The 62,728-nt window shown below is 46.5% G+C and overlaps 2 protein-coding genes and 1 pseudogene across 2 annotated transcripts; 2 read left to right on the top strand and 1 right to left on the bottom strand.

The window, feature by feature from the left end:
- Positions 1 to 3,725: 3,725 nt before the first annotated feature.
- On the bottom strand, positions 3,726 to 4,770 carry LOC147956998 (uncharacterized; annotated as a pseudogene).
- A 15,348-nt stretch (positions 4,771 to 20,118) lies between these two features.
- On the top strand, positions 20,119 to 51,427 carry LOC147956996 (putative disease resistance RPP13-like protein 1). The gene is made up of 2 exons (XM_087531538.1): positions 20,119 to 20,388; positions 49,988 to 51,427. Exon 2 carries the CDS (start codon positions 50,051 to 50,053, stop codon positions 51,425 to 51,427), a length of 1,377 nt encoding a protein of 458 aa, XP_087387664.1. The 5' UTR covers positions 20,119 to 20,388; positions 49,988 to 50,050.
- LOC147956997 (putative disease resistance RPP13-like protein 1) lies at positions 22,077 to 25,550 on the top strand. Its single transcript, XM_087536609.1, has 2 exons — positions 22,077 to 25,128; positions 25,230 to 25,550. The coding sequence occupies exon 1, from the start codon at positions 23,308 to 23,310 to the stop codon at positions 25,057 to 25,059; it is 1,752 nt and encodes a 583-aa protein (XP_087392735.1). The 5' UTR covers positions 22,077 to 23,307; the 3' UTR covers positions 25,060 to 25,128; positions 25,230 to 25,550.
- Positions 51,428 to 62,728: the final 11,301 nt, after the last annotated feature.

Below are 62,728 nucleotides of genomic sequence, written 5' to 3'. Positions count from 1 at the left end.
TGTTCAAGCCATAATGAAAGGGCCCTCAGGCACCCTGACTTAGGGAGCGGTTCTTGGACGAGATGTGAGGGTGTTCCTCACGGGCACTAGTTGGGGCCGACCTAGCCGGCCTCACAGATGCTACTGAGGACTCTGAAAGAATGCATGGTCTTCCCATGTCGATTGACTAGAGACCTGCTGGGACAACTAGGTACCACTGAGTCATACCCCTTTGTAGTTTCTCTAACACCATGCCCAGTCTGAATTGTATTAACCGGAAACATAATACATGTGTGAATACATAGACAAACAAAGTGTCACTAGTATGCCTCTACTTGACTAGCTCGTTAATCAAAGATGGTTATGTTTCCTGACCATGAACAATGAGTTGTTATTTGATTAACGAGGTCACATCATTAGTTGAATGATCTGATTGACATGATCCATTCCATTAGCTTAGCACCCGATCGTTTAGTATGTTGCTATTGCTTTCTTCATGACTTATACATGTTCCAATGACTATGAGATTATGCAACTCCCGTTTGCCGGAGGAACACTTTGGGTGCTACCAAATGTCACAACGTAACTGGGTGATTATAAAGGAGCATTACAGGTGTCTCCAAAAGGTAGATGTTGGGTTGGCGTACTTCGAGATTAGGATTTGTCACTCCGATTGTCGGAGAGGTATCTCTGGGCCCTCTCGGTAATACACATCACATAAGCCTTGCAAGCATTACAACTAATATGTTAGTTGTGAGATAATGTATTACGGAACGAGTAAAGAGACTTGCCGATAACGAGATTGAACTAGGTATTGGATACCGACAATCGAATCTCCGGCAAGTAACATACCGATGACAAAGGGAACAATGTATGTTGTTATGCGGTCTGACCGATAAAGATCTTCGTAGAATATGTAGGAGCCAATATGGGCATCCAGGTCCCGCTATTGGTTATTGAGCGGAGACGTGTCTCGGTCATGTCTACATTGTTCTCGAACCCGTAGGGTCCGCACCCTTAAGGTTACGATGACAGTTATATTATGAGTTTATGCATTTTGATGTACCGAAGGTTGTTTGGAGTCCCGGATGTGATCACGGACATGACGAGGAGTCTCGAAATGGTCGAGACGTAAAGATTGATATATTGGAAGCCTATATTTGGATATCGGAAGTGTTCCGGGTGAAATCGGGATTTTTCCGGGTTACCGGGAGGTTATCGGAACCCCCCGGGAGCCATATGGGCCTTCATGGGCCTTAGTGGAAAGGAGAAAGGGGCAGCCCAAGGTGGCTGCGCACCTCCCCCCTCCCCTAGTCCTATTAGGACTAGGAGAAGGTGGCCGGCCCCCCTCTCTCCCTTTCCCCCTTTGGGAATCCTAGTTGAAATTGGATTGGGGGGGGGGGGGGGGTCCTACTCCCGGAAGGAGTAGGACTCCTCCTGCGCCCTCCTCCTTGGCCGGCGCCCCCTCCCCCTTGGCTCCTTTATATACTGAGGCAGAGGCACCCCAGAAACACACAAGTTGATCCACGTGATCTATTCCTTAGCCGTGTGCGGTGCCCCCTGCCACCATATTCCTCGATAATACTGTAGCGGAGTTTAGGCGAAGCCCTGCTGCTGTAGTTCATCAAGATCGTCACCACGCCATCGTGCTGACGGAACTCTTCCCCGACACTTTGCTGGATCGGAGTCCGGGGATCGTCATCGAGCTGAACGTGTGCTTGAACTCGGAGGTGCCGTAGTTTTGGTGCTTGATCGGTTGGATCATGAAGACGTACGACTACTTCCTCTACGTCGTGTCAGCGCTTCCGCAGTCGGTCTGCATTGGGTACGTAGACAACACTCTCCCCTCGTTGCTATGCATCACATGATCTTGTGTGTGCGTAGGAATTTTTTTGAAATTACTACGAAACCCAACACCCGGGGCCTCATCATTGGCTGATGATGGCATATTCGCCTCGAATCGGACACCGGTCGGGCGTGTGGACGTGCGCGTGGGCGTGCTGGAGTCCACGCTGGATCCCGCGTCAGGCCTGGGACCCGCGCCAGGTTGGCGAACCGGGTCACGCCGCTTGTACACAAGCGGTTGGCCGCGGAACCGTTCGCCGTCCCGATGAGCCGCGTGCTGACGCATGCTGGGCGAGGATTGGTGCGGAGCCGCCACCATTGGAGAGGAGACGTGTGCCGCGCGTTAGGCTGGAGATAGCGACACGGTCGGCGGGCGTTGTCTCTGGCGCATCTACCGCACCTGCCGGCGCGGACCCCAAGGAGGATCGACTGGGCTACTACTACAGAGCCGATCCCGAGGAGGATTTGCCTCCCAGATGCGGACACATGAAACATGGGTCAGCCGATGCGTTTTTTTTACTGATTTCACCATTGTTTTGGATGTTCTCTCTTGTAGCATCATTAGGAAACTCATGCACACCATTAGTAGCAGGATTAGTCAACGATTGATCATCATAATTCGGACCCCCTTGATCAATACTGGTGAGATGAGTGGGTAGGAGGAGAATCTCTTCTCGAAGGTGAGCGTCGGTGTTTGGATGTAGAGTGGCGAATGGAAATTTTGTTTTGTCAAAAACAACGTCACGAGATATATAAACGCGACCAGTGGACACATCTAAGCACTTGACACCATTGCGTTGAGGGCTATTCCCTAGAAAAACACATTGCTTGGAGAGGAGCATGACTTTGCGTTTATTGTACGGGCGAAGATTGGGCCAACAAGCACACCCAAAAACACGAAGGGATTTGTAGTCTGGTTTTGTGTGAAGAAGTGTTTCTACCGGAGTTTCATTGTTGATGACTCGACTAGGAAGCATATTGATGATATGAAAAGCGGTAAGAAAACCCTCATCCCAAAACTTGAGAGGCATGGAGGCCCCTGCCAAGAGAGCTAGCCCAACAATGTGCCTGTGCTTACGTTCGACAGAGCCATTCTGTTGATGAGCATGAGGACACGAAACATGGTGTGATATGCGAAGTGTTTGGATGAAGGAGTTTAGTTTTTCATACTCCCCCCCAGTCCGATTGCACTGCAATAATTTTGCTAGCAAATTTTCGTTCAACCAAGGCTTGAAAGTTTCGAAAAACTTGAAATACATCGGATCTCTTTTTGAGGAGGTAAATCCATACAAATTTTCTATAGTCATCTATGAAGCTAACATAATACTCGTGTCTACCAACAGAAGTAGGGGCAGGACCCCACACATCAAAGAAACTTAATTGAAGTTGTTTGGTAGAAACACTAGTAGATATTGGATATGGTAATTGATGACTTTTGGCACATTGACTTGAATCACAAATAGTTTCAACATTGCGCTCACCAATAAATGGGAGTTTATTTTTCCTAAGTAATCTTTCGACTAAAGAAAAAGCAGCATGTCCTAATCGATTGTGCCACCGTGTTGACGAGACTTTGACAACACCATTGGCTTGTTTATTGAGTCTCCTAAGCTCCGGAATCAACGGGTAAAGCCCTCGAACACAACTACCTCGATAGAGAAGCTTCTTCGTTGCCTGGTCCTTGATCAAATAGAAGTATGGATGAAATTCGAGGAAAACATGATTATCAATGGCAATTCTTTGAACGGAGAGAAGACTTTTAGCAGCACTACGGACATGAAAGATTCTCTTAAGATGAATTGGATGATGAGGGGTACGAAAAATGGAATGACCAATGTAACTAATCTGCATACCTTCTCCACTTGCCGTGTGGATGTGATCTTTGCCACGGTACTTTTCCTTCATCGTGACCTTCCCAAGTTCATTGGTTATGTGATTAGTGGCACCACTATCAACATACCAATTTGTGTCGATGCCGTAGGATCCATCAGCTGCGGCAGCCACCTTTTCTTCATCTTGGGAGTCATCATCTTCTTCATCATAACGATACCAGCTATCCTTCGCGGTGTGCCCGGGCTTACCACAAATTTGGCAGCGGGACATCTCTGATCGGGACCGATTTGGACCGCCACCACAGCGACCGTGGGATGCGTTGGAGTGGACGTTGGAGCTGTCGCCGCCGTTGTTGCCGCCACCACCGTGTCCTCCAGATCTCCCCTTGTTGTGGGAAGAGCCACAGCCACATGATCCACCACCGCGGCCGCGCACCGCGGCGTTGACAGAGGAGCGGAAGCCGCCGCCCGAGTGGTTGAACTAGGCCATGCGCTGGTCGAAGTTGCTGAGCATGGCGTAGAGTTCGTCAAGGGAGACCGGTGTGACACGGGCATCGAGGGCGGAGACGAGGGGCTGGTAGTCGACGTTGAGCCCGTGGATGATGTAGGAGATGAGCTCGTCGTCTTGGATGGCCTTTCCCGCAGGTGCAAGCTTATCGGCGAGGCCGTAGAGCGAGGCGAAGTAGGCGACAACCATCTGGTTGCCCTTCTGCGCGTTGATGGGCGTCGTCCTGATGTTGTTCACACGGCTCATGGACTGCGACAAAAACATACCTGCCAACGTGGTCCAGAGCGTGTGCACCGTGGTGACCGTGGTCACCGTGACGAGCACCTCCTTTGAGAGGGTGCTCAGCAAGTAGCCCAACACCTGTTGATCCTCCCGGACTCAGATTGGGTGGAGAGGGTTGGGCGAAGAGCTTTCTTTGGCATCCTTGTCCTTGGTGATATGAAGCCTGGCCGGCTCCGGCGTGATGCCGTCGACGTAGCCGAAGACACCGGCGCCACACAGATGGGGAGTGACCTGCGTGCGCCACAACACGTAGTTCGTGCGTGTTAGCTTCTCGGTGACCTGTCCATTGACGGTAGGTTTGGAGGAGCGGGAGGAGGAAGACATGGCTAGGCTTGGGTAGATGGGATCTCATTAGATGGGAAGAGATGGGGCTCTGATTACCATGTGCGAACTAGCGGAACGTCTTGCCTTGCTCAGGCCGATGGGTTAGTGTTAAATAGATGGGGCGCACCTCCCATAACAGCACATACATGCGGTTAAGATTACAAACTTGGAGATTAAGAAAGGAGATAGAGATAAAAGGTTACATGAGATAAACATGATACCCTAACAACCTAACTATCTCCTAGTAGATGCGCCTGTCATGTAGCGTGACATGTTGACGTGTTTAACACTACTTTCTCCCCTAAAGTAGAAGACGCCTCTAAGCTTGTGACACTGCCAAAATGCTTCATCCAAGATTGAACACTGTGAGTCAAGGGCCTGCTCCCTGAAGCAGAACAAGGCAGTGCTGAAACAGAGCAGCCAACAACCGATGAGTCAGTCAGTCAGGTGACGATGGGCTTCAGGCAAAGATTAGAGGCGGGTCCACCAGCCATCAAGTCAGCTACGCTCAAGACGTCTGGACTACTTTTTTTTCGAAAAGGGGGGACTCCCCGGCCTCTGCATTAGAGTGATGCATACGGCCATCTTATTAACCAAATAAATAGGTTCCAACAAGGTTCCAAAGTCTCCAACTGACAAAACAAAAAGGAAAGCTCACACAGAGCTAAAAGGGCTAGAAACACCAACTAGCCAAGAAAAAATGCCACAACCGGCTGGCTAAATATAGATAGGTAAACTAATTGTCTATCCTATTAGAGCTAAAAGGTTACATGAGATAAACATGATCCCCTAACAATGTGTGCTCGTCGTCACCTCTAGGAATGTCAAGCTGTAGCCCCAAATATGGGTCCACCACCTCATCAACCAAGACACGAGCATAGCCCGCTGGAATCCGGTTGAAATGGAAGGTTGCCTCGGGGGGTATTGTAAAAGCAACGGCGTCCGCCACCTTCATGGATATATTCTTCATTTTGAAGTGTAGCTCGCAGTTAGTGTTCTCCATGATGTCATCCACGGGGTATCTATCCAGCATTGCGTCGCCCGGGGCAGAACCCATGCTGCTTCTCGGCATGGATGGGGCGGTGCTATCCAATGCTGGATCATCCGCTAGCTGCTGCAGCTTCTGAGTCCCCCTTTGCTGGCTAAGTGAGTCGATCTTCTCCTGCTGCCACTGGAATTTGACTGCCAAGTCCGCGTGCGCTGATTCTAGGCCTTGAAGGCGTTCATAATCCAGCTTCCTCTGCTCCTCCTCCATCTTCCTCTTCTTCTCCTCCGCAATCTTCTTTCTCGCACGGGTTCTGTAGTCGGCATTCCAGTCCGAAAACCCCTCAAACCACGGAATAGCGCCCTAGCATTGTGTTCTTCCTGGGTGTTCAGGATTTCCCAGGGCACGCGTAAGCTCGTCGTTCTCTCTGTTGGGCTGGAACACCCCCGATCGAGCCTCTTCTATTTCAACAAGTAGCTTATCTTCGGCTCCTTTCAGACATGCCTTCTTCGAAACTTTGCATGTCTTCGGGTCCAACTCTCCCCCCCATGCGCATAGAACCAAGTCCTCCACCTGGGGGCCCAGCTCCTAGTAACCGGAGTGACACCTGCATCCTCCATCTCTTTCTCAGACTTATCCCACTTAGGCATTGCCACCGCGTAGCCACCTGGCCCCAGCGTATGGAACTTATCCTTTTTTTGGCATTCTTCTTGTTTATTCTCGACCTTAGCTAATTCTGAATCCTTGAATTTCACGAAATCATCCCAATGAGCACTTTGCTTCTCTAGTGTTCCCTCGAATACTGGAGTCTTCCTTCCTCCCTTGACGTACTTGTCCCATACACGATTCTTGTGGTTGTTGAATGCAACCGCCATCTTCCTAAGAGCAGCGTCCTTAACTTTCTCCACATCTGCATCTGTGAAATGATCTGGTAGGGTGAAATGTTCCATGAGAGTTTCCCAAAGCAGACCTTTTTTTCTGTCGTCGACAAAAGTAACATCTGGACGTGGCTTTGCTGGCTCTCTCCATGCTTCAAGGGAGATCGGGAGTTGGTCCTTCACAAGAACTCCGCACTGACGAATGAACATGTTCGCAATCTTCTTAGGCACTAATGGTTCGCCATTAGGTTTGATGGCCTCGATATTGTACTTTACGCCCTCCTTCAACTTTTTGTTCGGGCCTCATTTCTTGTTTGCTGAAGATTTGCTCGATCCGGATGGCTGAAAGAAGAAAGATCAATTCGTTAATATATCTTCAAGTCATTTAAAACATGTGATGATCACCAGATGCCTGCTTATATAAATATATATACCTCGCCGGTCTTTGTTGTTTCAAGATCAACATTTTCTTCGTCATCATCAGAATCATAGTTCATGACTTCATCAATTCGGTCGTCGCGATCGAATATCATTTCACCCTCCCCGGTGTTGTTTAGAAATTCGGAGCCGTCATAATCTTCTTCATTCTGATCATCATCTGGCCCGCGAGGATGGCGTATGATATCAAACAGGGTCTCTTCTCCCTCTCTGCCGGTGTTGTCCGCCATAGCTTTTATTTAACTAATCCAAAAGAAATACAAAACAATTTCGTATTCAAATTACATCGTCTCGAATAATAGATATAATCTCGAATACATCGTCTCGAATAATATATAATCTTGAATACATCGTCTCGAATATTATATATCGAATACATCACTGGCTAGGTAGCTAATAAAGATCGAATACTATAGAAGAATCTAGGCCACTCGTGGTTCCTGCGGCGCGGGCGGTGGACACCCAAAGAGAAGGAACCCTCACAGGATCATAGCTCAAGTGAGATCCCTGAAAAAACTGCCAGGTATTGGAGAACATGCCGCCCTCTAACGCAACCATGTAGCGATGGACGTGCTCGTCCTCCTCCCTGACACGGCGACGTACCACCTCCAGCGGGGCCGGCTCCCTCCGCACCGAAAGTGGCCCACGCGAACGCCACCAAAGGAGATCAGGGTCGACGACAGGACCCGGGGCCGGGTTCCTCATCAAGCGGCATGCCCCTCCAGGCAGCACCTCCCAGTGCCAGCCCGGCGGAGCCCAGTCCCGGACATGGGTCCTCTGAAGCAGGACGTCGTCGCGAACGGGTCGACGGCGAGGATGCGGGCCGGGCATCGTCGACAACAAATACTATATGCAAATGTAACACTAATTATGCTATCATTGCATATGTCAAAATTCTATATGCTATTTCATACTAATTAAGCATCTAACACTAAAAACAGAAAAAACAACTTCTATACATCCATTAAAAAACAGAGCATTCATACATATATACATATATACTAGTGAAAAAATAATAATCTAAAAAATCTAAACACTAATTATATAAAAACACTAAAAAATTCCTACATATATACTAATTAAACACTAATTATATCCATCTAACATGCATTCATATATATATATATACTAGTGAAAAAATAATAATCTAAAAAATCTAAACTAATTAAACATACAAAATACGTATATACTAATAAATACATGCATTCATACATATATACGTGTGTGTGTGTGTGTTCATCATGCTTGTGTGTGTGTGTATGGGCTCGGGGAGGGGCAGCGCCCATGGTGGCCGCCGGGGGCAAGGCAGAGGGGTTAGAGGGGGAGAGCTCACAGCGGGGCGACGGCGACGGCGAGGCGACGGCCGGGGGCGGCGACCGGCCGGGGCATGACGCGGGGACGGCGCGACGGGGACGGGCTCGGGGCGGCGACGGAGACGAGGGCGGTGATGGGGACGGGGGCGACGACGGGGACGGGGGCGTCGATCGATCGGGGCGGGCGGTGCTTCAATGGGGAAACGGAAGAAGAAACAGAGGGAGAATGAAATTTTTCAAAGTATTGTATATATAGTAGGCACCTTTAGTACCGGTTGGAGCCACCAACCGGTACTAAAGGCCTGTTTTGGCCATGCCAAGCGGCGGGAAGGGCAGGCCTTTAGTACTGGGTGGTGGCTCCAACCGGTACTAAAGACCCCCCCTTTAGTACCGGTTGGTGCCACGACCCGGTACTAAAGGGGGTGCGCTGACGCAGGTACGGTGCGGCAAGTTTAGTCCCACCTCGCTAGGCGAGGGGCGTCCGCACTGGTTTATAACCCCCTGTGCAGTAGCTCTCTCGAGCACCTCTCCAAAGCAGGCCTACTGGGCCTACATGATCTATGCTGCCCTATGGGCCTACTGGGCCATTGCGGGCCTGCATCCTGGCCCAACAATAGGTTGCGTTTCTAGTCGTATGCAGGCCGCTCTGGCCCAGTAGGCGGGCTTTTTTTATTTTTTTGCTTTATTTATTTGAGTTGCTTTTTTTTCTGTATTTAGAGTTTATTTGCGAATATTTTTGCTTTAGGTACAAAAAATTACAAACTTTCTGTTAGTGCCCGTAGTTTTCAAATTTGAATATTTTAAATTTTGAATTATTTGCAATTAGTGTGAATCACTAGTTTGTGAATAACTTAACTCTAAAAATCAGTAAAGGCATGAAAGAATTTGTTTGCACATAAAATTTCTTCGCGTTTCAAATGCCAAAACACATAACTACCCTAACTATTACAGAGATTCCCTCCTGGATGTGAAACACAGAAGAAAGTGATGATAGTGAAGCCGATCACATCCGAGATCTTTGGGTGTGAAACTTTTTCTTCGCGTGTGTCCCTTTGCGCCATAACCATGGAAAATCTTCATCATTTAACGGGATGCTCGGGTCAATATTCACTGTGAATGGAGCAATATCATCAAACTTTTCATAATCTTCTGACATGCCTGTCTTGTCATCCACTCCCACAATGTTTCTCTTCCCAGAAAGAACTATGTGCCGCTTTGGCTCATCGTACGATGCATTCGCTTCCTTATCTTTTCTTTTTCTCGGCTTGGTAGACATGTCCTTCACATAGAAAACCTGTGCCACATCATTGGCTAGGACGAATGGTTCGTCTGCATACGCAAGATTGTTGAGATCCACTATTGTCATTCCGTACTGCGGGTCTTCCGTTACCTCGCCTTGTGTCATATTGACCCATTTGCACCGAAACAAAGGGACCTTCAAACCACGTCGATAGTCAAGTTCCCATATGTCCTGTATATAACCATAATATGTTTCTGCATCAAAGCGGACACCACTGTTTTGGTTGGTGCTCTTCTTATCTTGGGCGATCGTGTAAAATGTATTACCATTTATCTCGTACCCTTTGAAAGTCATTATATTCGAACATCGTAACTGGGACAGCAAGTACATGTCATCTTCAATAGAGGCGTCATGCATAGTACGTGTCTGCAACCAGCTGGCGAAACTCCTAGTTTGTTCACGTGTAATCCAGTCATCAGACCACTCCGGGTGTTTGGAGCGTAGCAAATTCTTGTGTTCATCCATATACGGAGCCACCAAGGAGGAATTCTGTAGAACTGTGTAGTGTGCTTCAGTGAGAGAATGTCCGTCCATACATATTATTTGTTCCCCTCCTAGCGTGCCTTTTCCATCTAGTCTGCCCTTATGCCGCGATTCAGGAACACCAATCGGCTTAAGGTTAGGAATAAAGTCAATACAAAACTCAATGACCTCCTCATTTTCATGGCCCTTGGAGATGCTTCCTTCTGGCCTACCACGGTTATGAACATATTTCTTTAAGACTCCCATGAACCTCTCAAAGGGGAACATATTGTGTAGAAATACAGGACCCAAAACGTTAATCTCTTCGCATAGGTGAACTAGGACGTGTGTCATGATATTGAAGAAGGATGGTGGGAACACCAACTCGAAACTGACAAGACATTGCACCAAATCATTCTCTAATCTTTGTATGATTTCTGGATCGATTACCTTCTGAGAGATTGCATTGAAAAATGCACATAGCTTCACAATGGCTAATCGAACGTTTTCCGGTAGAAGCCCCCTCAATGCAACCGGAAGCAGTTGCGTCATAGTCATGTGGCAGTTATGAGACTTTAGGTTCTGGAACTTTTTCTCTGCCATGTTTATTATTCCCTTTATATTCGACGAGAAGCCAGACGGTACCTTCATACTAAGCAGGCATTCAAAGAAGATTTCCTTCTCTTCTTTGGTAAGAGCGTAGCTTGCATGACCCTGATGTATGCCGTCTTTTTCGTGCATACGTTGCTGGTCCTCCCATGCCTCAGGTGTATCTTTTGTCTTTCCATACACGCCCAAGAAGACAAGCAGGGTCACACAAAGATTCTTCGTCACGTGCATCACGTTGATTGCGGAGCGGACCTCTAGGTCTTTCCAATAGGGCAGGTCCCAAAATATAGATTTCTTCTTCCACATGGGAGCGCGTCCATCAGCGTCATTCGGAATAGGTTGTCCACCAGGACCCTTTCCAAAGACCACCTTCAAATCCTTGACCAGATCATGTACATCAGCACCAGTACGGTGGCGAGGCTTCGTCCGGTGATCCGCCTCACCTTTGAAATGCTTGCCTTTCTTTCTTACGGGATGCCTGCTCGGAAGAAATCGACGATGTCCCAGGTAGCCAAATATATACTGTCGGTATCGTCCAAACAGTGCGTGCATGCACGGTATCAGGGGCGGACGCACGTTGAGCTCAGTGGGGGCTAATGCCCCCACTCGATTTTTGCCCCCCTTAATACTAGGCCCATAGTACAAGGCCTTGCCCCCACTCAACCCATACTCTTTTCCCCCACTCGTTTATTTTTCCTGGTTATTTCCAAACAAAGCCCGTATGTGAAAAAGAGAAACAAGTCAGCCCATATGGCTTGGACACGTACGAACTACCAGCAGGCAGGCTTCGCAAAACTCCGTACGCGGAAGCGTCGCCTTCCGCTCGTGAATCGCGTGAGCCGGAGTCCGGACGCGACCCGCCGCCTGTGACCTGTCTCTTCCACCCAGTCGGCCAGACGAGATGTGACGTGCCCTCGCCAGCTCGCCTTCGATCTCCGGTAATCGCCGTCGATCTAAGTATGTACACGCTGCCCAGCCGGTGGCCGTTCTTTGCTCCTTGCGCCTTTAATTTATCAAAGGTCAGCCCTAGCCCTAGGTTCAGTTCATCTTTACAATCTTCTGTTCCAATTTTTAAATTAGTGTTCTTATCCAATTTTCATGTTGGAAATCAGTGAGTTTTACTTTTGACGATTCAAGCAAGGTGCTTCTGCGATTTCATATAGATCGGGTAAAAGAAAAAAAAGACATGGTGGTGTGTTTTATCAAAAGGGAAACTAGGTAAAAAAACTAAAAGAAAAAAATGAAGAGAAAATAAGGAAAAACAACTATGTTGACGCCTGGTCGACCAAAACACCATTGATAGGGGGAGCTAAATGAAGAGAATTTTTTTGGCAAAATCTACAACTGGCAACACCCATGAATTTTGTTGATTTGAACTAACTTTCTACGAATCCATCTAAAAGAAAGAGAAGTACATATTTCCTTTGCTTTGTAGAAAAGAAAATTTTGGATATTATCCCTAATGAGGTGATAGTTATACAATTCCATGGAAAAAATCGTGAGTGGGACGAAACAGAATGAGGTGATACGCTCAAGATTATTTCTCACTAAATTTTACATGTTTTCTTCTTACAAATTGCATGCCATAAATTGTATTCAAGACTAAAAAATGGCATATTGATATTTCTCAATTTACCAGGTCATGATTAGTTTACTTTTACTTTGGCGATCAGCTTATCGTAATTATGTGTGATGAAATTATATTATAAGGAAATATATGATATTTTATTCTTCTTAGGCACTATATGTATGCTTGTGTAGTTGTGTCGCTAGTTTTTATAAATGATTTAGCCATTAGTTCTTACACTATCTCCCTAAAAAAATCCCTATACATCTTTGCCCCCTCTCAGTTTTCACCCTGGCTCCGCCCCTGCGCGGTATCCCTTGTTTGTCTGTCCTGAAAGGTTACTGAGAGCAGGCCAATCATTGATGGTCACGAACAGCAACGCCTTTAGGTCAAATTTTTCCCCCATGTGCTCATCCCACACACGTACACCTGTTCCATTCCACAGTTGTAAGATTTATTCAACTAATGGCCTAAGGTACACATCAATGTCGTTGCCGGGTTGCTTAGGGCCTTGGATGAGCACTGGCATCATAATGAACTTCCGCTTCATGCACAACCAAGGAGGAAGGTCATACAAACATAGAGTCACAGGCCAGGTGCTATGGTTGCTGCTCTGCTCCCCAAAAGGATTAATGCCATCTGCAGTTAGACCAAACCATACGTTCCTTGTGTCATCTGCAAACTCCTTCCCATACTTTCTTTCGATTTTTCTCCACTGCGACCCGTCAGCGGGTACTCTCAACTTTCTGTCTTTCTTACGGTCTTCTCTGTGCCATCGCATCGCCTTGGCATGCTCTTTGTTTTGGAACAAACGTTTCAACCGTGGTATTATAGGAGCATACCACATCACCTTGGCAGGAATTTTCTTCCTGGGGTGCTCGCCCTCGACATCAGCAGGGTCATCACGGCTGATCTTATAGCGCAATGCACCGCATACCGGGCAAGCATTCAAATCCTCGTACTCACCACGGTAGAGGATGCAATCATTAGGGCATGCATGTATCTTCTGCACCTCTAACCCTAGAGGGCAGACAGCCTTATTTGCTTCGTACGTACTCTCGAGCAATTCGTTGTCCTTTGGAAGCATATTCTTTATCATTACCAGCAACTTTCTAAATCCCTTGTCAGATACACCATTCTCTGCCTTCCATTGCAGCAATTCCAGTGTGGTGCCCAGCTTTTTCTTGTCACCTACGCAATTCGGGTACAACATTTTTTTGTGATCCTCTAACATGCGCTGCAACTTCTTCTTCTCCAAATCACTTGCACGGTTTCTCTTTGCATCGGCAATGGCCCGACCTAGATCATCAACGGGCTCATCTGATGCCTCTTCTTCAGCTTCTTCCCGCATTGCCGGCTCGGCTTCTTCCCCCATTGTTGTATCATCGTATTCTGGGAACCCATGGCCAGGATAGCTGTCGTCGTCCTCTTCTTCTTCATTGTCTTCCATCACAACCCCTCTTTCTCCGTGCTTGGTCCAAACATTATAGTGGGGCATGAAACCGGACTCAAACAGGTGGACGTGAATGGTTCTTAACGTAGAGTAATTATGACCATTCTTACGGCCAGCACATGGACAAGGCATAAAACCATCCGCCCGCTTGTTTTCCTCAGCCGCAAGCAGAAAAGTATGCACGCCATTAATGAACTCGGGAGAGCATCGGTCATCGTACATCCATTGCCGACTCATCTTCAATACACAGCACCGAAAACACCAAATTAATACAATACATAAAGTTCATACAACACTTAAATGCAACAAACAAATAACTCTCTAGCTAAAGCATTTAAATGCAACAACAAATGCGATCAAGATCGCAACTAAGGTAACAATTGATCCAACAGCGTAATGATACCAAGCCTCACTATTGATGGCATATTTTCTAATCTTTCTAATCTTCAAGCGCATTTTCTCCATCTTTATCTTGTGATCATCGACGACATCGGCAACATGCAACTCCAATTCCATCTTCTCCCCCTCAATTCTTTTCAATTTTTCTTTCAAGTACTCGTTTTCTCTTTCAACTAAATTTAACCTCTCGACAATAGGGTCGGTTGGAATTTCCGGTTCACATACCTCGTAGAAAAAATATCTATGTCAACTTGATGGGCATAATTTGTCATAAACACGAAATGCAACTAGTTTTAAAAGAGAATATACCACATCCGAATCATAACAAGGACGAGGGCTGACGGGGACGGATATCAAAACCATGGCACTATGTATAACAAACAACGTACGGGTAAGATAATTATACGAGTAACTATATATCCAGATCACAGAAACATCAATTTTTATATAAAATTTCATGAACAAGAGGCTCACCACAAGGTGGTGCCGGCGACGGGATGATGCGGGCGATCGACGGTGGTTACGATGGAGATTTAGAAAGCACTAAGTAAACCACACCTACATATGCAAACTAAGTGTTATTTTGACCTCAGTTTGCATATAAATCAAATACTACCACATATAATTCCTCCCAAATTACTAAAACCCACAATTAATCACTATATAAACCAATGCAAGAGCTAATCTAGCAATGAGAGATGAAAGGACAAAGTTGCTAACCTTTGTGATCATTTGAATGGATGGGGGCCTGCAAATCTTGACAAATTTGGGGCAAATTTTGTGATGAACTCGAGAGGAGAAGGGAAGAACAGAGGAGAGGGAGAGGGAAAAGGGGGAAGAACAGAGTGCGGGTGGACGAAAGGTTTATATAGGACGACTTTTAGTACCGGTACGTGTCACGGACCGGTACTAAAGGTGCTGGAGGGGCCCCACTCTGACTACATCCTGCCACCACACTCTTTAGTACCGGTTCGTTGCACGAACCGGTGCTAAAGGTTCGCCATGAACTGGTACTAAAGAGATCCTCCCGCCTAGCCGTTGGAACCGGCACTAATGGACACATTAGTGCCGGTTCTGTTACAAACCGGGACTAATGTGTCTCACATTTGACCCTAACAACCTAACTATCTCCTAGTAGATGCGCCTGTCATGTAGCGTGACATGTTGACGTGTTTAACACTACTTTCTCCCCTAAAGTAGGAGACGCCTCTAAGCTTGTGACACTGCCAAAATGCTTCATCCAAGATTGAACACTGTGAGTCAAGGGCCTGCTCCCTGAAGCAGAACAAGGCAGTGCTGAAACAGAGCAGCCAACAACCGATGAGTCAGTCAGTCAGGTGACGATGGGCTTCAGGCAAAGATTAGAGACGGGTCCACCAGCCATCAAGTCAGCTACGCTCAAGACGTCTGGACTACTTTTTTTCGAAAAGGGGGGACTCCCCGGCCTCTGCATTAGAGTGATGCATACGGACATCTTATTAACCAAATAAATAGGTTCCAACAAGGTTCCAAAGTCTCCAACTGACAAAACAAAAAGGAAAGCTCACACAGAGCTAAAAGGGCTAGAAACACCAACTAGCCAAGAAAAAATGCCACAACCGGCTGGCTAAATATAGATAGGTAAACTAATTGTCTATCCTATTAGAGCTAAAAGGGCTAGAAACACCAACTAGCCAAGAAAAAATGCCACAGCCGGCTGGCTAAATATAGATAGGTAAACTAATTGTCTATCCTATTACATGACCGCCATCCAAACCGGTTGAAGATATCCCGAGCTACCATCTCCCAGCGGACAGATCCAGTAACCAAATGCTCCCTGGCCTCCGTCTGAGTGAGTAGCGACCACGAACGGATCAGTGTCGTGGCTCGGAAAATAACCTGCAAAAAGTGAATACGTGATATTCTGTTAAAGACCAAATCATTTCTGCAATTCCAGATAGTCCACAACAAGGCGCAAACTCCAACACGAATATGTCTCGCTAAGTCAGGCTCAACCCCATTAAGCCATGTCCCAAATAGCGCATTGACAGAATTTGGTGGAGTAATCTTAAAAGCAATGTGGACCGTCCATCAAAGAACTTTGGCTAACGGGCAATCAAAAAAGAGGTGTTTAATCGTCTCATCCCCATCACAGAAACTACACCTAGTAGGTCTTGTCCAATTACGCTTTATCAAGTTGTCCTTGGTTAAAATAACTTGTTTATGGACAAACCACATAAACACTTTTATTTTCAAAGGTACTTTAACATCCCAAACATACTTAGAGGTAGGAATGGAGGACAAATTAATAACATCAATATACATTGATTTAACTATGAATACTCCAGACCTAACCAGCTTCCAGCATAATTCATCGGGTTGTTGAGAAAGCTGAACCTCCATCGGTCTCCTAACTAGACGGAGCCAAGCTTCCCAACGATTGCCCGCAAGCGACCGTCTGAATTGAATATTAAGGGGGATAGATTGAAATACCATTGCAACGAACACCTCACGCCGTTGAACAATATGATATAAAGACGGATATTGAATGGCCAAGGGTGTCTCTCCTAGCCAATTATCCTCCCAGAAACGCGTATTAGCACCGTTGCCAATAATGAACTTTGTCCTATTAAAAAAGGACTGTTTGACATTCATCAGTCCTCTCCAGAAAGGCGAATCGGCCGGCCTGACTGTAACCTGGGACAAAGTTTTTTTGTGTGGAGGTACTTGCTACGAAGGATTTGGGCCCACGTGGCATCAGTCTCAGAAGACAGTTTCCACAGCCACTTACTAAGAAGACATCTGTTCTTAACTTCAAGATTCTCGACCCCTAGACCCCCTTGGTCTTTCGGTCTACAGATGATATCCTATTTAGCTAGCCGGTACTTTCTTTTTAAGTCATCACCCTGCCAAAAAAAACACGATCGAGGGAAGTCCAGACGTCTGGACTACTAGGAACCAGGTATGTTCTTTTCCCCAATTGAGCCACATCCCGCTTAGGAGCACCAGAGGCGAGCCATCGAGCTCATGCCCTCAGGCAACTCCGACGTGGCTATGCCGTTCACCTCTCCCCTTGTCAGCCTCTGCAGTCTCCCGGAGATCTTCATCCTCCGCGACGACTGGTTCTTGGAAGTGTGTAATTGAAAATTTGTTCCTGGCACACTTTTCCTATTTGGTCCGTCTTGAAATGATCATGGTGACAAGTGTGAGTGAGTCGCAAACAATAATATATGATGTCCTTGTACTAATGCTCTTGTTGCCTTTCATGGTCAAAATTATTGTTTATACGAATCATGCACTGCAAAGTACCACCCAAGGTGGTAGCAGGTAGTAGCTGGCCCTTGCAAAGGCCCTTCCAGGTAACCTGCAAACGGAGAGATTTATTCCGCTCGGTAGAACCGGCCCCCGCGTCGCTCCGCTCGGGGTGACTCGGGTGGTGACGAAAACCCTAGCCGCCGCCCCCCTTCCCCCCCCCCATCCTCCTCCCTCGCCGCCGCCCGAGGAGGCTTCCGGCGAAGCCCGCGTGGTCGCCCAGGACGGCGGCGGCGAGGATCTGGCTGCTTCGCTCCTCGCGGAGGGCTTCGGGCGCCGAGGCAGCGGCCTCGGGTGGTGCGGCGGCGCCGTTTCTGCGGGAGCGGCGTCGTGGGTGTTGCCCCCTACTGTTCGCGCCTGGATCTGAAGGCGGCTCCCACTTCCCCTTAGAGCGCTCCTCCTCGCCGGATCTGGTCGCCGGCGGCCTCAAGACGCCGGATCCGTGGTTGGTGGGGTTGCCTGGAGCTTCGGAACTGGACCGGGAGAAATTCTTGGCTGGGTCTCCAGCCACGGCGTCGGCGACACAGACAGGTGCCTTTTTCCTCCTCGGAGGCTTCGTCGAGGTCCGTTCCCTCTCCCTCCTACTCCATGACCCGGGTGAAAACCCTTGTCTTTCCAAGACTGGATGGCAACGGCACAACGTGCGTCGCCACCTTCTTGAAGGTGTCGTCTTGGGCATGGTAGGAGTGTGTAGAGTGCTATGAGGTGGGTGTCGGGTTGGCTGCTCAGCAGCGAGGGAGATGAAGCTTGGTGCTCTGTTTATGTAGCAGTGTTGCTTTGCTTTGGCTTGCTCGCCGGATCCTTGCTTGCTTGCTCGCCGGTTGGCGCCATTCTTGGGCAGGGAGGGGAGAGGGCTCCCCTCTTTTGCTAGCAGCAACTTGATGCGGTGGTGTGGGCATGGAGCCTAGCCATACGGGCTTGATCTGCTTCCTGTAAGGTTGCTTCATCCTGCTCGCTGTTCGTTTGTTCAGTGTCAGTGCCTTTGCGCAGTTTTTTCTTCCCTTGGTGGTGGTAGCGGAGACCTGCGGTGTGGCAATTCGTCAGGTTATCCTCGTGCAGCGCTGTGTCGGGTTGAGTACCTCCCATGGTGGCCGGCATCGTGTCCAATCCTGGCTCTAGGGTGAGCTTCTCCATCTTCCAGCGGTCCGGCGCCTTTCGAGCCAAGGCGAGGGGCAGGGGTCCCTTCTGGATTGGAGAGGAGCGGACCGAACAAGGTGTCACCTTCGGTGTAGATGAGGATGCGACCATCGCTGGACTTTGTCTCCGTATGAAGAACCCCTCCGTTTTGTTCAGCTTGATCTACTTCTCTTGGGGGACTCCATCGACTTCTAGCTAGTGCTTATTTTGCTTATCCCTATAGGGCTTGTAGTCTTCGGTGTAAGCTGCTTCGGCAACACTATGTACCCGCTGCTTTTTTTCTTTTCCTTTTCGCAGCTGTCTAGTGGTTGTAACGATGGCCTTGTGTAATCCCTGGCCGGTTGATGGCTTTGTTAATTTAAAGTCGGGCTCCCCTTAAGCCTTCGTTCTAAAAAAAGCAGGTAGTAGCTGTTTGAATAGTTGTGTGTGAACTTAGTGGATCATGGGCGGAAATTTTCTAAGTCGACGCCTCGTATGTGTGTACTACTAGTATATATACATAGCCATACTACTAGTACTATATTAGACATCTCCAAGAATAGTCACACAAATCGAGTAAAGTCACAACCCGGCCAAAAGCAGGAGTGGTTGGCTAGTCTGGAGCGGGTGAATTCCACATTGCTCGTGGAGACATTCAGACTATACACACTCAATTAATCAGTTCTAGTAGTACGAGATGGTTCTAGAAATAAAATTTGGGGTGATTGGAAAGAACTATATAAATAGAAGATACAAGAAGAACCGGCGATTTCGGATTAGAAAGCTGTGAATTTTTTCTCTGTTTGCCATTTGTTTTATTTTAAAGTACTTCATACTTACGACGTGTTCGGTACGGCCCAGCAAACGCTCTTGTTTTGTCGTGATTAATTTTACGCAATACGTTCTTTTTTCGGTTGGTGCGGCCGAGTTCCGTTTCTCTAATCCCCTCCACAAGGGGTGGTTTAGATTTTCTGAAGCGATGTATCAGAAAGCGCTGCTGCGGAAAACGCCGTGTGCGAAACAAACGGCAGCTATGGTTTTGGAAATCGATGTAATTGGAACCCGCCCCCTTTTTTGCCGAACCAAACCCGTCGTTAGTATGTTAGCAACCAGCCCTCCTATGTGTTAAAGTGTCAGGACACAGGTATTGCGCCTGGTACATTTTCTCCAACGGAGAGATTGTTTAGACCAAGGCCCCCTTTCTTGCATATTTATCAACCAAAACCTTAGTGGTTAGCACACGGTTTTGGATATATATTCGGCATATTTTCCTCGTGGGATTATTTTCCTTTGTAACAGTTTTGTAAGTCAAAGTTTTTTTGCCAGCCTAAAGCTCCCTGCAAGTTGGTCTGTTATGACGGGAGGGTATGCATAATTTATTTCAGCAGGTATGAAAAATGATCATGACATGAAAAGCAGTCTTTGCAGAGCACTTTTGAGTAAACAAAATAAGGCCATCACTTTTGGGCGTGGGAACCCTACAACTCAATGACTCCAGATCTAAACACCGAGCCTATTTCCCACCCGACTACCCGAGCAAAGCCTACCCATTTTAGAACCGAAACCATTCCCAGGCCAACTCCTACCTTGCTTGTCTCGCTCCACCAACTAAGCACCAATAATAGTACCAAAACCACTGCTTCATTCTACCACCGCCGGCCGGGGCGGCAGATCCCAGCCTTTTCCAGAAATGTTTCCTCCGTAGAAATCTTGCTCCTCTCATTAGCCAGCTCCCACGCCGGAAACTACCGGAGGCCGGAACAGAGCACACCGACATCCACGATTCTCAGGTTATTGGAGTGCTAAGGTATTTTCTTTTCTATCCGAATTCATTTAGTCTATCGAACCCTGTACGTTCGTGACACACTCGGTTCATTTTCATTCGTAGCCTGTTGGTTTCCTCGTCTCTCTTGCTATCGGTCTTGAAAAGTGTGTTCATGGTGAATAGGTGCGAGGCAGTCACCAGCAGTAATATAATCATCTTCTTGTCCTAATATGCTTGTGCCTGTTCACTGCCAGTCTGATGCATGAATTCTTCTATTCCGTTTTATGGTGATGTTTTTGGACGTATCACGCACCGCAAAAAACCAAGGTGGCATGTAGCTGTTTGTAATATGCTCCGTGATTAGTTCAAGCATCCATCTATCTCAGTTGATTTTTTTGTGTGCATGCCAAGTTGCTTCCTTTGCTTAATTTGTCTAAGTTCCTTCCACGGGGTTGGTAGTACTTTCCCACATCTATTACATTATGGTTATAGCTAATTAATGTACATGTGATGTTGCTTATCCCTACGTATTGGCGAATTTTTCTCACAACTCTGAATATTGTTGGCCCGGTTCTCATATTACATGCGTAGCCATTTCGTGGGTTGGCTGTCTCAGCATGGCCTAATTCTTCTATGTCTTCCCTCCTAGCTCTAAAAAGTGAAAAGCCTCAATGGCGGTTGAAGCTATTGGATGGGGCATATCCATTGCAGGATGGATCATGTCGCCTATCATCTCCAAGCTTCTGAACAAAGCCATTGCTAACTTCAGATATGACAAAGAAAAGACGCTTCATGAGCTATTGACAGAGGTTCTCCCTCAATTGGCACTTACCATAGAAGCAGTAGAGGACATTCATCATAGAGAATTCTTCAAGGGGATGGTAAAGGGTCTCAAATCCGCTTTCCATGACATGGAATATATCCTCGATGACATGGAGTACATCCGTCACCAAAAGAAGTTGGACAAACAGAAAAGTCTCCAACAAGATAGACTGACGAAAAAACCCAAAACTGCTTCAGATGCTGAAGCTAGCTCTTCAAACCAGGTCCTTTCTTGCTATCCTCGGTTTTTAGTTATATATAAATGCATGTTTACTCATCACTACACGACACTTTTATCCTAGTCAAATTGTTCTGTTTCTCGTATTTTGGTAGAACATATCATCTTAGTGGCATGCTTGGATAGTTTTTTTGTATACAAAGAAATTTGCTAAAAGTAATTCAAACATGAAAAAATCATTGTAAAAAATATATTAAATTAATTATACATATAAATGTCTAAGTTGGTGTGTATACAATTTCATGGTAAATTTTTTTTACCTACTATATAATAAAAAGTTTAGTAGGCAATATTTCCTTACTCAAAAGTACTACTAAGTTACATGTGCCTTGTAAGTAAGAGTTCAGATAACCGAAGTACAACCGAATATTGGTAATTTGATATATCGTATTATAATAAGAAAACATGTAAATTTAAAGTCACATATGCATATAAGATACATACATTATATACATACATACATACATACATACATATATATATATGTATATATATATATATAATACTCGTCATTCAACACACACATATAGAATTGACGAAATTACTATGCATATGATGGAATTCTGTACAAATACTTATATGATGGTACAATGGGGGGGGGGGAGGGGGGGTGAAGATGCTACATCAAGTTGCAATCAACACTCCCTATTCTGTGCCGTACGGGGATAGGACACCTTTTATTGTGCGTGAAATAGTGCTTAATATTTGATGATTCTGTGGTACATGTTATGCAAACCTCATGTGAAAGGTATAAGAGTAGCAATGTAGACAAAAAGACTGCATGGACTTTCGGCTCATAAGCACAAGCTATAATGGGATTCGATAGCTTGTCTCCATGATCCTAAGCTGCTCGGGCACACCCGGGCAAAGGCCGATCATGGTGCACCCTTCATGGGTCGAGTGTTCAAGCCATAATGAAAGGGCCCTCAGGCACCCTGACTTAGGGAGCGGTTCTTGGACGAGATGTGAGGGTGTTCCTCACGGGCACTAGTTGGGGCCGACCTAGCCGGCCTCACAGATGCTACTGAGGACTCTGAAAGAATGCATGGTCTTCCCATGTCGATTGACTAGAAGACCTGCTGGGACAACTAGGTACCACTGAGTCATACCCCTTTGTAGTTTCTCTAACACCATGCCCAGTCTGATGTGGTGGGTATCGCTAGGGCCCCCTATGACTTTGTTTGCTTCGCCAAAAAACGCTCACAATTTGCCCCACTTTTCGGTTACGATCCTGAACATCTTGAGGAATACGTGAAGCCCAAAGATTTACATTAGAGGGATCGCACGCAAAAGGTCCACTTCACGAGTTCAATATATGGATAGGGGAACTGCTGGCGTAAGCGCCACATGCTACACAACCTACCCAATACATTGGCTTTACAAAATATGCTCGGCATCCCGAGCATTGCTAATTGCAGTTGGGCGAAGAGCTCACATCCTCTCCCCATCCTCGCTGCCCATCTCCGAGGCCAATGCGACTCCCCCCTAGGCACGGGAATCTTTCTCAGCATGGCGGCCGGCCTCCACCTTCGCTTTGATGGTGGCAGTTCGTCCCTCGCCCTCTCAATGCAAGCAAAGGCCACACCCATGGCATCACTACTCGGAGTGTTGTTGACTTCCATGCTACCAAACCACTCCATGAAAGTTGTATACTAGCGATCAAGCCCTAGGTGGTCACGCTCGACAGCCCATGGGGCCTGGCACCACACTTCCACCTCCAAGAACTCCCTCGATGTCAGGTTGTGGATATAGTGCTACTCAGCGCCAGGCGGCCCGCATCTACACGAACACTCTCCTTCCGGTCCTTCCCCGCCAAGACGACATGTCGGCATCGAAAAGCAACCAAGCCTTCTCCTCCACCACACTCATGGTCTTCTTCTCTGCCTCGCTCATGAGGGGTAATGCCAAGCCTTCTCCTCCACCACACCCATGGAAGCAGGATCATAGCGACAAGTCGTGATAAAGATGCATTTTCAGATCTAGGTCCTGATGTGGCACTTGGTGATGTTTCTGAAATACGTGCCTTGGAGGAGGAAGACTTTCTGAAACTGTTCATGAATTATGCCCTTGATGAACCAAATGCAGATGGTCCAGATAAAGCAGAACTCACAAGTATTGGAAATGAAATTGCAAAGAAGCTGAAAGGACTACCTCTGGCAGCCAGTACAGTGGGGGGACAACTTCATAACAGACAAAAGGATGTTAAATTTTGGAGAAAAGTTAAAGATCGCAACCTTCTGAATGATACTATGGGGGCCCTATGGTGGAGTTACCAGCATCTTGATGAGCAAGTCAGGCGATGCTTTGCTTACTGTAGTATTTTTCCCAGAAGACGCCATTTGAAGCAAGATGAGTTAGTTAGATTGTGGGTGGCAGAGGGGTTTATACAGACTACTAATACAGAGGAAGACATGGAAGCTGTTGGTGAGGGTTACTTCCATAAGTTAGTGGCAACCTCATTTGTGCAACCAGCAGGACTCAACCAACGAGGGGAGTTGGTCTATTCCATCCATGATCTTATGCATGATTTGGCTGAGAAGGCGGCCGGGGGTGATTGCTTCAGAATCGAGAAAGGCTTGAGAACACAAGTTCCTCGTGACGTTCGCCATCTTTTTGTTGCAAATGCAGCAATGTTTACCAAGGAGATTTTTGAATTAGAGAACGTATGCACTCTCATTATTGATGATGCGGAAGGGCTTGATCAAGTTAACAGAAAATTCTTTAGGGGGATATTTGAGAAGCTGAAGAAATTGCGGGTACTAGTTGTACAAGCCCCAGATGATGATCTGACTCATTTGGCAATTCCAGAAACCATTGGTCATTTAAAGTACCTGCGCTATCTTAGTTTAGTGATCCCCTCAGCAAAGCTATGGTTATCAAGAACACTAGACAAACTTTACCATCTGCAGGTGCTAACGTTTGGTCTAAGTGATATAAATGTTTCCTCTCATACAAATGTGGGTAACCTCACCAACTTGCGGCATATCATGGGCGTAATGACAGTTAGTGCTCCGTTCATTAGCAGGTTGACGTCACTACAAACATTTGAAGAATTCGAAGTAAGGAAGAAGAATGGGTATGAGTTGAGCCAGCTGAGGGACCTAAACAAGCTTCAGGGCTGTCTGAGTATCAATGATCTTGGAAATGTTAAAAGCAAGAGGGAGGCGCAGGAAGCAAAGCTAGCTGACAAGAAAGGACTGACAGAACTGGGATTGTACTGGAATGATGATACGAGTTGCACACCACAAGTTCAAGCAGAGGTACTTGAAGCTCTTTGCCCACCCGAGCATCTTGAAAGTCTGAAAATCTGGAAGTACCACAGTCCAAGCTACCCAAGTTGGATGCTGAGTCAGCAGAACGGCGGCCCAAAGTACCTGAAGAAACTTGGGCTCTGCTACTGCAGGAAACTGGGACCTGCTCGTGAACTGTTTGAAGTTTTCATTAATCTTCGTGAGCTCAGCATTGTGGGCTGCTACTGGGACCAGTTGCCAGACAGTGTGAAGGACCTCAGGTGGCTCAAGAGCCTACAGATTATTCATTGCTGGCACCTTAAATCGCTTCCAGAACTTCCCCGTTCTCTTCAGAGGTTTGAATTGGTGGGAAGCGACAATGAGTTCATGAAGTCGTGCAAACTACAAGGTCATCCTAACTGAGAAAAGCTTCAGCATGTGGTGAACCCGCTGCCGATATATACCATATATACATTGGGACCGAGATGACAGGTATATAATACATCTCTTGATGCATCATTATTCCAAGTTAAGAAACATCATGATTGTAGTTTAAGTTTTGTAATACATTTGCTAACCTATGAAAATACCAGGAAGCAAACGGCATGGATGGAGCTGAAGTAGAAGATTCACCATCCTTGTGACATGCTGCCAATTGACCGGTTACTGATTTCTGGCCCTATGCATGCCTGTCATTAGGCGTTATGTCTGTTGTGAATGATGCTGCATTCATTTGTCTCCAATGGCTTGTAATAATGTGGAATTGTGACCACTGTATTTATTTCCTTCATATGGCTTGTAATATTGTGGAGTGATGACCACTGAATTTATTTTTTTCCCATGGTTTGTAATATTGTGGAATGATGACCACTTGATTTACTTGTTTCGTACGGTTTGTAATATTGTGGAATGATGACCACTGGATTTATTAGTTTCATATATGGTTTGTAACACTGTGGAATGGTTTATGCTCTTCATATCCTATCCATTTCCATTGGTTCATAGTACCGAGGAACGATGGACAGTGAATTCATCTGATCCCTATGTGTCTTGTGCAACTTAGGGAACATTGTATGTTGAAACTGATAGTGATTGTTGCAGATGATTATTCAACTGGAAGTACTCAGTGTTCTTATTTCTGGAGGTTATTCAACTGTTTAACAGATCTCTGAAAGACCGTATGCCGATATTTATTAAGAAGGGGAAATCAGATGTTACAAGAAGAAACTTGGCAGAGCGAGCCGACGTACAGAGCAGAACCAGATGACAAAACTGCGGCTGAGAAAGACTGAAGAAGTTCTGAAAACTAAAAGAGATACCGCCGGCTGCACTCCAGGATCATATCTTTCCAGATCAATTCGAACATGTTCTAGTTGCAGCAAACTCGCCACCACTCTTTGGAAGTCTTATACTGAGCAGCTGGGATATGGTAGTCAGTAGCTGTCCATGAACTCACACAATTCCATACACTCTGGGAGAATCGACAGTGGACGCAGCTCTCCTTCGAGCTGGAGCACAAGGGGCAGGTGGTGCCGTTATACACTAGTGCAGAACAGGGCTATAGCACTGGTTCGTAAGAACCTTTAGTGCCGGTTCGATAACCGGCACTAAAGTGTGGGCACTAAAGGCCCCCTCCTTAGTACCGGTTCAGCACGAACCGGGGCTAAAGGCCAACCACGTGGCACGAGCCAGCTCCGGGCGCAGGGAGCCCTTTAGTACCGATTGGTGACACCAACCGGTATTAAAAGGTTGGGGAGGTTTGTGTTTACGAATTTTTTTTCATTTAATTTTGTGTTTTCCATTTAATTTTTTTCCGTTTGTTGGTATTTTACGATACTACACATTGTACACGTTATGCATATATATATATATATATATATAGAATTTCTAATAGAACCGATCATATATATATCATCAAATGTCTCACAAACCATCATATTAATTCACACATACACACATGTATATATATATATATATATATATATATATATATATGTATATATATATATATATATACAATTAGCTAGCTATATACAATTTCTCCTACAATGTTGCCTTCGGAGCCAGTGGCATTAGCCTAATTGGTGCCTTCGGAGCACGATGAGAAGAAGTGGTTCATGGGGGCGGTAGCGGGTAATAGTATTCTCCGTTCGTATTTATGACCTGGTCGAGCAAAAATCCCGCTATTTCCTCTTGAAGTACTTGTACGCGCTCCGTTTGTAGGAGCTTCTCCCGCATCTCTGTGAACTGTTAAGAAGGAGATCAAAATATGCATGTGTATTACTTGTATTACTAGATATCGATAATGGTGTAAAAATTGTGAATAGTGTTCTGACAAACGTACCCATTCCTGTCTTTGAGATCTGCTCCTTTCGGATGCCATCATGCGAATGTTCTCGCAAACGCAGTATGCACACAGATCAGTCCCCTGCGCCTGCTGAAGGGCCTTTACGAGAATGGAATTTGATCAGATAATAATTAATCAAGCATGATAATTAAAGAGATGGCAGCTAGCTAGCTAGCTAGTACTACTTAATTATTTACCTTGGGTCGAAACCATTTCAGCTTTCGTTTCCATTGGCCTGGAGTGACGCTGATGAACCTTGCCCAAGCCCTGCCCGCCGACAAAGAAAATGAATAAAGAGGTTATTAAATAGTTTATATCAGGAAATGACGAACTAAATAGGCCGAGATATATAGTCAATAATGATTGAAATTACCTGTTGACTATCCCATACAAGATGTTGTAGTCAGTTTTTATTTTGAGTAGTGAATCCAGTATTTCAACTGCTCCGGCGTCAACTTTAATGATACACAAGATCCAGTGAAATCTGCATGCACACACGTTTGCATGTCTTAATTAAGCGGTCATATGTAAGCAATAACATGTAGCTAGCTAGAAGGCAAAAACAGAGAATTTGTAGTACAAGACAGTGTGACTCACTGGAAGTTGTAAGGAAGTAGTATATCTTCATTGCTATTGAGGCGCTTGAAGAACTGTAGCATGCTGTCCTCTACACTTTTTTCATGATATGCATCTAATTTCCATGTGTATTCATTAACGGTGTTTGGGTCAATGAACCCAATGCCATAGCGTCCACCTTTTTGCATTTCATACATCTTCATCCTGCATAATACCACAGAAAAGAATATAGTGAGGATAATTACAGGTAATGATTGATCAAAATGATCACTACAGCTAGCTTGAGAGACTTAAATTACAGAAAGAAATCACTTACAGACAATAGCAACTGACGATAGATTTGTCGAGTGCGTCTTGATTGTATAACTGAAACAGTTCAGAATACTCAACGGCCATAGCTTTCTCATGGTAGTAATGATCCTTCTTGACATTCACCATGAGGGACTCTCGATTGGAAATCTTGGTAATGTTCACGTACCATTGATGCAATTCATACATTCTCGTTGGGAGCTTCTTGACCTCGTCTGGCTGGACCAAAGGTTGGCCCCGGACATATTTTCGTTTTATTTCCTCCTCTCTAAGCGAAGGCATGGGCTCGATCTCGAGGAGTTGTCCAACAGTGATCTTGAGGATTTCAGCCTGCCTTATATGCTCCTCGGTTATTACCACATCGCCCAGCTGGGGAACGTTAACGGTTTGCCCACAATAATATTGGGTGCATGTACTCTTATGTGTTGTTGGCACAACAAGAGGGGGGATTGATTGTGCCGCCTGTTCTCCCAGCTGGGGAACGGTTTTACCGCATTTTTTGTCAGCTGATTTGCTCGAGCTCGAGCTCGCCTCTTTTTGTAGACGTGCTCGATTTAACTTCCTGAGGTGGCGCTCATAGTCTGTGTCAACAGGCTTGGCAGCTGGTGGTGCAGCCATACGAATGAAGTGGTCAATCGTTGCCTCAGGCACTTTCTCCCTTGGCGGCGGTGGCGGTTTCGGTGCAAAATGGGCGTCCACTTCTGCCCGCACTATGGCATTGTTTTGCTCCTCGGTCATGTCGTAACGCCTCTGAGGAAGAGGAGCGAGGCTGCTTGGACCATATTGAAATCGCTTGCCTCCGCCTGTACCTCCCGTACTACCTCGACTTGTACCGCTACGCACCATAGCTGCGGTGGCTCTCTTCCATGATTGCCGAGGCGGCGGAGACGGCTGACGTGGCTGAGTTGGACGAGGAGGAGTGGCCTGAAGCTGTGCCGACTTGGAGGAGGAGTGGACGTCTGACGCTGTGTCGGACTTGGAGGAGGAGTGGCCTGACACTTTGCCGGACATGGAGGAGGAGCAGTGGCCTCACGCGTTGGTGGACTTGGAGGAGCGGGAGTCTGCTGACTCGATGGCGGACTTCGACGAGGAGTCGGGTGACGCGGTGTCGGTGGCCTTCGAAAGATGATGCAATCCTTTCTCCATAGGATGATACGATTTTTGGCCTCTCCCAATGTGTGTTCGTCGTCACCTCCAGGAATGTCAAGCTGTAGCCCTGAATATGGGTCCACCACCTCATCAACCAAGATACGAGCATAGCCCGCTAGAATCCGGTTGCAATGGAAGGTTGCCTCGGGGGGATTTGTAAAAGCAACGGCGTCCGCTACCTTCATGGATATGTTCTTCATTTTGAAGTGTAGCTCGCAGTTAGTGTTCTCCATGATGTCATCCACGGGGTATCTATCCAGCATTGCGTCGCCCAGGGTAGAACCCACGCTGCTTCTCGGCATGGATGGGGCGGTGCTATCCAATGCTGGATCATCCGCTAGCTGCTGCAGCTGCTGAGACCCGCCTTGCTAGCAAAGTGAGTCAATCTGCTCCTGCTGCCAAGTCCGCATGCGCTGATTCTAGGCCTTGAAGGCGTTCATAATCCAGCTTCCTCTACTCCTCCTCCATCTTCCTCTTCTTCTCCTCCGCAATCTTCTTTCTCGCACGGGTTCTGTAGTCGGCATTCCAGTCCGAAAACCCCTCAAACCACGGAATAGCGCCCTTGCCTCGTGTTCTTCCCAGGTGTTCAGGATTTCCCAGGGCACGCGTAAGCTCGTCGTTCTCTCTGTTGGGCTGGAACACCCCCGATCGAGTCTCTTCTATTGCAACAAGTAGCTTATCTTCGGCTCCTTTCAGACATGCCTTCTTCGAAACTTTGCCTGTCTTCGGGTCCAACTCCCCCCCATGCGCATAGAACCAAGTCCTGCACCTGGGGGGCCAGCTCCTAGTAACCGGAGTGACACCTGCATCCTCCATCTCTTTCTCAGACTTATCCCACTTAGGCATTGCCACCGCGTAGCCACCTGGCCCCAGCTTATGGAACTAATCCTTTTTTTGGCATTCTTCTTGTTTATTCTCGAGCTTAGCTAATTCCGAATCCTTGAATTTCACGAAATCATCCCAATGAGCACTTTGTTTCTCTAGTGTTCCCTCGAATACTGGAGTCTTCCTTCCTCCCTTGACGTACTTGTCCCATACACGATTCTTGTGGTTGTTGAATGCAACCGCCATCTTCCCAAGAGCAGCGTCCTTGACTTTCTCCACATCTGCATCTGTGAAATGGTCTGGTAGGGTGAAATGTTCCATGAGAGTTTCCCAAAGCAGACCTTTTTGTCTGTCGTCGACAAAAGTAACAGCTGGACGTGGCTTTGCTGGCTCTCTCCATGCTTGAAGGGAGATCGGGAGTTGGTCCTTCACAAGAACTCCGCACTGACGAATGAACATGTTCGCAATCTTCTTAGGCGCTAATGGTTCTCCATTAGGTTTGATGGCCTCGATATTGTACTTTACGCCCTCGTTCAACTTTTTGTTCGGGCCTCGTTTCTTGTTGCCTGAAGATTTGCTCGATCCGGATGGCTGAAAGAAGAAAGATCAATTCGTTAATATATCTTCAAGTTATTTAAAACATGTGATGATCACCACATGCCTGCTTATATAAATATATATACCTCGCCAGTCTTTGTTGTTTCAAGATCAACATTTTATTTGTCATCATCAGAATCATAGTTCATGACTTCATCAATTCGGTCGTGGCGATCGAATATCATATCACCCTCCCCGGTGTTGTTTAGAAATTCGGAGCCGTCATAATCTTCTTCATTTTGATCATCATCTGGCCCACGAGGATGGCGTATGATATCGAACAGGGTCTCTTCTCCCTCTCTGCCGGTATTGTCCGCCACAGCTTTTATTTAACTAATCCAAAAGAAATATAAAACAATTTAGTATTCAAATTACATCGTCTCGAATACATCGTCTCGAATACATCGTCTCGAATAATAGATATAATCTCGAATACATCGTCTCAAATAATATATAATCTCGAATACATCGTCTCGAATATTATATATCGAATTGTACATCACTGGCTAGGTAGCTAATAAAGATCGAATACTACAGAAGAATCTAGGCCACTCACGGTTCCTGCGGCGCGGGCGGTGGACACCCAAAGAGAAGGAACCCTCACAGGATCATAGCTCAAGTGAGATCTCTGAAGAACCTGCCAGGTATTGGAGAACCTGCCGCCCTCTAATGCAACCATGTAGCGATGGACGTGCTCGTCCTCCTCCCTGACACGGCGACGTACCACCTCCGACAGGGCCGACTCCCTCCGCACCGAAAGTGGCCCACGCGAACGCCACCAAAGGAGATCAGAGTCGACGATGGGACCCGGGGCCGGGTTCCTCATCAAGCGGCACGCCCCTCCAGGCAGCACCTCCCAGTGCCAGCCCGGCGGAGCCCAGTCCCGGGCATGGGTCCTCTGAAGCAGGACGTCGTCGCGAACGGGTCGACGGCGAGGATGCGGGCCGGGCATCGTCGACAACAAATACTATATGCAAATGTAACACTAATTATGCTATCATTGCATATGTCAAAATTCTATATGCTATTTCATACTAATTAAGCATCTAACACTAAAAACAGAAAAAACAACTTCTATACATCCATTAAAAAACAGAAAAACAACATTATATAAAAAATTCCATACTAATTAAACACTAATTATATCCATCTAACATGCATTCATACATATATACTAGTGAAAAAATAATAATCTAAAAAATCTAAAGTAATTAAACATACAAAATACGTATATACTAATATATACATGCATTCATACATATATACGTGTGTGTGTGTGTGTTCATCATGCTTGTGTGTGTGTATGGGCTCGGGGAGGGGCGGCGCCCATGGTGGCCGCCGGGGGCGAGGGAGAGGGGTTAGAGGGGGAGAGCTCACAGCGGGGGGACGGCGACGGCGAGGCGACGGCCGGGGGCGGCGACGGGCCGGGGCGTGACGCGGGGACGGCGTGACGGCGACGGGCCCGGGGCGGCGACGGGGACGGGGGCGTCGATCGATCGGGGCGGGCGGTGATTCAATGGGGAAACAGAGGAAGAAACAGAGGGAGAATGAAATTTTTCGAAGTGCTGTATACATAGAAGGCACCTTTAGTACCGGTTGGAGCCACCAACCGGTACTAAAGGCCTGTTTTGGCCAGGCCAAGCGGCGGGAAGGGCAGGCCTTTAGTACCGGGTGGTGGCTCCAACCGGTACTAAAGACCCCCCCTTTAGTACCGGTTGCTGCCACGACCCGGTACTAAAGGGGGTGCGCTGGCGCAGGTGCGGTGCGGCAAGTTTAGTCCCACCTCGCTAGCCGAGGGGCGTCTGCACTGGTTTATAACCCCCCGTGCGGTAGCTCTCTCGAGCTCCTCTCCAAAGCAGGCCTACTGGGCCTACATGTTCTGTGCTGCCCTGTGGGCCTACTGGGCCTTTGCGGGCCTGCATCCTGGCCCAATAATAGGTTGGGTTTCTAGTCGTATGCAGGCCTCTCTGGCCCAGTAGGCGGGCTTTTTTTATTTTTTTTCTTTATTTATATTTATTTTATTTATTTTTGAGTTGTTTTTTCTGTATTTAGAGTTTCTTTGTGAATATTTTTGCTTTAGGTACAAAAAATTACAAACTTTCTGTTAGTGCCCGTAGTTTTCAAATTTGAATAGTTTAAATTTTGAATTATTTATAATTAGTGTGAATCACTAGTTTGTGAATAACTTAACTCTAAAAATCAGTAAAGGCATGAAAGAATTTGTTTGCACATAAAATTTCTTCGCGTTTCAAATGCCAAAACACATAACTACCCTAACTATTACAGAGATTCCCTCCTGGATGTGAAACACAGAAGTGATGATAGTGAAGCCGATGACATCCCAGATCTTTGGGTGTGAAACTTTTTCTTCGCGTGTGTCCCTTTGCGCCGTAACCATGGAAAATCTTCATCATTTAACGGGATGCTCGGGTCAATACTCACTGTGAATGGAGCAATTTCATCAAACTTTTCATAATCTTCTGACATGTCTGTCTTGTCATCCACTCCCACAATGTTTCTCTTCCCAGAAAGAACTATGTGCTGCTTTGGCTCACTGTACGATGCATTCGCTTCCTTATCTTTTCTTTTTCTCGGCTTGGTAGACATGTCCTTCACATAGAAAACCTGTGCCACATCATTGGCTAGGACGAATGGTTCGTCTGCATACGCAAGATTGTTGAGATCCACTGTTGTCATTCCGTACTACGGGTCTTCTGTTACCCCACCTCGTGTCATATTGACCCATTTGCACCGAAATAAAGGGACCTTCAAACCACATCGATAGTCAAGTTCCCATATGTCCTATATATAACCATAATATGTTTCCTTTTCCGTCTTGGTTTCTGCATCAAAGCGGACACCACTGTTTTGGTTGGTGCTCTTTTTATCTTGGGCGATCATGTAAAATGTATTACCATTTATCTCGTACCCTTTGAAAGTCATTATATTCGAAGATGTTAAATGGGACAGCAAGTACAGGTCATCTTCAATAGAGGCGTCATGCATGGTACGTGTCTGCAACCAGCTGGCGAAACTCCTGGTTTGTTCACGTGTAATCCAGTCATCAGACCACTCCCGGTGTTTGGAGCGTAGAAAATTCTTGTGTTCATCCATATACGGAGCCACCAAGGCGGAATTCTGTAGAACTGTGTAGTGTGCTTCAGTGAGAGAATGTCCGTCCATACATATTATTTGTTCCCCTCCTAGCGTGCCTTTTCAATACAAAACTTAGTGACCTCCCCATTTTCATGGCCCTTGGAGATGTTTCCTTCTGGCCTAGCACGGTTATGAACATATTTCTTTAAGACTGCCATGAACCTCTCAAAGGGGAACATATTGTGTAGAAATACAGGACCCAAAACGTTAATCTCTTCGCATAGGTGAACTAGGACGTGTGTCATGATGTTGAAGAAGGATGGTGGGAACACCAACTCGAAACTGACAAGACATTGCACCAAATCATTCTCTAACCTTTGTATGATTTCTGGATTGATTACCTTCTGAGAGATTGTATTGAGAAATGCACATGGCTTCACAATGGCTAATCGAACTTTTTCCGGTAGAAGCCCCCTCAATGCAACCGGAAGTAGTTGCGTCATAATCACGTGGCAGTCATGAGACTTTAGGTTCTGGAACTTTTTCTCTGCCATGTTTATTATTCCCTTTATATTCGACGAGAAGCCAGACGGTACCTTCATACTGAGCAGGCATTCAAAAAAGATTTCCTTCTCTTCTTTGGTAAGAGCGTAGCTTGCATGACCTTGATGTATGCCGTCTTTTCCATGCATACGTTGCTGGTCCTCCCGTGCCTCAGGTGTATCTTTTGTCTTCCCATACACGCCCAAGAAGCCAAGCAGGGTCACACAAAGATTCTTCGTCACGTGCATCACGTTGATGCGGAGCGGACCTCTAGGTCTTTCCAATAGGGAGGTCCCAAAATATAGATTTCTTCTTCCACATGGGTGCGCGTCCGTCAGCGTCATTCGGAACAGGTTGTCCACCAGGACCCTTTCCAAAGACCACCTTCAAATCCTTGACCATATCATGTACATCAGCACCAGTACGGTGGCGAGGCTTCGTCCGGTGATCCGCCTCACCTTTGAAATGCTTGCCTTTCTTTCTTACGGGATGCCTGCTCGGAAGATATCGACGATGTCCCAGGTACACATTCTTCTTACAATTAGCCAAATATATACTGTCGGTATCGTCCAAATAGTGCGTGCATGCGCGGTATCCCTTGTTTCTCTGTCCTGAAAGGTTACTGAGAGCAGGCCAATCATTGATGGTCATGAACAGCAACGCCTTTAGGTCAAATTCTTCCCCATGTGCTCATCCCACGCACGTACACCTGTTCCATTCCACAGTTGTAAGAGTTCTTCAACTAATGGCCTTAGGTACACATCAATGTCGTTGCCGGGTTGCTTAGGTCCTTGGATGAGCACTGGCTGTTGGAAATATGCTCTAGAGGCAATAACAAATTAGTTATTATTATATTTCCTTGTTCATGATAATCGTTTATTATCCATGCTATAATTGTATTGATAGGAAACTCAGATACATGTGTGGATACATAGACAACACCATGTCCCTAGTAAGCCTCTAGTTGACTAGCTCATTGATAGATGGTTACGGTTTCCTAACCATGGACATTGGATGTCGTTGATAACGGGGTCACATCATTAGGAGAATGATGTGATGGACAAGACCCAATCCTAAGCATAGCACTAGATCGTGTAGTTCGTATGCTAAAGCTTTTCTAATGTCAAGTATCATTTCCTTAGACCATGAGATTGTGCAACTCCCGGATACCGTAGTAATACTTTGGGTGTGCCAAACGTCACAACGTAACTGGGTGACTATAAAGGTGCACTACGGGTATCTTCGAAAGTGTCTGTTGGGTTGGCACGAATCGAGACTGGACATCATCATAATGTGCACAATATGATCAAGGAGTTGATCACGGGATGATGTGTTATGGAATGAGTAAAGAGACTTGCCGGTAACGAGATTGAACAAGGTATCGGGATACCGACGATCGAATCTCGGGCAAGTATCGTACCGCTAGACAAAGGGAATTGTATACGGGATTGATTAAGTCCTTGACATCGTGGTTCATCCGATGAGATCATCGTGGAGCATGTGGGAGCCAACATGGGTATCCAGATCCCGCTGTTGGTTATTGACCGGAGAACGTCTCGGTCATGTCTGCATGGTTCCCGAACCCGTAGGGTCTACACACTTAAGGTTCGGTGACGCTAGGGTTATAGAGATATTAGTATGCGGTAACCCGAAAGTTGTTCGGAGTCCCGGATGAGATCCCAGACGTCACGAGGAGTTCCGGAATGGTCCGGAGGTAAAGAATTATATATAGGAAGTGCTATTTCGGCCATCAGGACAAGTTTCGGGGTCCCCGGTATTGTACCGGGACCACCGGAAGGGTCCCGGGGGTCCACCGGGTGGGACCACCTGCCCCGGGGGGCCACATGGGCTGTAGGGGTGTGCGCCTTGGCCTATATGGGCCAAGGGCACCAGCCCCAAGAGGCCCATGTGCCAAGAGATAAGGAAAGGAAGAGTCCTAAAGGGGGAAGGCACCTCCTAGGTGCCTTGGGGAGGAGGGACTCCTCCCTAGCCGCACCCTTCCTTGGAGGAAGGGCCAAGGCTGCGCCCCCCCCCCTCTCCCCTGGCCCTATATATAGTGGGGGAAAGGGAGGGCAGCCCCAATCTAAGCCCTAGCGCCTCCCTCTCCCTCCCGTGACACATCTCCCTCCTCCCGCGACGCTTGGCGAAGCCCTGTTGGAATCCCGCTACTTCCACCACCACGCCGTCGTGCTGCTGGATATCCATAAACCTCTCCTTTCCCCTTGCTGGATCAAGAAGGAGGAGACGTCGCTGCTCCGTACGTGTGTTGAACGCGGAGGTGCCGTCCGTTCGGCGCTAGGATCATCGGTGATTTGGATCACGACGAGTACGACTCCATCAACTCCGTTCTCTTGAACGCTTCCGCGCGCGATCTACAAGGGTATGTAGATCCACTCCTCCCTCGTTGCTAGATGACTCCATAGATTGATCTTGGTGACACGTAGGAAAATTTTGAATTATTGCTACGATCCCCAACAGTGGCATCATGAGCTAGGTCTATTGCGTAGATTCTATGCACGAGTAGAACACAAAGTAGTTGTGGGCGTTGATTTTGTTCAATATGCTTACCGTTACTAGTCCAATCTTGTTTCTACGGCATCGTGGGATGAAGCGGCCCGGACCGACCTTACACGTACTCTTACGTGAGACCGGTTCCACCGACTGACATGCACTAGTTGCATAAGGTGGCTGGCGGGTGTCTGTCTCTCCCACTTTAGTCGGAACGGATTCGATGAAAAGGGTCCTTATGAAGGGTAAATAGCAATTGGCATATCACGTTGTGGTTTTTGCGTAGGTAAGAAACATTCTTGCTAGAAACCCATAGCAGCCACGTAAAACATGCAAACAACAATTAGAGGACGTCTAACTTGTTTTTGCAGGGTATGCTATGTGATGTGATATGGCCAAAGGATGTGATGAATGATATATGTGATGTATGAGATGATCATGTTCTTGTAATAGGAATCACGACTTGCATGTTGATGAGTATGACAACCGGCAGGAGCCATAGGAGTTGTCTTTATTTATTTATGACCTGCGTGTCAACATAAACGTCATGTAATTACTTTACTTTATTGCTAAAGCGTTAGCCATAGTAGTAGAAGTAATAGATGACGTGACAACTTCAAGAAGACACGATGATGGAGATCATGGTGTCATGTCGGTGACGATGATGATCATGGAGCCCCGAAGATGGAGATCAAAACGAGCAATATGATATTGGCCATATCATGTCACTATTTGATTGCATGTGATGTTTATCATGTTTATACATCTTATTTGCTTAGAACGACGGTAGTAAATAAGATGATCCCTCATAATAATTTCAAGAAAGTGTTCCCCCTAATTGTGCACCGTTGCGACAGTTCGTTGTTTCGAAGCACCACGTGATGATCGGGTGTATAGATTCTTACGTTCGAATACAACGGGTGTTGACGAGCCTAGCATGTACAGACATGGCCTCGGAACACATGCGAAACACTTAGGTTAACTTGACGAGCCTAGCATGTACAGACATGGCCTCGGAACACAGAAGACCGAAAGGTCGACCATGAGTCGTATGGTAGATGCGATCAACATGAAGATGTTCACCGATGTTGACTAGTCCGTCTCATGTGATGATCGGACACGGCCTAGTTGACTCGGATCATGTAATCACTTAGATGACTAGAGGGATGTCTATCTAAGTGGGAGTTCATAAGATGAACTTAATTATCCTGAACATAGTCAAAAAGGATTTTGCAAATTATGTCGTAGCTCGCGCTTTAGTTCTACTATTTAGATATGTTCCTAGAGAAAAATTAGTTGAAAGTTGATAGTAGCAATTATGCGGACTAGGTCCGTAAACTGAGGATTTTCCTCATTGCTTCATAGAAGGCTTATGTCCTTAATGCACCGCTCAGTGTGCTGAACCTCGAACGTCGTCTGTGGATGTTGCGAACATCTGACATACATGTTTTGATAATTACGTGATAGTTCAGTTAAACGGTTAGAGTTGAGGCACCGAAGACGTTTTGAAACGTCGCGAAACATATGAGATGTTTTGAGGGCTGAAATTGGGATTTCAGGCTCGTGCCCACGTCAAGAGGTATAAGACCTCCGACGATTTTCTTAGCCTGCAAACTAAGGGAGAAAAGCTCAATTGTTGAGCTTGTGCTCAGATTGTCTGAGTACAACAATCATTTGAATCGAGTGGGAGTTGATCTTCCAGATGAGACAGTGATGGTTCTCCGAAGTCATTACCACCAAGCTGCTAGAGCTTCGTGATGAACTATAATATATCGGGGACATATATGATGATCCTTGAGATATTCGCGATGTTTGACACCACAAAACTAGAAATCAAGAAGGAGCATCAATTGTTGATGGTTGGTGAAACCACTAGTTTCAAGAAGGGCAAGGGCAAGAAGGGATACTTCATGAAACGGCAATTCAGCTGCTGCTCTAGTGAAGAAACCCAAGGTTGAACCCAAACCCGAGACTAAGTGCTTCTGTAATAAGGGGAACAGCCACTGGAGCAGAATTACCCTAGATACTTGGTAGATTAGAAGGCTCGCAAGGTCGATAGAAGTATATTGGATATACATTGTGTTGATGTGTACTTTACTAGTACTCCTAGTAGCACCAGGGTATTAGATACCGGTTCGGTTGCTAAGTGTTAGTAACTCGAAATAAAAGCTACGGAATAAACGGAGACTAGCTAAAGGTGAGCTGACGATATGTGTTGGAAGTGTTTCCAATGTTGATATGATCAAGCATCGCACGCTCCCTCTACCATCGAGATTGGTGTTAAACCTGAATAATTGTTATTTGGTGTTTGCGTTGAGCATAGACATGATTGGATTATGACTATCGCAATACGGTTATTCATTTAAAGAGAATAATAGTTACTCTGTTTATTTGAATAATACCTTCAATGGTCTTGCACCTAAAATGAATGGTTTATTGAATCTCGATCGTAGTGATACACATGTACATGCCAAAAGATATAAGATAGTAATGATAGTACCACCTACTTGTGGCACTGCCACGTAAGTCATATCGGTATAAAACGCATGAAGAAGCTCCATGTTGATGGATCTTTGGGATCACTCGTTTTGAAAAGTTTGAGACATGCGAACCATGTCTATTGGTGTATATGCATGAAGAAACTCCATGCAAATGGACCGTTTGGACTCGCTTGATTTTGAATCACTTGAGACATGCAAATCATACCACATGGGCAAGATGACTGAAAGCCTTGTTTTTCAGTAAAATGGAACCAGAAAGCAACTTGCTGGAAGTAGTACATTTTGATGTGTGCAGTCCAATGAGTGCTGAGGCGTGTAGTGGATATCGTTATGTTCTTGCTTCACAGATGATTTGAGTAGATGTTGAGTATATTTACTTGATGAATCACGTGTCTGAATTATTGAAAGGTTCAAGTAATTTCAGGGTGAAGTTGAAAGATCGTCGTGACAAGAGGATAAAATATCTATGATATGATCATAGAGATGAATATCTGAATTACGAGTTTGGCACAGAATTAAGACATTGTGGAAATTGTTTCACAACTGATACAGCCTGGAACACCATAGTGTGATGGTGTGTCCGAACATCATAACTGCACCCTATTGGATATGATGCATACCATGATGTCTCTTATCGAATTACCACGATAGTTTATGGGTTAGTCATTAGAGACAACCACATTCACTTTAAATAGGGCACCACGTAATTCCGATGAGATGACACCGTATGAACTATGGTTTAGAGAAACCTAAGCTGTCATTTCTTAAAAGTTTGGGGCTGCGACGCTTATGTGAAAAGTTTCAGGCTGATAAGCTCGAACCCAAAGCGGATAAATGCATCTTCATAGGACACCCAAAACAGTTGGGTATACCTCCTGTCTCAGATTCAAAAGCAATAAAGGATTGTTTCTAGAATCGGGTCCTTTCTCGAGGAAAAGTTTCTCTCGAAAGAATTGAGTGCGAGGATGGTGGAGACTTGATGAGGTTATTAAACCGTCTCTTCAACTAGTGTGTGGCAGGGCACAGGAAGTTATTTCTATGGCACCTACACCAATTGAAGTGGAAGCTTATGATAGTGATCATGAAACTTTAGATCAAGTCACTATCAAACCTCGTAGGATGACAAGGATGCGTACTACTTCAGAGTGGTACGTAATCCTGTCTTGGAAGTCATGTTGCTAGACAACAATGAACCTACGAGCTATGGAGAAGCGATGGTGGGCCCGGATTCCGATAAATGGCTCGAGGCCATAAAATCCGAGAGAGGATCCATGTATGAAAACAAAGTGTAGACTTTGGCAGAACGGCTCGATGGTCGTAAGGCTGTTGAGTACAGATGGATTTTAAAATGAAGACGGACAATGATGGTAAGTATCACCATTAAGAAAGCTCGACTTGTCGTTAAGATGTTTTCCGACATGTTCAAGGAGTTGACTACGATGAGACTTTCTCACTCGTAGCGATGCTAAGAGTCTATTGGAATTATATTAGCGATTACTGCATTATTTATGAAATCTTGCAGATAGGATGTCAAAACATTGTTTCCTCGACGATTTTTGCGGAAAGGTTGTATGTGATACAACCGGAAGGTTTTGTCAATCCTGAAAGATGCTAACAAGTATGCAAAGCTCCAGCAATCCTTCTAAGGACTGGAGTAAGCATCTCGGAGTTGGAATGTATGCTTTGATGAGATGATCAAAGTTTTTGGGTGTATACAAAGTTTATGAGAAACTTGTATTTCCAAAGAAGTGAGTGGGAGCACTATAGAATTTCTGATGAGTATATGTTGATCAGAAATGACGTAGAATTTCTGGAAAGCATACAGGGTTATTTGGAAAGTGTTTTTCAATGGAAAGCCTGGATTAAGCTACTTGAACATTGAGCATCAAGATCTATAAGGATAGATCAAAACGCTTAATAGTACTTTCAAATGAGCACATACCTTGACATGATCTTGAAGGTGTTCAAGATGGATCAGTCAAAGAAGGAGTTCTTGCCTGAGTTGTAAGGTATGAAGTTAAGACTTAAAGCTCGACCACGGCAGAATAGAGAGAAAGGACGAAGGTTGTCCCCTATGCTTAAGACATAGGCTCTACAGTATGCTATGCTGTGTACCACACCTGAAATGTGCCTTGCCATGAGTCAGTCAAGGACAGCTGTCAAAGTTATCCTTAGTAACTAGTGGACTAAGGAATTTTCTCGATTATGGAGGTGGTAAAGAGTTCGACGTAAAGAGTTACATCGATGCAAGCTTAACACCTATCCGGATAGCTCTGAGTAGAGATATCGGATACATATAATGGAGCAACAATTTGGAATAGCTCCAAGTAGAACAGTTATTTAAAATGGCTCCAAATATAGCGTAGTAGTTGCATCTACAAGATGACATAGAGATTTGCGAAGTACATACGGATCTGAATGTTGCAGACCCGTTGACTAAAACCTCTCTCACAAGCAACATGATCAAACCCAGAACTCATTGAGTGTTAATCACATAGTGATGTGAACTAGATTATTGACTCTAGTAAACTCTTTGGATGTTGGTCACATGGCGATGTGACCTATGAGTGTTAATCACATGGCGATGTGAACTAGATTATTGACTCTAGTGCAAGTGGGAGACTGTTGGAAATATGCTCTAGAGGCAATAACAAATTAGTTATTATTATATTTCCTTGTTCATGATAATCGTTTATTATCCATGCTATAATTGTATTGATAGGAAACTCAGATACATGTGTGGATACATAGACAACACCATGTCCCTAGTAAGCCTCTAGTTGACTAGCTCGTTGATCAATAGATGGTTACGGTTTCCTAACCATGGACATTGGATGTCGTTGATAACGGGATCACATCATTAGGAGAATGATGTGATGGACAAGACCCAATCCTAAGCATAGCACTAGATCGTGTAGTTCGTATGCTAAAGCTTTTCTAATGTCAAGTATCATTTCCTTAGACCATGAGATTGTGCAACTCCCGGATACCGTAGGAATACTTTGGGTGTGCCAAACGTCACAACGTAACTGGGTGACTATAAAGGTGCACTACGGGTATCTCCGAAAGTGTCTGTTGGGTTGGCATGAATCGAGACTGGGATTTGTCACTCCGTATAAACGGAGAGGTATCTCTGGGCCCACTCGGTAGGACATCATCATAATGTGCACAATATGATCAAGGAGTTGATCACGGGATGATGTGTTACGGAACGAGTAAAGAGACTTGCCAGTAACGAGATTGAACAAGGTATCGGGATACCGATGATCGAATCTCGGGCAAGTATCGTACCGCTAGACAAAGGGAATTGTATACGGGATTGATTAAGTCCTTGACATCGTGGTTCATCTGATGAGCTCATTGTGGAGCATGTGGGAGCCAACATGGGTATCCAGATCCCACTGTTGGTTATTGACCGGAGAACGTCTCGGTCATGTCTGCATGGTTCCCGAACCCGTAGGGTCTACACACTTAAGGTTCGGTGACGCTAGGGTTATAGAGATATTAGTATGCGGTAACCCGAAAGTTGTTCGGAGTCTCGGATGAGATCCCGGACGTCACGAGGAGTTCCGGAATGGTCCGGAGGTAAAGAATTATATATAGGAAGTGCTATTTCGGCCATCGGGACAAGTTTCGGGGTCACCGGTATTGTACCGGGACCACCGGAAGGGTCCTGGGGGTCAACCGGGTGGGGCCACCTGCCCCGGGGGGCCACATGGGCTGTAGGGGTGTGCGCCTTGGCCTATATGGGCCAAGGGCACCAGCCCCAAGAGGCCCATGTGCCAAGAGATAAGGAAAGGAAGAGTCCTAAAGGGGGAAGGCACCTCCTAGGTGCCTTGGGGAGGAGGGACTCCTCCCTAGCCGCACCCTTCCTTGGAGGAAGGGCCAAGGCTGCGCCCCCCCCTCTCCCTTGGCCCTATATATAGTGGGGGAAAGGGAGGGCAGCCCCAATCTAAGCCCTGGCGCCTCCCTCTCCCTCCCGTGACACATCTCCCTCCTCCCGCGGCGCTTGGCGAAGCCTTGTTGGAATCCCGCTACTTCCACCACCACGCCGTCGTGCTGCTGGATCTCCATCAACCTCTCCTTTCCCCTTGCTGGATCAAGAAGGAGGAGACGTCGCTGCTCCGTACGTGTGTTGAACGCGGAGGTGCCGTCCGTTCGGCGCTAGGATCATCTGTGATTTGGATCACGACGAGTACGACTCCATCAACCCCATTCTCTTGAACGCTTCCGCGCGCGATCTACAAGGGTATGTAGATCCACTCCTCCCTCGTTGCTAGATGACTCCATAGATTGATCTTGGTGACACGTAGGAAAATTTTGAATTATTGCTACGTTCCCAGCACTGGCATCATAATGAACTTCCGCTTCATGCACAACCAAGGAGGAAGGTTATACAAACATAGAGCCACAGGCCAGGTGCTATGGTTGCTGCTCTACTCCCCAAAAGGATTAATGCCATCTGCGCTTAGACCAAACTATATGTTCCTTGCATCATCTGCAAACTCCTTCCCGTACTTTCTTTCAATTTTTCTCCACTGCGACCCGTCAGTGGGTACTCTCAACTTTCCGTCTTTCTAACAGGTCTTCTCTTTGTTTTGGAACAAACGTTTCAACCGTGGTATTATAGGAGCATACCACATCACCTTGGCAGGAATCTTCTTCCTGGGGCGCTCGCCCTCGACATCACTAGGGTCATCGCGGCTGATCTTATAGCACAATGCACCGCATACCGGGCAAGCGTTCAAATCCTCGTACTCACCGCGATAGAGGATGCAATCATTAGGGCATGCATGTATCTTCTGCACCTCTAACCCTAGAGGGCAGACAGCCTTCTTTGCTTCGTACGTACTCTCGGGAATTCGTTGTCCTTTGGAAGCATATTCTTTATCATTACCAACAACTTTCCAAATCCCTTGTCAGATACACCATTCTCTGCCTTCCATTGCAGCAATTCCAGTGTGGTGCCCAGCTTTTTCTTGTCACCTACGCAATCCGGGTACAACAATTTTTTGTGATCCTCTAACTTGCGCTGCAACTTCTTCTTCTCCAAATCACTTGCACGGTTTCTCTTTGCATCGGCAATGGCCCAACCTAGATCATCAACGGGCTCATCTGATGCCTCTTCTTCAGCTTCTTCCCGCATTGCCGGCTCAGCTTCTTCCCCCATTGTTGTGTCATCGTATTCTGGGAACCCATGGCCAGGATAGCTATAACCAATTGATCCAACAGCATAATGATACCAAGACTCACTATCGATGGCATATTTTCTAATCTTTCTAATCTTCAAGCGCATTTTCTCCATCTTTATCTTGTGATCACCGACGACATCGGCAACATGCAACTCCAATTCCATCTTCTCCCCCTCAATTCTTTTCAATTTTTCTTTCAAGTACTCGTTTTCTCTTTCAACTAAATTTAACCTCTCGACAATAGGGTCGGTTGGAATTTCCGGTTCACATACCTCCTAGAAAAAATATCTATGTCAACTTGATGGGCATAATTTGTCATAAACACGAAATGCAACTAGTTTTAAAAGAGAATATACCACATCCGAATCATAACAAGGACGAGGGCCGACGGGGACGGATATCAAAACCATGGCACTATGTATAACAAACAACGTACGGGTAAGATAATTATACGAGTAACTATATATCCAGATCACAGAAACATCAATTTTTATATAAAATTTCATGAACAAGAAGCTCACCACAAGGTGGTGCCGGCGATGGGACGATGCGGGCGATCGACGGTGGTTACGACGGAGATTTAGAAAGCACTAAGTAATCCACACCTACATATGCAAACTAAGTGTTATTTTGACCTCAGTTTGCATATAAATCAAATACTACCACATATAATTCCTCCCAAATTACTAAAACCCACAATTAATCACTATATAAACCAATGCAAGAGCTAATCTAGCAATGAGAGATGAAAGGACAAAGTTGCTAACCTTTGTGATCATTTGAATGGATGGGGGCCTGCAAATCTTGACAAATTTGGGACAAATTTTGTGATGAACTCGAGAGGAGAAGGGAAGAACAGAGGAGAGGGAGAGGGAAAAGGGGGAAGAACAGAGTGCGGGTGGACGAAGGGTTTATATAGGACGACCTTTAGTACCGGTACGTGTCACGGACAGGTACTAAAGGTGCTGGAGGGGCCCCACTATGACTACATCCTGCCACCACACTCTTTAGTATCGGTTCGTGGCACGAACCGGTGCTAAAGGTTCGCCACGAACCGGTACTAAAGAGCTCCTCCCGCCTAGCCGTTGGAACCGGCACTAATGGACACATTAGTGCCGGTTCTGTTACAAACCGGGACTAATGTGTCTCACATTTGACCCTAACAACCTAACTATCTCCTAGTAGATGCGCCTGTCATGTAGCGTGACATGTTGACGTGTTTAACACTACTTTCTCAACTAAAGTAGGAGACGCCTCTAAGCTTGTGACACTGCCAAAATGCTTCATCCAAGATTGAACACTGAGTGAAGGGCCTGCTCCTTGAAGCAGAACAAGGCAGTGCTGAAACAGAGCAGCCAACAACCGATGAGTCAGTCAGTCAGGTGACGATGGGCTTCAGGCAAAGATTAGAGGCGGGTCCACCAGCCATCAAGTCAGCTACGCTCAAGACGTCTGGACTACTAGGAACCAGGTATGTTCTTTTCCCCAATTGAGCCACATCCCGCTTAGGAGCACCAGAGGCGAGCCATCGAGCTCATGCCCTCAGGCAACTCCGACGTGGCTATGCCGTTCACCTCTCCCCTTGTCAGCCTCTGCAGTCTCCCGGAGATCTTCATCCTCCGTGATGACTGGTTCTTGGAAGTGTGTAATTGAAAATTTGTTCCTGGCACACTGTTCCTATTTGGTCCGTCTTGAAACGATCATGGTGAGAAGTGTGAGTGAGTCGTAAACAATAATATATGATGTCCTTGTACTAATGCTCTTGTTGCCTTTCATGGTCAATATTGTTGTTTATACGAATCATGCACTGCAAAGTACCACCCAAGGTGGTAGCAGGTAGTAGCTGGCCCTTGCAAAGGCCCTTCCAGGTAACCTGCAAACGGCCCCCGCGTCGCTCCGCTCGGAGCGACTCGGGTGGCGACAAAAGCCCTAGCCGCCGCCCCCCTTCCCCCCCCCCTCCTCCCTCCCTTGCCGCCACCCGAGGAGGCCTCCGGCGAAGCCTGCATGGTCGCCCAGGACGGCGGCGGCGAGGATCTGGCTGCTTCGCTCCTCGCGGAGGGCTTCGGGCGCCGAGGCAGCGGCCTCGGGTGGTCCGGCGGCGCCGTTTCTGCGGCGAGCGGCGTCGTGGGTGTTGCCCCCCGTCTCCTTGGTCGCGAGGGCGGCGAGTGACGGCGGGCGCTGGCGCCGGTCGCAGCGGGGGCGCGGCCCCCCTATTCGCGTCTGGATCTGAAGGCGGCTCCCACTTCCCCTTAGAGCGCTCCTCCTTGCCGGATCTGGTCGCCGGCGGCCTCAAGACGCCGGATCCGCGGCTGGTGGGGTTGCCTGGAGCTTCAGAACTGGACCGGGAGAAATTCTTGGCTGGGTCTCCAGCCACGGCGTCGGCGACACATACAGGTGCCGTTTTCCTCCTCGGAGGCTACGTCGAGGTCCGTTCCCTCTCCCTCCTGCTCCATGACCCGGGTGAAAACCCTTGTCTTTCCAAGACTGGACGGCAACGGCGCAACGTGCGCCGCCACCTTCTTGAAGGTGTCGTCTGGGGCATGGTAGGAGTGTGCAGAGTGCTGTGAGGTGGGTGTCGGGTTGGCTGCGTCAACAGCGAATGAGATGAAGCTTGGTGCTCTGTTTATGTAGCAATGTTGCTCTGCTTTGGCTTGCTCGCTGGTTGGCGCCATTCTTGGGCAGGGAGGGGAGAGGGCTCCCCTCTTTTGCTAGCAGCAACTTGATGCGGTGGCGTGGGCATGGAGCCTAGCCATACGGGCTTGATCTGCTTCCTGTAAGGTTGCTTCATCCTGCTCGTTGTTCGTTTGTTCAATGTCAGTGCCTTTGCGCAGTTTTTTCTTCCCTTGGTGGTGGTAGCGGTGACCTGCGGTGTGGCAATTCGTCTGGTTATCCTCGTGCAGCGCTGTGTCGGGTTGAGTACCTCCCATGGTGGCCGGCATCGTGTCCAATCCTGGCTCTAGGGTGAGCTTCTCCATCTTCCAGCGGTCCGGCACCTTTCGAGCCAAGGCGAGGGGCAGGGGTCCCTTCTGGATTTGGAGAGGAGCGGACCGAACAAGGTGTCACCTTCGGTGTAGATGAGGATGCGACCATCGCTGGACTTTGTCTCCGTATGAAGAACCCCTCCGTTTTGTTCAGCTTGATCTACTTCTCTTGGGGGACTCCATCGACTTCTAGCATATAGAATTGACGAAATTACTATGCATATGATGGAATTCTGTACAAATACTTATATGATGGTACAGTGGGGGGGTGAAGATGCTACATCAAGTTGCAATGAACACTCCCTATTCTGTGCCGTACGGGGATAGGACACCTTTTATTGTGCATGAAATAGTGCTTAATATTTGATGACTCTGTGGTACATAAAAAGTAGCGTTCAATATTTGATGACTCTGTGGTACATGTTATGCAAAGCTCATGTGAAAGGTATAAGAGTAGCAATGTAGACAAAAAGACTGCATGGACTTTCGTCTCATAAGCACAAGCTATAATGGGATTCGATAGCTTGTCTCCATGATCCTAAGCTGCTCGGGCACACCCGGGCAAAGGCCGATCATGGTGCACCCTTCATGGGTCGAGTGTTCAATCCATAATGAAAGGGCCCTCAGGCACCCTGACTTAGGGAGCGGTTCTTGGACAAGATGTGAGGGCGTTCCTCAGGGGCACTAGTTGGGGCCGACCTAGTCGGCCTCACAGATGCTACTGAGGACTCTGAAAGAATGCATGGTCTTCCCATGTCGATTGACTAGAAGACCTGCTGGGACAACTAGGTACCACTGAGTCATACCCCTTGGTAGTTTCTCTAACACCATGCCCAGTCTGATGGGGTGGGTATCGCTAGGGCCCCCTATGACTTTGTTTGCTTCGCCAAAAAACGCTCACAATTTGCCCCACTTTTCGGTTACGATCCCGAACATCTTGAGGAATACGTGAAGCCCAAAGATTTACATTAGAGGGATCGCACGCAAAAGGTCCACTTCACAAGTTCAATATATGGATAGGGGAACTGCTGGCGTAAGCGCCACATGCTACACAACCTACCCAATACATTGGCTTTACAAAATATGCTCGGCATCCCGAGCATTGCTAATTGTAGTTGGGCGAAGAGCTCACATCCTCTCCCCATCCTCGCTGCCCATCTCCGAGGCCAATGCGACTCCCCCCTAGGCACGGGAATCTTTCTCAGCATGGCGGCCGGCCTCCACCTTCACTTTGTTGGTGGCAGTTCATCCCTCGCCCTCTCAATGCGAGCAAAGGCCACACCCATGGCATCACTACTCGGAGTGTTGTTGACTTCCATGCTACCAAACCACTCCATGAAAGTTGTATACTAGCGATCAACCCCTAGGTGGTCACGCCCGACAGCCCATGGGGCCTGGCACCACACTTCCACCTCCAAGAACTCCCTCGATGTCATGTTGTGGATATAGTTCTACTCAGCGCCAGGCGGCCCGCATCTACACGAACACTCTCCTTCCGGTCCTTCCCCGCCAAGACGACATGTCGGCATCGAAAAGCAACCAAGCCTTCTCCTCCACCACACTCATTGTCTTCTTCTCTGCCTCGCTCATGAGGGGTAATGCCATGGCTAGAGCGTCAGGACCGGGAGATGGTAGAGACGATGGCACGAGATGCTCACGACGTTTATATGGGTGTCACCATAGATTTTTGTTGTGGGTCATCGGGTGCTTTGGTTACGGGGTAAGCAAAAGGCCAGACGGAGCCAGAAGTATCTAAAGAGAGAATGAAGAAGACAACAATAATGGCAAGGGAGCAATTAATTTCTCATTGTTCCCTCCATTCACCTGCTTTTATAGGGAGAAGAGAGCATGAAGAGTCGCCCCCTGATCACCTCCGTGATGGCCGTTGTCCGTGATGGCCTCCCACACTCAAAGGGGTCGGAGAATGATCTTCATCTTCACTGCCCACACGGCGTAGTTGGTGCCAGTGAGCATCAAGTACTGGATGGGCATGTTGCGATGTGCCAGTACGTTGGCGCCGCCCGTTCCTCCACCACTGGTTGCTGACATGCCGCCCTTCTTCACCTTGTTGCTTTTCTTGTTCTCCTTGAAACTGTCATCGCCGGACTAAACTGACTCAGCGTCCCTGTCCTCCAACGTAGATCGCAGATGGTCGAGGCTCTGATACCAATTATTGGATTTTGATCTCTAGATAATTCACCAAAGTAGCAACACGCATAGCGTGCAAGCTAGTAGCTTAATTGTCTAGCTAGCCAGACAAGCAACCAAGCTAGTAGCTTTAATTGATCAACCGTAGCACTAGCACATGCACGACTTGTCGTACGCATATGGTCTACCTTAGATAGACGCTAGTTAGATCCGATTGGATCGATCAACTCTCGACGGAACGTCTTGGCGACCACTCATGTAGCTCCTTGGTACAAAACTGATCGATGTATTGCCAAACGCTCATATCAAGCCTTGCTTTATAAACTTTCTGATCTTTTTCTCGTTGGTTAGATTACATAGGGGTACATGTATATGTATTGCTAAGCTAGGCCTAACCCAAACAGACTAGGTGTAGATATCCTACATGGATAAACATACACACATGGACACGGGATTAATTCTAACATGAATGTCCAGCCTGTTCACTTACAATACCGAGCGGTTGTCAACTCAGTGATATTACAAAAATACTGTATTGGACTTATCATTTAAATTTTCAAATGTTGGTTTCTTTTGCAGGATATTTGTGTCGAACCGGGTACTACTCTTACCGGTGATTTAAATTTGCGTTTAAAGGGCAATATGGATAGAATAAAAATACTCATTGAAAAAGCACGGGGAGTTATTGCACTAGCAAAGCCATCAAGGAAGGGTGAAACTGATACTGCCAAAAATACACATACACCCACCACTTCAGCTCCAACAGGAATGGTAACTGGACGAGATGAGGATCGTCAGGGGATTAGTAAAATGCTTCGTGATGTCAACTCAAGCTCAAGGAACAGCAAATGTTTCACTGTAATTGGCATTCATGGCATTCCTGGATCTGGAAAGACAACCCTCGCACAACATGTTTGCGAGTATGAGAAAAGTGAAAACTATTTTGACCTTGTTATGTGGATTCATGTCTCAAAGAACTATAGTTTGCATGTCATTTACAAGGAGATGCTTGAGATGCTCGAGGCAGCTTCAGAGGATAAAAACAACGACCCACCTGCATACAGATACAATAGCCTTGGTGTCCTGGAAGACAAATTGAAGGAGAAAATAAAAGGAAAACGATTTCTGCTGGTACTAGATGATATCTGGTGCAATAAGGATGCTGATACTAAGGATCTACCTAGGTTACTTTCCCCACTGAAGGCTGGACAGGAAGGAAGCAGGATCATAGCGACAAGTCGTGATAAAGATGCATTTTCAGATCTAGGTCCTGATGTGGCACTTGGTGATGTTTCTGAAATACGTGCCTTGGAGGAGGAAGACTTTCTGAAACTGTTCATGAATTATGCCCTTGATGAACCAAATGCAGATGGTCCAGATAAAGCAGAACTCACAAGTATTGGAAATGAAATTGCAAAGAAGCTGAAAGGACTACCCCTGGCAGCCAGTACAGTGGGGGGACAACTTCGTAACAGACAAAAGGATGTTAAATTTTGGAGAAAAGTTAAAGATCGCAACCTTCTGAATGATACTATGGGGGCCCTATGGTGGAGTTACCAGCATCTTGATGAGCAAGTCAGGCGATGCTTTGCTTACTGTAGTATTTTTCCCAGAAGACGCCATTTGAAGCAAGATGAGTTAGTTAGATTGTGGGTGGCAGAGGGGTTTATACAGACTACTAATACAGAGGAAGACATGGAAGCTGTTGGTGAGGGTTACTTCCATAAGTTAGTGGCAACCTCATTTGTGCAACCAGCAGGACTCAACCAACGAGGGGAGTTGGTCTATTCCATCCATGATCTTATGCATGATTTTGCTGAGAAGGCGGCCGGGGGTGATTGCTTCAGAATCGAGAAAGGCTTGAGAACACAAGTTCCTCGTGACGTTCGCCATCTTTTTGTTGCAAATGCAGCAATGTTTACCAAGGAGATTTTTGAATTAGAGAACGAATGCACTCTCATTATTGATGATGTGATCAAGTTAACAGAAAATTCTTTAGGGGGATATTTGAGAAGCTGAAGAAATTGCGGGTACTAGTTGTACAAGCCCCAGACGATGATCTGACTCATTTGGCAATTCCAGAAACCATTGGTCATTTAATGTACCTGCGCTATCTTAGTTTAGTGATCCCCTCAGCAAAGCTATGGTTACCAAGAACACTAGACAAACTTTACCATCTGCAGGTGCTAACGTTTGGTCTAAGTGATATAAATGTTTCCTCTCATACAAATGTGGGTAACCTCACCAACTTGCGGCATATCATGGGCGTAATGACAGTTAGTGCTCCGTTCATTAGCAGGTTGACGTCACTACAAACATTTGAAGAATTCGAAGTAAGGAAGAAGAATGGGTATGAGTTGAGCCAGCTGAGGGACCTAAACAAGCTTCAGGGTTGTCTGAGTATCAATGATCTTGGAAATGTTAAAAGCAAGAGGGAGGCGCAGGAAGCAAAGCTAGCTGACAAGAAAGGACTGACAGAACTGGGATTGTACTGGAATGATGATACGAGTTGCACACCACAAGTTCAAGCAGAGGTACTTGAAGCTCTTTGCCCACCCGAGCATCTTGAAAGTCTGAAAATCTGGAAGTACCACAGTCCAAGCTACCCAAGTTGGATGCTGAGTCAGCAGAACGGCGGCCCAAAGTACCTGAAGAAACTTGGGCTCTGCTACTGCAGGAAACTGGGACCTGCTCGTGAACTGTTTGAAGTTTTCATTAATCTTCGTGAGCTCAGCATTGTGGGATGCTACTGGGACCAGTTGCCAGACAGTGTGAAGGACCTCAGGTGGCTCAAGAGCCTACAGATTATTCATTGCTGGCACCTTAAATCGCTTCCAGAACTTCCCCGTTCTCTTCAGAGGTTTGAATTGGTGGGAAGCGACAATGAGTTCATGAAGTCGTGCAAACTACAAGGTCATCCTAACTGAGAAAAGCTTCAGCATGTGGTGAACCCGCTGCCGATATATACCATATATACATTGGGACCGAGATGACAGGTATATAATACATCTCTTGATGCATCATTATTCCAAGTTAAGAAACATCATGATTGTAGTTTAAGTTTTGTAATACATTTGCTAACCTATGAAAATACCAGGAAGCAAACGGCATGGATGGAGCTGAAGTAGAAGATTCACCATCCTTGTGACATGCTGCCAATTGACCGGTTACTGATTTCTGGCCCTATGCATGCCTGTCATTAGGCGTTATGTCTGTTGTGAATGATGCTGCATTCATTTGTCTCCAATGGCTTGTAATAATGTGGAATTGTGACCACTGTATTTATTTCCTTCATATGGCTTGTAATATTGTGGAGTGATGACCACTGAATTTATTTTTTTCCCATGGTTTGTAATATTGTGGAATGATGACCACTTGATTTACTTGTTTCGTACGATTTGTAATATTGTGGAATGATGACCACTGGATTTATTAGTTTCATATATGGTTTGTAACACTGTGGAATGGTTTATGCTCTTCATATCCTATCCATTTCCATTGGTTCATAGTACCGAGGAACGATGGACAGTGAATTCATCTGATCCCTATGTGTCTTGTGCAACTTAGGGAACATTGTTTGTTGAAACTGATAGTGATTGTTGCAGATGATTATTCAACTGGAAGTACTCAGTGTTCTTATTTCTGGAGGTTATTCAACTGTTTAACAGATCTCTGAAAGACCGTATGCCGATATTTATTAAGAAGGGGAAATCAGATGTTACAAGAAGAAACTTGGCAGAGCGAGCCGACGTACAGAGCAGAACCAGATGACAAAACTGCGGCTGAGAAAGACTGAAGAAGTTCTGAAAACTAAAAGAGATACCGCCGGCTGCACTCCAGGATCATATCTTTCCAGATCAATTCGAACATGTTCTAGTTGCAGCAAACTCGCCACCACTCTTTGGAAGTCTTATACTGAGCAGCTGGGATATGGTAGTCAGTAGCTGTCCATGAACTCACACAATTCCATACACTCTGGGAGAATCGACAGTGGACGCAGCTCTCCCTCGAGCTGGAGCACAAGGGGCAGGTGGTGCCGTTATACACTAGTGCAGAACAGGGCTATAGCACTGGTTCGTAAGAACCTTTAGTGCCGGTTCGATAACCGGCACTAAAGTGTGGGCACTAAAGGCCCCCCCCCCCTTAGTACCGGTTCAGCACGAACCGGGGCTAAAGGCCAAACCACGTGGCACGAGCCAGCTCCGGGCGCAGGGAGCCCTTTAGTACCGGTTGGTGATACCAACCGGTATTAGAAGGTTGGGGGGGTTTGGGTTTACGATTTTTTTTTCATTTAATTTTGTGTTTTCCATTTAATTTTTTTCCGTTTGTTGGGATTTTACGATACTACACATTGTACACGTTATGCATATATATATATATATATATATATATATATAGAATTTCTAATAGAACTGATCATATATATATCATCAAATGTCTCACAAACCACCATATTAATTCACACATACACACATGTATATATACAATTAGCTAGCTATATACAATTTCTCCTACAATGTTGCCTTCGGAGCCAGTGGCATTAGCCTAATTGGTGCCTTCGGAGCACGATGAGAAGAAGTGGTTCATGGGGGCGGTAGCGGGTAATAGTATTCTCCGTTCGTATTTATGACCTGGTCGAGCAAAAATCCCGCTATTTCCTCTTGAAGTACTTGTACGCGCTCCGTTTGTAGGAGCTTCTCCCGCATCTCTGTGAACTGTTAAGAAGGAGATCAAAATATGCATGTGTATTACTTGTATTACTAGATATCGATAATGGTGTAAAAATTGTGAATAGTGTTCTGACAAACGTACCCATTCCTGTCTTTGAGATCTGCTCCTTTCGGACGCCATCATGCGAATGTTCTCGCAAACGCAGTATGCACACAGATCAGTCCCCTGCGCCTGCTGAAGGGCCTTTACGAGAATGGAATTTGATCAGATAATAATTAATCAAGCATGATAATTAAAGAGATGGCAGCTAGCTAGCTAGCTAGTACTACTTAATTACTTACCTTGGGTCGAAACCATTTCAGCTTTCGTTTCCATTGGCCTGGAGTGACGCTGATGAACCTTGCCCAAGCCCTGCCCACCGACAAAGAAAATGAATAAAGGGGTTATTAAATAGTTTATATATGGAAATGACGAACTAAATAGGCCGAGATATATAGTCAATAATGATTGAAATTACCTGTTGACTATCCCATACAAGATGTTGTAGTCAGTTTTTATTTTGAGTAGTGAATCCAGTATTTCAACTGTTCCGGCGTCAACTTTAATGATACACAAGATCCAGTGAAATCTGTATGCACACACGTTTGCATGTCTTAATTAAGCTTGCATATGTAAGCAATAACATGTAGCTAGCTAGTAGGCAAAAACAGAGAATTTGTAGTACAAGACAGTGTGACTCACTGGAAGTTGTAAGGAAGTAGTATATCTTCATTGCTATTGAGGCGCTTGAAGAACTCTAGCATGCTGTCCTCTACACTTTTTTCATGATATGCATCTAATTTCCATGTGTATTCATTAACGGTGTTTGGGTCAATGAACCCAATGCCATAGCGTCCACCTTTTTGCATTTCATACATCTTCATCCTGCATAATACCACAGAAAAGAATATAGTGAGGATAATTACAGGTAATGATTGATCAAAATGATCACTACAGCTAGCTTGAGAGACTTAAATTACAGAAAGAAATCACTTACAGACAATAGCAACTGACGATAGATTTGTCGAGTGCGTCTTGATTGTATAACTGAAACAGTTCAGAATACTCAACGGCCATAGCTTTCTCATGGTAGTAATGATCCTTCTTGACATTCACCATGAGGGACTCTCGATTGGAAATCTTGGTAATGTTCATGTACCATTGATGCAATTCATACATTCTCGTTGGGAGCTTCTTGACCTCGTCTGGCTGGACCAAAGGTTGGCCCCGGACATATTTTCGTTTTATTTCCTCCTCTCTAAGCGAAGGCATGGGCTCGATCTCGAGGAGTTGTCCAACAGTGATCTTGAGGATTTCAGCCTGCCTTATATGCTCCTCGGTTATTACCACATCGCCCAGCTGGGGAACGTTAACGGTTTGCCCACAATAATATTGGACGCATGTACTCTTATGTGTTGTTGGCACAACAAGAGGGGGGATTGATTGTGCCGCCTGTTCTCCCAGCTGGGGAACGGTTTTACCGCATTTTTTGCCAGCTGATTTTCTCGAGCTCGAGCTCGCCTCTTTCTGTAGACGTGCTCGATTTAACTTCCTGAGGTGGCGCTCATAGTCTGTGTCAACAGGCTTGGCAGCTGGTGGTGCAGCCATACGAATGAAGTGGTCAATCGTTGCCTCAGGCACTTTCTCCCTTGGCGGCGGTGGCGGTTTCGGTGCAAAATGGGCGTCCACTTCTGCGCGCACTATGGCATTGTTTTGCTCCTCGGTCATGTCGTAACGCCTCTGAGGAAGAGGAGCGAGGTTGCTTGGACCATATTGAAATCGCTTGCCTCCGCCTGTACCTCCCGTACTACCTCGACTTGTACCGCTACGCACCATAGCTGCGGCGGCTCTCTTCCGTGATTGCCGAGGCGGCGGAGACGGCTGACGTGGCTGAGTTAGACGAGCAGGAGTGGCCTGAAGCTGTGCCGACTTGGAGGAGGAGTGAACGTCTGACGCTGTGTCGGACTTGGAGGAGGAGTGGCCTGACACTTTGCCGGGCATGGAGGAGGAGGAGTGGCCTCACGCGTTGGTGGACTTGGAGGAGCGGGAGTCTGCTGACTCGATGGAGGACTTCGACGAGGAGTCGGGTGACGCGGTGTCGGTGGCCTTCGAAAGATGATGCAATCCTTTCTCCATAGGATGATATGATTTTTGGCCTCTCCCAATGTGTGTTCGTCGTCACCTCCAGGAATGTCAAGCTGTAGCCCCGAATATGGGTCCACCACCTCATCAACCAAGACACGAGCATAGCCCGCTGGAATCCGGTTGCAATGGAAGGTTGCCTCGGGGGGATTTGTAAAAGCAACGGCGTCCGCCACCTTCATGGATATGTTCTTCATTTTGAAGTGTAGCTCGCAGTTAGTGTTCTCCATGATGTCATCCATGGGGTATCTATCCAGCATTGCGTCGCCCGGGGCAGAACCCACGCTGCTTCTCGGCATGGATGGGGCGGTGCTATCCAATGCTGGATCATCCGCTAGCTGCTGCAGCTGCTGAGACCCGCTTTGATAGCTAAGTGAGTCGATCTGCTCCTGCTGCCGCTGGAATTTGACTGCCAAGTCCGCGTGCGCTGATTCTAGGCCTTGAAGGCGTTCATAATCCAGCTTCCTCTGCTCCTCCTCCATCTTCCTCTTCTTCTCCTCCGCAATCTTCTTTCTCGCACGGGTTCTGTAGTCGGCATTCCAGTCCGAAAACCACTCAAACCACGGAATAGCGCCCTTGCCTCGTGTTCTTCCCGGGTGTTCAGGATTTCCTAGGGCACGCGTAAGCTCGTCGTTCTCTCTGTTGGGCTGGAACACCCCCGATCGAGCCTCTTCTATTGCAACAAGTAGCTTATCTTCGGCTCCTTTCAGACATGCCTTCTTCAAAACTTTGCCTGTCTTCGAGTCCAACTCCCCCCATGCGCATAGAACCAAGTCCTGCACCTGGGGGGCCAGCTCCTAGTAACCGGAGTAACACCTGCATCCTCCATCTCTTTCTCAGACTTATCCCACTTAGGCATTGCCACCGCGTAGCCACCTGGCCCTAGCTTATGGAACTAATCCTTTTTTTGGCATTCTTCTTGTTTATTATCGACCTTAACTAATTTTGAATCCTTGAATTTCACGAAATCATCCCAATGAGCACTTTGCTTCTCTAGTGTTCCCTCGAATACTGGAGTCTTCCTTCCTCCCTTGACGTACTTGTCCCATACACGATTCTTGTGGTTGTTGAATGCAACCGCCATCTTCCTAAGAGCTGCGTCCTTGACTTTCTCCACATCTGCATCTGTGAAATGATCTGGTAGGGTGAAATGTTCCATGAGAGTTTCCCAAAGCAGACCTTTTTGTCTGTCATCGACAAAAGTAACATCTGGACGTGGCTTTGCTGGCTCTCTCCATTCTTGAAGGGAGATCGGGAGTTGGTCCTTCACAAGAACTCCGCACTGACGAATGAACATGTTCGCAATCTTCTTAGGCGCTAATGGTTCGCCATTAGGTTTGATGGCCTCGATATTGTACTTTACGCTCTCCTTTAACTTTTTGTTCGGGCCTCGTTTCTTGTTGCCTGAAGATTTGCTCGATCCGGATGGCTGAAAGAAGAAAGATCAATTCGTTAATATATCTTCAAGTCATTTAAAACATGTGATGATCACCACATGCCTGCTTATATAAATATATATACCTCGCCGGTCTTTGTTGTTTCAAGATCAACATTTTATTCGTCATCATCAGAATCATAGTTCATGACTTCATCAATTCGGTCGTCGCGATCGAATATCATATCACCCTCCCCGGTGTTGTTTACAAATTCGGAGTCGTCATAATCTTCTTCATTTTGATCATCATCTGTCCCGCGAGGATGGCGTATGATATCGAACAGGGTCTCTTCTCCCTCTCTGCCAGTATTGTCCGCAATAGCTTTTATTTAACTAATCCAAAAGAAATATAAAACAATTTAGTATTCAAATTACATCGCCTCGAATAATAGATATAATCTCGAATACATCGTCTCGAATAATAGATATAATCTCGAATACATCGTCTCGAATAATATATAATCTCAAATACATCGTCTCGAATATTATATATCGAATTGTACATCACTGGCTAGGTAGCTAATAAAGATCGAATACTACAGAAGAATCTAGGCCACTCACGGTTCCTGCGGCGCCGGCGGTGGAAACCCAAAGAGAAGGAACCCTCACGGGATCATAGCTCAAGTGAGATCCCTGAAGAACCTGCCAGGTATTGGAGAACCTGCCGCCCTCTAATGCAACCATGTAGCAATGGACGTGCTCGTCCTCCTCCCTGACACGACGACGTACCACCTCCGACGGGGCCGGCTCCCTCCGCACCGAAAGTGGCCCACGCGAACGCCACCAAAGGAGATCAGGGTCGACGACGGGACCCGGGGCCGGGTTCCTCATCAAGCGGCGCGCCCCTCCAGGCAGCACCTCCCAGTGCCAGCCCGGCGGAGCCTAGTCCCGGGCATGGGTCCTCTGAAGCAGGACGTCGTCGCGAACGGGTTGACGGCGAGGATGCGGGCCGGGCATCGTCGACAACAAATACTATATGCAAATGTAACACTAATTATGCTATCATTGCATATGTCAAAATTCTATATGCTATTTCATACTAATTAAGCATCTAACACTAAAAACAGAAAAAACAACTTCTATACATCGATTAAAAAACAGAAAAACAACATTATATAAAAAATTCCATACTAATTAAACACTAATTATATCCATCTAACATGCATTCATACATATATACTAGTGAAAAAATAATAATCTAAAAAATCTAAACTAATTAAACATACAAAATACGTATATACTAATATATGCATGCATTCATACATATATACGTGTGTGTGTGTGTGTTCATCATGCTTGTGTGTGTGTATGAGCTCGGGGAGGGGCGGCGCCCATGGTGGCCGCCGGGGGCGAGGGAGAGGGGTTAGAGGGGGAGAGCTCACAGCGGGGCGACGGCGACAGCGAGGCGACGGCTGGGGGCGGCGACGGGCCGGGGCGTGACGCGGGGGCGGCGACGCGGGGACGGCGACGCGGGGGCGGCGATGCGGGGACGGCGCGACGGGGACGGGCCCGGGGCGGCAATGGGGACGGGGGCGGCGACAGGGACGGGGGCGTCGATCGATCGGGGCGGGCAGTGATTCAATGGGGAAACAGAGGAAGAAACAGAGGGAGAATGAAATTTTTCGAAGTGTTGTATACATAGAAGGCACCTTTAGTACCGGTTGGAGCCACCAACCGGTACTAAAGGCCTGTTTTGGCAAGGCCAAGCGGCGGGAAGGGCAGGCCTTTAGTACCGGTTGGTGCCATGACCCGGTACTAAAGGGGGTGCGCTGGCGCAGGTGCGGTGCGGCAAGTTTAGTCCCACCTCGCTAGCCGAGGGGCGTCCGCACTGGTTTATAACCCCCCGTGCGGTAGTTCTCTCGAGCTCCTCTCCAAAGCAGGCCTACTGGGCCTACATGTTATGTGCTGCCCTGTGGGCCTACTGGGCATTTGCGGGCCTGCATCCTGGCCCAATAATAGGTTGGGTTTCTAGTCGTATGCAGGCCTCTTTGGCCCAGTAGGCGGGCTTTTTTTTAATTTTTTTTTCTTTATTTATATTTGTTTTATTTATTTTTGAGTTGTTTTTTTCTGTATTTAGAGTTTTTTTGTGAATATTTTTGCTTTAGGTACAAAAAATTACAAACTTTCTGTTAGTGCCCGTAGTTTTCAGATTTGAATAGTTTAAATTTTGAATTATTTGTAATTAGTGTGAATCACTAGTTTGTGAATAACTTAACTCTAAAAATCAGTAAAGACATGAAAGAATTTGTTTGCACATAAAATTTCTTCGCGTTTCAAATGCCAAAACACATAACTACCCTAACTATTACAGAGATACCCTCCTGGATGTGAAACACAGTAGAAAGTGATGATAGTGAAGCCGATCACATCCCAGATCTTTGGGTGTGAAACTTTTTCTTCGCGTGTGTCCCTTTGCGTCGTAACCATGAAAAATCTTCATCATTTAACGGGATGCTCGGGTCAATACTCACTGTGAATGGAGCAATTTCATCAAACTTTTCATAATCTTCTGACATGTCTGTCTTGTCATCCACTCCCACGATGTTTCTCTTCCCAGAAAGAACTATGTGCTGCTTTGGCTCATCGTACGATGCATTCGCTTCCTTATCTTTTCTTTTTCTCGGCTTGGTAGACATGTCCTTCACATAGAAAAACATGTGCCACATCATTGGCTAGGACGAATGGTTTGTCTGCATACGCAAGATTGTTGAGATCCACTGTTGTCATTCCGTACTGCGGGTCTTCTGTTACCCCGCCTCGTGTCATATTGACCCATTTGCACCGAAATAAAGGGACCTTCAAACCACATCGATAGTCAAGTTCCCATATGTCCTGTATATAACCATAATATGTTTCCTTTCCCGTCTTGGTTTCTGCATCAAAGCGGACACCACTGTTTTGGTTGGTGCTCTTTTTATCTTGGGCGATCGTGTAAAATGTATTACCATTTATCTCGTACCTTTGAAAGTCATTATATTCGAAGATGCTAACTGGGACAGCAAGTACAGGTCATCTTCAATAGAGGCGTCATGCATGGTACGTGTCTGCAACCAGCTGGCAAAACTCCTGGTTTGTTCACGTGTAATCCAGTCATCAGACCACTCCCGGTGTTTGGAGCGTAGCAAATTCTTGTGTTCATCCATATACGGAGCCACCAAGGCGGAATTCTGTAGAACTGTGTAGTGTGCTTCAGTGAGAGAATGTCCGTCCATACATATTATTTGTTCCCCTCCTAGAGTGCCTTTTCCAACCAGTCTGCCCTTATGCCGCGATTCAGGAGCACCAATCGAGTTAAGGTCAGGAATAATTTCAATACAAAACTCAGTGACCTCCCCATTTTCATGGCCCTTGGAGATGCTTCCTTCTGGCCTAGCACGGTTATGAACATATTTCTTTAAGACTGCCATGAACCTCTCAAAGGGGAACATATTGTGTAGAAATACAGGACCCAAAACGTTAATCTCTTCGCATAGGTGAACTAGGACGTGTGTCATGATGTTGAAAAAGGATGGTGGGAACACCAACTCGAAACTGACAAGACATTGTACCAAATCATTCTCTAACCTTTGTTCAACGGAGGCTTGAACATGGAACTAATTACTAATCCCCTTCCTTGGGGATCGCTCTGTGATAATATCTCCAAAGTAGGGGCCAATGCGAAAATATTTGTGGCACGTGCTGTGGACTGTGGTTTTTTTTTTCTATGTAGAAATTGAACGGAAGACAAACTGGGAACACTCTCCTCAGGATTCAGCAGCCGCACTCTCGAATTTTGCAAACAAGTAAGGAAACAATGGCCGAGGGGAATCAAGATGCTGGGAGGGGCAGGTGTGGGAGGAAAGGCGGGAGGAAGGACGCGCGGCAGAGCGGGCAGGTGCGGTGGCCGTGCGCAGCCCAGCGATCGAGGCAACGATGGTGGAAGATGTGGCAGCACCCACGCGGCCGGCGCACACACGCGGTGCGATGGAAGTCGGTGGCCCATCAGGCAGAGCACGCCGCCGAGACGTCTTGGGCGCCGGATGCAGAAGCACGTCGAAGCTCACGGCCGGGGCGTGCTCATCCAGCTCCAAGAGGCAGGGTCTTCGTGGTACTGCTGAGCACGCACCCTTTGTAAAAGACAGAGATCGATAGATTGATGCGTGGTGCCTTGTTGGGTTCACCTTGACATATATTTACATTACAGAGATGTAGAGATCGAGATGCTACCGTCCAGGCCCGTATGCATCATGGAATCCAAGTCCTAATCCTGTGCACATATGTATTCTAACACACCAAAAAAAAACCCTCAATCATAACTTATTTAAGTTAAGATTGCATTTGAATACTTCTATAATTGTATAGTAGCAAGTGCTTTCGTGAAGTCATCCGCTACCTGATCATCAGAGGGAATGAATCTGATCTCAAGAAGCTTGTCTGCAACTCTCTCTCTAACAAAGTGATAATCAACCTCAATGTGTTTAGTTTGAGCATGAAATATTGGATTAGCTAAGAGATATGTTGCTCCAAGATTGTCACACCATAGACATGCAGCCCTAGGTTGACCGACTCCGAGCTCCTTGAGAAGTGTTTGGATCCAAATGATTTTAGCTGTTGCATTGGCTAGGGATTTGTACTCTACTTCCGTGCTTGACCTCGACACTGTTGCTTGCTTCCGAGCACTCCAAGAAACAGGATTGTCACCGTTGATCCGGCGGTCTCATCCCATTTCCATGTTCTTCGTTTCGAGGAGGCAGACTCGTCGAGCGTGACAGGAGTGAGCATCTACTCGTCGCGGATAGGAGCCAGGAGTCATAGGGACAGGGTGATGGCCGAGGAAGTTAAACTGTTCTACATCACTAGATGTATCTTTGTTGGCGGCGTGCTCTACCTGATGGGCTTCCTTCCGAGCACCAACAACGACCATGTGCTGCTTGCAGTGGACATGGCTGGGAAAGTGTGGAAGACCATCAATGTACCGTATCCCCGAAGATTTGCTATGATTGGATCGTCCCAGGGGTGCTTACACTATGCTATATCTTCCATCAATGCTAACA

Source organism: Triticum urartu, chromosome 7A, assembly GCF_056163025.1.
Source record: "Triticum urartu cultivar PI428250 chromosome 7A, HENAU_Tu73, whole genome shotgun sequence".
In the NCBI taxonomy this organism is placed as follows: Eukaryota; Viridiplantae; Streptophyta; class Magnoliopsida; order Poales; family Poaceae; genus Triticum; species Triticum urartu.
The sequence above is the reverse complement of the archived record's forward strand: the minus strand, read 5'-3'. Positions and strand labels throughout refer to the sequence as shown.

Excerpts from the sequence above, each read along its gene's own strand:
- LOC147956997 (XM_087536609.1), top strand. The coding sequence starts at position 23,308 with ATGCCAAGCCTTCTCCTCCACCACACCCATGGAAGCAGGATCATAGCG.
- LOC147956996 (XM_087531538.1), top strand. The coding sequence starts at position 50,051 with ATGGATAGAATAAAAATACTCATTGAAAAAGCACGGGGAGTTATTGCA.